This window comes from Lycium ferocissimum, chromosome 5, assembly GCF_029784015.1.
Source record: "Lycium ferocissimum isolate CSIRO_LF1 chromosome 5, AGI_CSIRO_Lferr_CH_V1, whole genome shotgun sequence".
NCBI lineage: Eukaryota > Viridiplantae > Streptophyta > Magnoliopsida > Solanales > Solanaceae > Lycium > Lycium ferocissimum.
The window spans coordinates 16,475,908-16,547,996 of NC_081346.1; the positions used below are offsets into that span (position 1 = coordinate 16,475,908).

The following is a 72,089-nucleotide window of genomic DNA, read 5'->3' on the forward strand; positions in this document are numbered from 1 at the left end:
AAATACTCATGGATATGGATTGAAACAAGGAAGCGGTGTTTGTATTTGGTAGTTTGTTTGAAGCAATTCGACGCGTACGCTCACTTCAAGTTGTCGTGTCACTCTTCGCATGCTTATTTTTAAACGTTCTTGTTTTTTTTTTTTTTAATTTCGTTTTATATTAAAAAAGAAGAGAAGACTGCAACAAATTTTTATTTTTTATTTTTTTTTCGCTTTTAATATAAAAAACGAAATTAAAAAAAATATAATTTTGTTTGTGCAACAAATTTATATATTTTTTTAAGTAAAAGTCTCCACGGGAGGATACCAATGAAATTATTTCGACCTTTAATCAATATATATATATATATTTTTAACAAAAGACGAGTGGATTGAATTAATGAGGTTGTTTCAAAGCCAAGATTATAAGTCCGCACCCATAAGGCATAAGTCAAACTAGCTTATAAATTTTTATTTGCGTGTGGGTTCGAACCCTGAACTATGAGTTTTAGCCGAAGGGCAAAATTTTATTTTTATTTTTTTTTATTTCGCATTTTTTTTTTTTTTAAATATAAAAAACGAAATTAAAAAAAAAATCTACGTGTTTGACAAAAAAAAAAGGCACCATTTTGTAAATTGACAATTGTTTAGGTTTTAGAAGAGAAGACTTCGAAACTAATTTTTGTTTGTAGGATACCAATGAAATTATTTCGACCTTTAATCAAACAAAAGACGAGTGGATTGAATTAGAGGTTGTTTCGCCAAGATTATAAGCTAGTCAAACTAGCTTATAAGCATTTTTTTAAAACTTATCTACGTGTTTGACAAATACACAATTGCTTAAAATTCAAGTGCTTATAAGTCAAAATAGGTCATTAGCGATAAGCCGGTTATCCCCAACTTATGATTATATAGCTTATAAGCACTTTAGATTTGACCAAACATTTTATAATTTTATCCCTAATATTTTTACGTAATCCCTAAAATACCTTATTTTATAAATAAAATCCCTAACGTTCTCCATGATTTCACTCCCTCACTTGTTCTTCTAAACCTAAAAATTCCTCCATCTCTTCAACTTCCACAACAATTCTGCGGTTCTCCATGGCATTATTTTCGGTAAATAATTGTCCATAATATTTTTTAGTAGTTCATCGTGGAATTCGAGTTCCACGACCAAGCATGGAACCTTTCTCCAACTTCACATCAATGGCTTTGATTTGTGGGTTTTGTAAAGCATGGAACCCTCCCATACTTCTCTACGTTAGAAGATAATTACTATGGAGTATTCATTTCAAGAGAGAATCAAACTGGAAGAAAAATAATTACTTTTTATTGATAAGCATAAAATATAAATTCAAAAACGAAGGAAAATAGACAACATGAAACCTTTTAACATTTGGATGGCAACTCGTGATCTGATTGTTGAGGATATTTATGATACTTGAATGTTTTAAATTAATTAGCATCAAATTTTTATTTTTTTTATTTTTTTGTTAATATTTCTTCTATACAATTTTGTGTACTATTTAGGTATGTTTTTTACTAAAAAAAAAGTAGTCAAATTATTAATTAGTATATTATAGCTTATGATTTTTAGCTTGTAATAAAATAATTTATATTTATCTAATCAATTTAGTATCAAAATAAATGAGACAAGAAATATTTTGTATTTGAATTTACCTCAAATTTAAGATCTTGTAAAATCACGTCGTTGTTAGTGTAAATAATTTTAAGCACATTTAAGTCATTTTAACAGCAACGGTGCTTATCAGCACTTTTTGGCCAAACACTTCAACTGCTTATCATTAGTTTCAGCACTTTTATCCAAATACGTGACTGTTTATTTATTAAATCAACCTCAGCACTTCAAAACACTTATCAGCACTTAATGCTTATCAGCTACATTAAATCAGCTAAGCCAAACAGGCTCGTACTCTGTTGTCATTTGACTGAATCCAGAAACTAACAAGTTTGTTCGGAACAAGCAGAGTTTTTTTTTAAAAAAAAAATTGTATATTAGACTAGTTAATTAATTAATGTCCAATAGAAGTTGAGTGAATTCCCTAAATGGTCATCCATGTTTTAGAAATTGCCTCCTAAAATCACTTTTGTTTTTTTTAGGACTAAAGTATCACCCAATTATCCTTGTTTTCCTCGTAATATACTAAACACCACAAAACCTTCCTTCTCTCCTAAGTGACATGCCGTGTCATATTAAATCCTATTTTTTTTAACAATAAACTTGTTTAACTCATACAAACCCATCTCAACCCATGTCACCAATTTAGACCCAGTTAAACAACATTCAAGAAGCGATTTTATACTGATAAAAAGACAAAATACTTTTCTGAAATATTGATACCTATCAATAACGATAAAGCATAAACAAAAAGCTTAAACTTTATCTACAAAATTGAGTAAAAGTACGTATACCCATTTTCTGGTCTAAAAGTGTGAGTTCTAGGACATAATGCCACGACCCATTTAGCATAATACTTCCTCCGTTTCATAACAAGTGGTGGTTTTAGTTTGGGCACACCCCTTAAAAAAACTACTCATTCCTAAAAAGTTAGAAGTGTTTTTTACTAACTTACCCTCTATCAAATGCCTTGAAAAAGAAGCACTAAATGGTTTCTTGATTATGTAAAACTTCACTTATTTAAATAAGGGTAAAATTAGATGGAAAACGTTAATGCCTTCTTGTTTTTGTAAAACATCACTTATTTGGAAACAAAATAAAAAGGCAAAACAACACTTACTATGAAACAGATGGAGTGTATTTTGGTGTACAATTAAACATAAGTATATTATAAAATTAGATATACAATTACACATAAGTATATTATAAAATTAGATATACTTTTCCAAAAAGATATATAAAGAAAAAGAGCTAAACTTTGAAATCAGCATCAAATGAAGGCAAATTAGAGTTCAAACTTTAGTAGATAAAATTATTATTTAGTTTGCACCTGTAATGACTAAACACAAAGTTCAATAGTACTGAACGATTACAACTGCTATTAGACCCGGTTAATAAAAAGTTATGCCTTGATATTTTGGAGTTGAAGTATGGTGGACAACTTTTTATTTTTATTTTTATTTTTATTCAATATTAAGATGTTTAACTCGTATGCTACGAGTTGCCCTAGCTAACAAATTTTTTCCAGAAGTTGGACAAATATTAACCACAGATTTGTTGATTTTGTTCTAGCTGGTTTGGTTGTTGAAGTTTGCAAGAATTTGCAGAGAAGTTGCGGAAACCTCTGGAGCTGTCCAAAATCCCCCTACTGCAAAATAACGTGTATAAAATCGAGTATTAAACCTTTGTGTCTTCCCATGGTTCAATCCGATATAAAATCAGGTATAACATTGCTTCTTTGGATATTTTGGCCTACATCGGATATAAGATATGGGTTGAGTTGGATTAAATGAGTTGCTTTGAGTTAAATAAATTTATTATTAAAAAAATAGAGTTTTAATGTGATATGGCATGCCACTTAGAAGAGAAGGAGGATTTTGTAGTGTTTAGTATATTCTAAGAAAAATAATGACAGTTGAGTGAAATTCTAGTCCTAAAATAAATAAAAGTGATTTTAGAAGGTAATTTCTAAAATATGAGTGACCATTTAGGAAATTAACTCAATAGAAATTAAGTTTAGCCACATTCATACTTGGGGAAAACGACAAAAGTATCTGAGGTAGATTTTGAAAAGTCTTTTAAATGTATTCCGAGCATTTTTGAATCTTTAAGTTTGTCAAAAATAAATATTTTCAATCTTCATTAAATAGTCAATGTTACTGTTTATGACTCTTCGAAACATATATATTAAGAGCCTGTTTGAATGTGCTTAAAAAAAAGCATAAGCCATAAAAAAAAATAAAAATTAACTTTTTTTTTTTTTTTTATAAATTTTCGGCAACTTATAAGCTAAGCGAAACGGGCTCTAAACTAAAACCTCATAAGTTGGATTGTAAGCTTATTTTTTTTTTTTTTGTTTGATCGACTTATAAGTCATTTGTTTTCAAAAAAATAATTGGACCCATTTAACTTAGTTTATCTAAGCCAAACGAAAAAAACTACGCCAAAAAAATAAGTGGATTTCCCCAACTTACTTTTTTTTCACACCTCCCTCATACATAATAAACGAACTTTGCTATTTTTCTATTCATGTTTAGGTTTTGGTTTAAAGAAACTATAATTCGAAGCAACATTTGCCGCTTCAACCACTTCATTATTTCATTTGACAGTCCTTAAATATGAAAAAAGAATTTTAACAAATAATTAAATATGTATAGCGTATCAAAAGTGTCCTTTGAATTTATGGTCTAGCATTTTATATATGACATATTTATAATTATAAAATTATAATATTAAATGTAAAATAAAAGACCAAAATAAAAAAGTAATTGAATATATAAAAATACACCCTTCGTTTGACACTTTTCGCTTACCCAAATTCAAACTGCCTGAAGTTCGACCATCGACCAACATTTTAAGATGTACTTTTTCACTAATTTGATATGAGAAAAGTTACAACTTACAGTATTTTTCATGTAGTTTTCAAATATATAAATTTTAATCTTAGAATATTGAGTTAATCTAATTCAATTTAGTTTCAAACTTTAGTCAAATCGAGTCTCGTAAAGCAAAAAGTGTCACATAAATTGGGACGGATTTAGTATCATTCTTTTTAAAATATCGGAGAAAAAGAAAGAAAAAAAAAAAACATGAGTACTACTCTACATTGAATGTTCACACATTAACATGTTTGGACAGATTTTACATTTGCATTATTTCTTTGCATTAGTTCCTGAAGGAAGAAATAATGCATATTAGCTACAGAAGTTGAACTCTAGAGGCATTACAATGGGAAAATATAACTACTCCCTGAATGCTGGCCTAAATCATGGATCCAGCTTCAAGCCTAATTTGCTTGTTGACCCTCGCAATAAAATCATCAGCTCTCTTGCTTAACTCATTAGGCTCTGTACCAAATTTGTACTCCTTAAATTTTTCTTCCTTCTCTAATTCTTCATTATCTCTGCATTTGCTGGTGCAGTAGTTTCCCCTAATTCCATCCATCACACTTTCAAGATTAACACCATTCTGGTCCTTCTCTTCTTCATCAACATATCCACAAAATTCCTCTTCTTGCTCCCCATGTTTCAAATTTACAATAAAGGGTAAAGAACAAGAATAACTTGATCTAGAAATCTTGGTCTCTCCAGCAAGAAAGATAAAGTTTTTCTGACCCTTCTCTTCATTTTCTTGCTCTGCTGCATAGTTCTGTTTCAGTACATTAGATGATAAAGAAGAAGAGGATCTTGATTTGAAGATCTTAGACTCTCCAACAAGAAATATGATTATGATATTCCCAACTATGAAGATGCACTTAGAACTGAAAAATAATGCGCAAATTTTGGGAAGAGAGTCAAAGAGAAGGGATTTAAGGAAAGCACAAAGAAGGGGATACCAAAGAGGACTTGAGGGTAATAAAATGGAAGTCAATGCAGTGAAAGAATAGAACATGAGCTTGTTGAGAAGCCGCTGTTTCCTGTACTTGTTGATGGCTTGAATTTTCTTCATTTGAAGAGAATCCATAGTTCAATAACAGAGCGAAATCCAGAAACAAAGAGGCTTTGCAAATTGCAAATAATAAGCTCTTATTACCAACTCTGGTAGGCAAGTTCCATATTGACATGCAGCATTGTTAAAAAGTAGTGCAAGGAGACTGTCAGCTTTATTTAAAGTTGATGGAGAAAGAAAGAAAGCTTATCTTTTACTTGTCGTCTGACTATTTTTATATTCCCCTACCTATCCTCTTGCCTATGCTTTTGAGCTGCCTTTTGTGTTTCACCCTTTTGCTTTTATGATTTACGTTCAAATAGTGGGAAGGAGAACTGTTAATGTCAATGCATTGGAAGTTTAAATTAAAAGAAATATTACACTGAGTACTGATTGCAACGTCAAGACTCAAAATGAATCTGATTTTTTGGGATATGTAGAAAGTGGATACTCATATATGATAAATCTATTTCAACCCTCATTAGAGAACTATGGGATATCAAGCAAGGGCTAAAATTAGCAAAAGAAATGGATGTAAAGAATTACTCCCTCCAAATAAAAAAAATAAAAATAAAAGTTCACTTAGCCTTTTTTTCTTGGATAAAAAAAAAAAGAGTCCACTTAGCAAAACAAGAAAGAATTAACCTTATTTTTCCATATTTGCCCCTATTAAGTGTTTTATGATTAAATCCAATGTCTATTTAATCAGGGGTAGTTTAGTCAAATTATCTATTTTTGTCTAGAAGTTAGTATTTTCTTAAGAGGTGTGCACAAATGGCTAAGTGAACTCTTTTTTTTATCCGGAAGAAGTATTAGTGGAAACAGATTGACTATTATATCAAGTTATCACAAAGGACATATTAATGCCACCCTCTTAGAACTATAATTGAAGATTGTAAGTAATATTTACTTGAAGCAAACAAGACTACTATCAAATGTATTTGGAAGGAGGTAAATCAATGAGCATACTTTCAAGAGAATGAATGTCACAAATACGAATAAGATTTGATAACCTAGGAGAATGGGCTAAAGTGTAATTTTTTCCCTAAAACATTTGAGTCCTATGCTTATGAAATATTTTAAGAAATGAATTTAGTTAATTTTTCAATATGCCCCCCAGAAAAGGCTAGAGAAAGAAAAGTCTGGACTAAATTAAGTCTATTGCGTAATTTTATCTTATAATTTTGCAAGTGATTGTTTCTGCGGCTTGGCTGGCGTCGTGAACTCCTGCTCCAAAGTGACCATTTTTACCGACAACACTAATATGCTTGTTTAATTCGATTATCAAACAATTCATTTATTTAATAAGGTCTAGTAGGCACATGGTAAATTGCCCGATCCATCCTGCTTGAAAGGTGCCTAATTCCTATCAAAAAGGAGTAGTATTCTAAATATGTCAACAGATAATGTGGATTTGTCACTCATTAGTCATAACATGTGAGAAAAGGCAGAGAAACTAATTCTAAAGGAGCAAAAAAAGGAGAAAAAAATACCAAAGAAATACTTGTTAATTAATAAGATCAGAGGAAGGCATATGGATGCTTCAGTACATGAGCTCGTGCTCACTAAATAAATTTATAGGATGATAAGTGGCCGTGCAAAGCATAGTACGTACTCCTAGCATCCGATGATAGCATTCTTCATTTCTAAGAAATCAAGACCATAGTGCTGCCTGAAACTGATAAATTTAAACCCTATAAAGTTTGTGGAGATCTAATAACAATTTGGTATGAATTTGAGCTATATCTACTAATAGTATAATAAAGTTTTTAATTATTAATTTAATTTAATCTATTAAAATAAGTTACATAATACTTTAAATTATCAATCAATATCATAGATAAAATTATATATAATTACTTCTAAAATAACCTAATTAATGTAGAAATACTTTTTATATCATCGCATAAACGCATTTGGTATTGACCCATGAAATGAAATTGAGATCCTAATTTCCTAACTCCTTTATTCGGAAGTCATGTTGGCTGGTTGAGCTCCCAGATTTGTGTATGAGATGCATTAAAGCACATGGTTAGTTTTCACATTACAAATTACTCCTTTTTTCTTTTTAAAGTATGAGAACAATCAACCTAGAGAAACTCTAAGAATCAAACAAAAAATAAAAGGAAATAAAAGGATATGGGAAATTGGGGGTGAGAAGATAGAAGGATAGATACTAGACCCAATTGGTAATGAAATCTATAGGCAAACTTAGGCAGGGGCGGACCTATGTACATTTTGGAGGTGCTCCAGCACCCATTAAACCCGTCGTAGATTAGGTATAGTTATATAAGAAATATATGAAATTTGGTTATAAATATTAAAAAGGCACCCTGGAAATCAATAACATAGTTGAGTGCTTTAGTTTCCAGGCCGGAAGCACCCACGACCCTTAAATCCTGGGTCCGCCACTGAACTTAGGTATATGAAACTTAAACCCTACTAATTGGATTTCAACCAAAGAACCTAAGTAATTTGAATTCAAGGAAGAAGACTCAATTTGAATCCACAAATGAGCAATCTAGATGAATTCAATGGATAAGCAATTCACTTCACAACTTGAAAATCACACTTGAACAATAACCAAACAAACTATATGAAAATTCTCTCAAATTTGAGTTTTCATCAATATGCAAGCTAAGGAGCAAATGAAGACTAAGTGTACTATTTATAGTCTCGACATTACAACAAAGGCCCTAAAGTAGCTCTTTGCGAAAATAACCCCAACACGGGTCTTTAATGCTCCAATTGTCCAATGCTTGCAATTATGACCTTAATTTACAATCTTAGCCTTGAATTGGATTCTTAGTTCCACTTCTAGCCGCTTTGCGCTCCTAGCTACTTTGAGTATTAGCCTCCTCATCCACGTGCCAAGCTATCTTCCACACGCCATATGCTCTCTTATGTGGGTCCACAAGTGTCTCTAACGTCCTCTTCCATGCCCTTGAGCCATTAGCGCCCATTATGCCCTTTAGGATCATATCAAAGTAATAGTTCAATCAAATCTAATGTCTCAAAATAAAAATGAAAAATGGAACTCCGTGAAACCCGCAAAGAGCTTATACCCTTTCGGGTGAGCACTGGATAACCTGCTCACTGTGCAATAGCTCACGAACCACACAGGATATGTAAATCGCACTAGGCAAGCCAGGTGCGACAAGCTCTAACTGAGAAGGCTGCTGGTGAGGGCAATCGATCCCAGCTCTCCCATGTGGGAAACCCAACCAACCAACTCCTTTGTTCCCTTGGCCAATCCTAAGCCAAATTCTCAAAGATTCCTCTCAAAACGTACTGTCCAGAAGACCATTGCTAGTTAACTGGATAAAAAGCACTGGAACTCCTTGTCCTCAACGAAGGACACAATGTATAACAAGAACCCAATTATACACAATTTCATCTAATTTGAACGGCCTGAACAAATTAAATACGTATTGAGAGTTAAAATTAAGGGAACATTTCTTTGTATTGACGCCATTATTGAGGCGCTGCATTTCATGCCTACATGCTGCAGGTTCAGGCATCCAGTTTGGCGAGCCTTCACAGTTGACAGGGTTGATATTCAGCGGAGGATCGGTAAGACTCCATTTCATTCGGAGTGCAGCCGACTATAGTTGTCAAGTTGACAGATCATGTTTACAAACTTCATGGGTAGGCCGGGACCCTGTCCCGACTAGGGGTGTACAAAGCAAACCGACAAACCGTACCAAACCGATAATCTGAACCAAACCGAGGAAAAAATCCAACTAGTAGTTTGGTTTGACTTGGTTTGGTTTTAAAAAGAAAAACCCGAATACTATTGATTTGATTTGGTTTTAACTAAAAAAAGTCAAACCGAATCAAACCAACCCGACATTACATTTATAAGATTCCAAACATATTTTATACATAAAAATATTTGTTCATAATGTAATTTATAAATGTTTCTTTAACTTTTTCATAGTTTTTTATCTTTTAACATATTATTTCAAGTTTGGAATTAGAATTTTGAATGGTCGAATAAGTTTTATAGCCCAATGATATTAGTATCTCAACAAAAATGAAATCAATACTAATGCTAACAAAAGAAATTCATATCTAACACTGGAATGACAACAATTTTGATATCTATTCTTTAGTTTTATATTAGTTTAGAAAGTGAAAATACAAAACTTAATTTTATTTTTTTATTTAATATCTTGTCATGTAATTAATACTAATTAGCCGTATTTATTTTAGTATTTTTAGTATGGCTTAATACTTTTAGATTATGATCATTTTTTACATGCCTTATAAATTAGCTGTATTTATTGTAGCATGACTTTGTACTTTTAGATTATGATCATTTTATTTTATGCAATTTCATTAATTTTTGTTGTTGAATATTTTAGTACAATGTCATCTCTCATCACGTTTTGTGTTATTTTCTTAATAAATATCTCAATTAGATAGTCGTATCTTAGTAGGACTAAAGAAATATTTGAAGTGCAAGTTATATGTTTTGTATGAAGACTTTATAGGAAAAAACCCGAAAAACCTGAGCAACCCGAAAAAATTGAGAAAACCCGAGGTTGAAAAACCCGACTTTTGTTGGTTTGGTTTGATTTGGTTTATAGATTTAAAAATCCGATGTAATTGGTTTGGTTTGGCCTTTAAAAAATCCGACCCAACCCGGTCCATGTACACCCCTAGCCCCGACCATATTTTGATGTCAGATACTCTTAGAGGCTTTTGTAAACGTATGTACACTCGTGGTCAGTTATGTCAGGTCAGTAGTATTTGTACATGTTGAGGCCTTGTAGGCCCATCCGTATATATATATATATATATATATATATATATATATATATATATATATATATATATATATATATATATACACTAGATGTCATTGCACGGGCCCAACATTTTGTGTTGTATATTACCTTCACTTAAAAAAGAATATGTCTTTAACTCTATCGTATTCATTCAAAAACAAGTCAATAACATTAATTTAAAGGTATTTGGTTAAGTTATTCTATAGCTTACTTAATAAATGCAAATTAGCTTGGAAAGACAATTTTTAGAAATCGTATATACTTTTGCATCGCTAATGAGTACTGTTTTTATCTGTGAAATCCTGTTTTGGGACCGAATGGCCCATACTGAGCAGTATTTTTTTTTTTTTAAAAAAAAAAAGATATTTTGTTTACTAAACAATTAAAAAAATATAGAATAAAGAGAATTTTATAGAATAATAATTGATTCTCATCTTCATCAGAAATATTACATTAGTTGTATCTAGTGAGTATTAGTTTTATTGTAGACACTCGAAGTTATGAATCCAAGTTCCAAGCTCCAAATTAAATAATTATCAAGAATACTAAGCATAATACCTTTCAAATACTATCACAATTTTCTTCATGAGCGGAGCATAGGGGGTTTAATTTGAATCCACTTTGGCTGGAAATTTCATTGTATATTCAAGGTTAAAATTATTTTTCATAAATATATGTAGTAGATGTCGAATCTCTTTGACATCTTTGTATATTGACTTTGAATCCGCTTAGTGAAATCTTGATTCCGCTGCTCATTTTTATCCCAACAAATTTGTATGGAAATCCACACAAAATAATACGACTTGAGGTAAAAAATGTAGTTACTTTGTTGATTTTAGTAGAATTTATTGGGCTATTTTTAGTTAAGCAAATGGTAAATTGAGAATAAAATTATACAAGATTCCTTTATTCCCTTTTACCTTTCATGATTAAAATAAAAAAAAAAAAATATCACTGTGTACAAGTAATCAAACAATTATGTAACGAGAATTTGTAATAGGAATAATATAATTGTTCCACAAATTTCTAAATTAATTTTGATTTTTTCAGACACAGATCTTTCGGAACAATAATTGAAATTTATCCTCATAATTATTAGTTTTTTTTTTTTTGGTTACATTCTCGTAAATGAGTTGCTAGTAATTTGGTTTGGTTGGATTGGATTTCCATCTCAATGTCACTTAAGTCTTCCCTATAAATTTAGGAACAATTTTTTTTTTTGATTGAAATTTAAAATATAGGAGTTCCTATTTGGTTATTTTTATTTGTTTTATTGCTATAATAGCTATCAAACATAAAATGCACTGTGAGTAAAATAGTCATGTGACTATTAGTAAATTGAAAAGGTGAAGGTGTCAACGGAATGGACCCACATGAAGAAAAATAGTAATTGGCATTTGGGTGTTTTGTCCAATTTGAGGAAAACGTACACCTATAAAGCATTTTAATACAACAGCTTTCAAGCACAATAATAATAGAAACTGCCAAAATGTTAGCTCTGAAATTACCTTTTTGCCCTTGATCGTCCCATCTTTCATCTTTCTATATAGTAGAAATGTGTGACACGTGTGTGTGTGTTTCAGATGTTACATATACAATAAGTTATCAATTTTTGGAGAATGGGTCACTCGCGTGAGAAGGCACTAGGTGTCTGTCCGCCTCACCTGATCAACATGACCAAAATATACACTATCTATATACTATTAGTGTATATATTGTGTATAGTGTATGTATATTTAAAATATAATATACGCTACTTATACATGGTGTATATATTTTGTAAATTAGATGGCCGAATGGTATTTGATTGTAATTTTGTCTAAAATTAACTTTTATAGTTTGGGGCTTCTCATTGGTCATCTGACTCGGATATTACCTTAGCTAAATGGCAGAAGTATTACTCCCTTCGTCTCAAAAAGATTTTGTTAATTTGACTTGACACGAATTTTAAAAAATAAAGAAAGACTTTTGAAATATTAAATCATCTCATAAAATTAAATTATTTCTAAATATAGAAACTTATCAAACTTTTTATGATAAACTAATAAGGAAAATAAAATAAGTTTTTTGGGACGGAGTACACGTTTTACGATTGACACACTGACACTTACAACCGGTAATATGTACGTACAACTTATACGTGTAAGTTAAAAATCTTTTTTATATTCGGTCTTCATGACACGTGTCTTTAGTTGCCAACGCATGCTACGTTATGGACTGTAGGCATGGTGTCAGATTTTCTGTATTATCAGAAAAGCATGACCTAGATTTACTCCATGAAGTGAGATCTTTATGAACTGATTGTGAAAGAATCAATGGTCAATGCATATTGGACAATTTTATGCCAACGCCTACATGTGTAATCCTTCTGGCTTCAGGTCGTGCTAATTAATCTGATTTCTATTGTTTACTATGGCTAAGTGAAGAATTGATTGATTTGAGAGCGTTATATAGTTTTATTGTTTGTCTTACTTTTTTCTAATCCCTTTAAAAAATATGCCCGTTTCCTTTTTTATTAACTCTTGAAATCCAACTTTTCACGTGACATATTTAAGACAACAAAATTAAAAGACATTTGATACATTTTACATATTTTTAATTCAATATCACATGATTCAAAAGTTTTTTTTATTTTCTTAAATTTTGTGTCAAGATAAAATGAGACAAACAAATTGAAATGGAGAGAGTATATATGTACTCAAGTTGTGCTAATCTTCATCGGATTAGTTTGAACTCACGAATTGTCTTCTTCCTTATTTTTCGGTAATCTTTTCGGCCTTGGTGTGACAAAGGGAAAACGACACTTGGGGTAATTTTGATTTGATTATCAGAACTCCAGCATGAACACCTTGTTTAAATTTGAATTCAAAGTTTTGGCGGTCTAATAGTCTCTCGTGATTTTCTCGATATTTGTTTTCTTCTTCACTAAGAATTGTCTCGTCAAACAGACATCTTTACCAAAATCAGAATCCAAGAACAGGAAGAAAAGAAAAATATAATAAAAGAGAAGAAAAAGTTTTGCCCTTGACCAGTTTAGTACCCAAAAAAAAAAAAGCCGAAAGCGAAAAAGGAAGAAGAATTAGAACCGCAGTCTATAGTTCTTCTTTTTGTTTATTGTTTATCCTTTAAGCTTGTCATATGAAGCGTTTAATTGATTTCAAATGGAAAACGAAAAGGACCATACAAACTGACCAGCTGGTCTTAATTCCTTCTGAATTGAAAAGATACAAACAATATTGAGAAATCTGAGGGTGTGCATATGTATCTAACATGTTAGAAAAGGCATAACATTCATATTAGCAGCAATGCCCACTTGATCTACAACAAGTCAACAACATAACTATATTACTCTTCAGTACTGCATTATAAAAGGAAATCATGAACGTTGCCGCATATATCCACATAAGACCATTCATTGCCTAATTTGATGCTCCATCCTCAGCGACTTTAGTTTAATGCTCTCCCTGTCCAAAGCAAAAATACAATGAAATAATTCAGATAATCTTTCGCTTTGGTAAAGTTTTGTAAGCTGCTTAAAAGTTACAACTAACAAACTTGTTATTCATTCCATTTTCCCTCTTTAGTACTTTTTCTTTTCTTCCGCTCACTGCTTTTTATTTTTTAAGGTTAATCTTGAAAAAGAAGTTCAAGTGAAAAAGAGAAAAAATTATTATCTTCATTTCATTTTATATCATGATCTTGTTTGATTGGTCACCAAAATTAAGAAATTTAAACTTTTAAAAATGTCGTGAGAACGTTTCAGCCGAACAACAAAAGCAAAAAGGGGAAAGAATTTCACCTTCTTGAGGGTTATGAAATCCACAAGTTTGTTTTTGGGTTTGCCATTAGGAGAGTGAGACTTGTCCTGGAAATATGAAGATCCGTATTTCTTAATCAGCTTCTCCCTAACAAATTTGTCATAGATAAAAGCAGCTCCTCTGAATTGGGGAAGAACCAACCATGCCACCATTGCCAATTTCACCTCGTACCAAATTGGTATCCTAGCATTATATTGCACAACATCAAAATTAACAGAAATATTACATAATTAAGCTCAACTATAGTAGTATTAACTTTCTCTCATTTATTCTGTTATCTGTCGTTTAATTACTTACCATTGAAGGATGGGTTGAAGTACCATTTCCATGAGAGTAAGAAAAGAGTAGAGAATCCAATAAGCAAGCCATTGCTCATCATCCACCTTCGATGTGCTCTCTATAGCTACTACTGATGCATATCTACACAATAACAGAAAATAAATTATACAGTACGAACAAATAAGGTAACACAATTTGTGAAGGGTAAAAAGTAAACAGAGCAAGCAGATTAATTTACTTACAGAGGATAGAGTAACATCACCACTGGCCTGCATGTTTATTAAAAGGAAAATCAGAATTAATCAGGTTATAAACGTAAAAAGATTAAGTCGTGCTAAGGAAATAAAAATGTTGTAATTAATTAGTACCCGGCAAGAGCATGGAGGTGAGTAAGCAAAGCCCAGAATTTACTCATTATTACTTCCTCAAAAACTATGGATATATAAGTAGTACGTCGGTTGTGACGTTGTGTGCTATGAAAAAACAGAAAGAGTACTGAGTAGTCTTCGAACTAGCCTATGGAAATAAGAGGACAAAAGATTGGATTTTGGATTGCAATAATTGAATTTTGTCTGAACATGAGATCGATGGTGACACCATATATATAGTGGCAAAACTGGTCAAAATTGGAATCTGATTCTGTCCTTTGACGTGGCGTTCTAGGTTTTCCACCGACCAACACGATCTGTAAACTTTGCGTACCGACGCGATCTAGGTTCTATTAAACCAAATCTAACAATGAGACACATACACACAATAAATTAAAGAACCTGAAGAAGATAAAGTCACAGCCATGATAGTAGTCCATTAATTATTTCAACGAAAAACTTGTGCGAAATTACAATTTTGAGTTTATAGGTTTTAAATTTTAAAAAGATTACTTATAACTAGATTTTGAATAAATTATTATACATATTAAGTTGATTTTTTAATATATATATCTATTATTTTAAAAGCATGAATATAAATGTTGGTTGGCCGACCAAAATAAATTCATTCAAAGAATTTAATTATATACCTTTTAGGCTAATTCTACCATATTTTTAATGGCTAATTTGGTAAACAAAAAAAGTATCACAGTCCAAAATAGAGTTTAAAACAAATACAACTTCTAAATTTTGATTCCTAATCAAATTGATTAAATAGTCTTTAGTTTAACACGTTCAAATAAGATCATATCAAACGAGTGGCCTTACTGGCCTGGGAGTATATTTGTGATTGAGGTTGCTTTTGTGTGTTAAGTTTTGATTCCAACATAAAAAATGATTAGTTAATTATCACACCATATTTTAATAATTGTAAGGTGTTATTAGATTACCTTATATGTTTGGGCTTAAACGATAAAATAAGAGTAAAGAGTCATTAAATTAAAGTAGAGTATTTAAATTAGACAACGAGTAAATTATATATATAATAATATTGGACAAAATTCTAATCTTGAAGTTTTTACCATTCCTACCATTGGTATATTATATATTTGTACGCCATAGCTATCACTTACTATATTTTGAAAATTTGAACGTGTTATTATAAAATTAATTGAGAATGTTAAATTCCTAATAACACCTTTTACCACACTATTAAAATTAGAGTCTAATAAAAATTTTGCACCTCATAAAACAACTATAATGTAAGTACAAGTAATATTACCTAACATTTTTTTGTGATAATTGATGGGGAATAACATACAGCGTACGTTAGTAGAGAGGTGGTGTGTATATATATATATATATAAGAGTCGGGCAAAAGTTACTTGGTTATGTCGTAAGAGGAACTATAGTCTATAGCTCCGCCAATTTTTAGTTAGGAGGTTCAAAATATGAAAAAAATATATATATATATATATATATATATATATAAGAGCCGGGCAAAAGTTACTTGGTTATGTCGTAAGAGGAACTATAGTCTATAGCTCCGCCAATTTTTAGTTAGGAGGTTCAAAATATGAAAAAATAATATATATATATATATATATATATATATATATATATAAGAGCCGGGCAAAAAGTTACTTGGTTATGTCGTAAGCGGAACTATAGTCTATAGCTCCGCCAATTTTTAGTTAGGAGGTTCAAAATATGAAAAAATAAACACACGAAGAAGTCAAAGGGGGTTCGACATCCACTATATATACATAAAAAAAAAAATTTAACCATGTATAGATAGTGTAATTCTCTGCCGGAGGAGGTTCGGATCACCCTAAGCGCTACTTGGCTCCGCCTCTAAATGTACAGCATATTTACCGCAAGGTACAGGTTCCTAAAGGCAAAATCCTATGGTGCGACGTACTGCATGAGTAAATATCTGTATAAGGAATTTAGTTAAGAAATGCATTTGTTGTGTAACAGGAAAAAAGAGGGCCATAAACCAATTAACCATATATAGCAGCTTCCTCAATGCTGCTGTCTTCAGAGTATAATTATTTATGTTGATGGCATTTCCGGGGAAGTGAGAAGCCACGTGATCATGTTATCGAGGAAGTGGTCGGTGACAGGTTCCTTTCATGTAGCAGCATCTCTCTCTAACCAAGTTTTTGTTCTGACCATGAAAAATTAATCTAGGTACATATATTAATTAAAGTCTGAATCAGCAGCATTATTAAGAAAGCCATTTTTTATTTTTTTTTGGTAAGTAAAGAGAGGGGGTGAGCCAAATTAAAGCCTTAAAACAGTTGCATATATGTAACAAAACCTTATGATGTTGATTCTGTATTCCGAAGTTAGAGGAATTACAATCCCATCAAAATACAAACTCTCAAGTTGAGAATACACCCTTTTTTTTTTCTTTTCTTTTTTTCTCTATCCATAATTGTGATTTGTGTAATCCAAATTGAATCTAAATTGTGAATGGTAAGATAAGATTCCAAGTTCTGTTAGAAAAAGATAGAAAAATGGAATTAAAGAAGAAAATCTTTGACATACGTAGAAAATTGGAATTAAAGAAGAAAGTCTTTCACATACGTGATATCACTGTTCTCATATTAAGTTACATGCAATTCTCTTAAGGATCCAACAAAGTTCTACTATACTGCAAATTTTTTTACGTTTACTTCAAGATCATATCAAACGAGTGGCCTTATATTTATTGAGAACCAACATAAAAATGATTAATTTATCATATTTTAATAATTGTATCCTCTATCACGAACAAATATATCTTAAATTAAAGTAGAGTATTTAAATTGTTTAATTTATGCCCTCTAAATTTTACAAACTAATTCAACAGTTCTATTATCAAAGGTCTCTATATCTCTCGTCTTTCCTTCTTTAAGCTTGTACTAAGAGCACATTGATGGGAATAACATGGATGGGCTTATATATATATACACTATATATATATATATAACAAAAGTTACTTATAAGGCGCTTTTTTGATAAGCTATAGTCAAACAAGCCCAATTATTTTTTTGAACTTATTTTAAGAAAATACTTTAAAGCCCCCTAAAGCTTGGCCAAACACTCAAAAAAAGGCTGAAAAGTAAATAATATAAGGAATTAGTGAGCAAAAAAAGAGGGCTTATAAGCCAATCCAAACGGGCTCTAAGCTGATTCAAATGGTTAAACAAGACCAGAATGTTGAACTGTGCAAATTGCAATCTAATCTAAAAGTTAAAAGTGTAAAATAGTTACTTTGTTCATTTCATTTTATGAGCTTTTTTTTTTTTTTTTTTTTCTCTATTGGGTATCCAAATTGAATCTAAATTGTAGTTTAATAAAGAAAAAGAATTATGAGATGTTGTTATTTTAAACGTGTCAAAATATTTGTGTCACTATAAAACCATTTTTTTTTTTGCTTTTTCCACTCTTCTTTGCCTTTCTTCACTTCTATTTCCATTCAATTATAGATTTTAATTAGTCATTTTCCAGAAGAATGAAATGGAGAAGGACATTTATGAAACTAGATCTAATATTTCCTATTTTACTGCATTGTTGCTAACGAATTTTCTTCACTTCTATTTCCATTCAATTATAGGTCATCGAATCCCCACGTTCTAATCTTCCTCTCCATTTGTCCTTCTCCTACCCCCTATGTAATTAAAAAAAAAAATTAAAAAAAATGGAGAAGGAGGATAGATGCATACTATCCATAGTTCTTTGCAATGCGTTTTCAGTGTGGATGAAGAAAAGAAAAAAAGAAGACGCGCAACAGCAAAAAGTTAAATGTATTATCAATCCTAGCTATATTTAAACAACAGCTCTAAAAGTGACATTTGAACCAAATATTAATGGGTTAGTAAATATGTCAAGAAAATTTAATATTGGGTAAAAAATAAACTGTGCGCCTAAATCAATCGCAAAAACCAGTAGTCATCAATACCATATAGAAAACACAATAGTCCATCTTTCTAAGTCAACATGAGATATAATCTGACACAGCAAAACAATGGTGTTAATTAAAATAGAACCTGTTTGACGCTCGTAGAAAGCAATCGACTCTTGAGACAATTTGTTCCCTTTTATGCATTTAGTTAATTAAAATGCTTAGTAGTTCATTAATTCATCAATTGGCTTCTTGTTTGTTGATTAATATTAGTAATATAGAAGCGTTCTTTTCATTACCTTTTTAAACGTAATTAACGAAGACGTCAAACAGGTTCTGCAATTTAAGCCGTCCATTTCATTTTCGACTTTAATTTTGGAACATAGGACCAGAAATATGATTCGACATCTTTAATAATTATAGCCTCCTGCATATATATTGTTTATGTTTTAGCTTTGTGTAATGAATAAATTCCTACTTGTGTGTGAATATTAGAGTAAATATCTCAAATGGTCTCACAACTATGAGAAATTATGTTGCAATTCAACTCTAAGTTGTTTTATATCAATAAAATATCTCAATTTAGGGTTTCCCTTATAAAATTACTCAACCAAATTTGATAAAAAATGTGACATGACAAAATAAATTAATGTTTTATGTCATGTAGTCATGAACCCCACAAATAAAACAAAATTAAAGAATATTTACTCTTGAAAGATCAATATCATCTTGAGCTATCAATTTTTCAAATATTCTTTAACATTGACTTTTCAAGATAAAACAAAAAAGGAGAAATTACTCTGTCAGTTTTTATTTATGTGTCTTATTTTCTTTTTTAGTCTATTAGAAAAAGAATCTAACTTTTTATATTTAGTAAGTCGTATGACATATGTGTTTAAGACTACAAATTTCAAGAGCATTTTGGTATAGTAAACACTTAGTAATTTTTATATCTCAAAAAGAAGTATTTCTTCTCATGCACAATTGTAACAGACAAGGGATGTAGCCTTTGATTAGCCTTAATGACCTTAATTACGAGAAATTGTTGACAGGTTTCTTACAATTAACTTCTGACAATTGAAATTGATTCTCTATTGTCATTAACCATTATCCTCATTAATAACCTATTAATTTCTCTTATTACCACAACAACAATTATTAGCCTATTAATTTGTTTTATTACCACAACAACAAATATCTTCTTAAACCGTTGCAGAGGCTATGAAACCCCATTCGGATGAGTACATTTGTTTTGGTATATATACCATAGTCTTTTTCTTTGGTGATATAAGAGATGAAGAGAAATTCCTCCTTCCTATATTCTATTATGCTGGGTTTTCTATCTTTGTTAGATTCTATTATGCTGGGTTTTCTATCTTCATTTTGGTATTAAGACACTATCACCAAAGAAAAAGACTATGGTATATATACCAAAATAAGTGTACTCATCCGAATGGGGTTTCATAGCCTCTGCAACGGTTTAAGAAGATATTTGTTGTTGTGGTAATAAAACAAATTAATAGGTTAATAATTGTTGTTGTGGTAATAAGAGAAATTAATAGGTTATTAATGAGGATAATGGTTAATGACAATAGAGAATCAATTTCAATTGTCTGAAGTTAATGGTTAGAAACCTGTCAACAATTTCTCGTAATTAAGGTCATTAAGGCTAATCAAAGGCTACATCACTTGTCTGTTACAATTGTGCATGAGAAGAAATACTTCTTTTTGAGATATAAAAATTACTTTTTCAACAATCCCCCATATATCACAAAAAGAATAATAGAATAAAGTAAGAAATTTTGCTGGGTTTCCACATATGAATACAATGCATCGAATCCGGTGTCGCGTAGATTATAAACCAGACCTAGATAAAATAAGATTAAACTTGCAGAATAATTGGTGAAGTTTAGAACTTCTATGAACCAAGAATTCTTTTGTAAGCCCATGGTCTTATTCTATCACATTACACTCACACAATCTTTGTCGTGATCACGGTTTTGCGCTAAGAAGCCATGCGCGTGTCCTGGTATTCATGAGTGCTCTAGAAATCTGTCACAATTTCATAGGAGCCGCACCACTCCACACTCATATAGGTCCAATCATCAAGTGTATTCTGCAGAGCAATACACCACTTATAAAGGATATGAATTGGATTAAGAGTTTATAGCTCAACCTCACTATGCCTATGCGAAATTCATTATTTTCTAAGGAAAAAAAAAAACTTTTGCACTATATTCACACACCATAGGAGGGGACATAATTTAATAGAGCACTTTTGATCAACTAATGACTTGTTATTACCCATATGAACCTAATTCATGGGATCTCCAATCACATAGTTTGGGTTACCATCACTGTTGATCTTCTCAATTTGACAAAGTCTCATTCCCCTCGATGTTTCCTTTAGTTTCGTGAATCGGTCAAATTCACCTCAGACATCACATAATTCATGGAAATAATTTCGTCTCACAACAGCGCTATTTTATCACTTTATGTCTCAACCAGATCTGTTTTATTGCCATTGAAAATTTTATTTTTTCACTACAGCTAATGCTCTTGGCTACCACAATAATATTGGTTTTATCTCAACCTCAATGCTCACTAAGAAATATCTTAGCCTCATTACTGGCCAACTCCAAATCATAAACTCATATTTCATTATGGTATACTTGGCTTATCTTCATATTATTACTGCCCCACAAAGGGTAAACACATACTCACTGATGAATTTTTAGATCCATTTAGCACCATTGTATCCTCTCCAGTACAACAAATATTAATTCATCATAACACTTTATCATCATCTGCTTCTCTCCAAAATAATACACCAAAAGAAGAAATAAAACCATAATATATTTTAGGATCATATCAACAAGATAAATATAAAAATCTTCACCAAAATATTTTTCTATCCTTGAACTTTTTCTTCCTCACAAATTCTCATTTTCAAAATCTTTTCTAATAAAAGACCACGTAAAATATTGTCACTTTTAAAAAATAAATATCTCAACATGCTTTAGTAAGACACATAACCCCCATATTTTAAGAAATTTAATGATAGGGGAATAATATTTTCATAACTCATGATAAGAAGTATTATAAATTTCTCATATATCCTCACCCGAATAATTATGCTCACACTATGTCATCATCAACAAATATTTCAATAGGAGAAGAATAAATATCAATACTATTATTTCGTCATTTATTTAAAATATAGTAAGCACAAATAAACTATGATTACAATATTACTCACAAAAATATTATTTTGGTTGACACAATTTATCAAATTCAAATGAAACTTTCACCCCCACTTTTCCTAATAATCTCACAAAAATCAAATTAGTTCAAATATTAGGAACATGTACCACCTCAGTTATGCTAATGTTTTTTCAGATGTGAGTTTAAGAAGAACTTCTCCATTCCAAGAACTCGAGTAGTTCTTGAATTACTAACATAAATAAATTCTTCTTCTCCAACTTGGGTGTAGGACACAAAATAAATTTAGTTAACACAAATATGCTTACTAGCACCAAAGTCTTAACACCCAATCTCTTCACATTAGCACAAGATTCGCTTGAGACATGACCACAATTATATCATCCGCTTGGCGGGATTATCATTTCTTCGAATCCTCTTCTACATTTAGGAGTATGATGGCTTAATTTGCCACACACAAAATAATGGCTATTTCATCAAGAGTTTGATTTTTATATCACCATATGATAATGCCAATATAACTTGTTCACAAATCAAACACCAGTTAAAAATAAAGATATCATCTTAACAATCACTACAACATTATGCTTATATAGCCACGAAATACAATGTAGCTAAACATGAAAACTTCTATGGCTAAACATTTTAGCCACAAATTTTTTTACGTAGCATTCATAGCAAAATGTGGCGTAGCTAAAGATCAACTACGGACTTTACATGGTCCGTGCCTAAGGATTGATACCTATTGCTACGAGATTCTTTTGTTATAGCTGTAATGGTAAAACCATCTTGCCACGAAATATATACTTATAGCAAAGAATTTAGTTTTTTGCCATGGCAAATAAAAGTTGTAGCTATCTTCGCAGTGTAGCCACAAGATATTATTTTTGTAGCAAAAGATTTAATTTGCTTGCCACGCAAACTTAAATTCTATGGCTATTTGCATAGCTTAATCGCGTAGCAAAAGTACTTGTATTTAGCTACGAATTAAAATTTTCATAGCTATGAATTGAAGTATTTTTCACAAATATTTCCATATTGTAGCTAAGATTCCATACCTTTTGCCATGAAATATACATAATTATAGCTAAAAAATTTCTTCATTTTGCTACGGAAAGTGCAAATGTATTGTCATGTTCTTGCTACGTGGAGATTATATATACATTTAGCTACGAATTCAAAACTATATTGTTATGTGGCAATTATTTATACCTTTAGTCAAATTCAAAAAAATTATTATTACAATTGAAGAGCAGAACTTCATAATGTAGCTAAGAATCCAAATTTTTAAGATTCCAAAACAGGTTTCAAGGTACACATAATTGTATATTTCAATTTCAAAACATTTACAATATACAATTCTTCTATGACACCATCTCGTTTGAGATCTAAAGCAGACACAATTCTTCTAGGACACCATCTCGTTTGAGATCCAAAGCCACATAGTCTTCTCCTTTCTCTCCTTCCATGGTCTCAAACTGTAGCTTAATTTGATCAGTATCGATTTTAGCTTGTCATTTCTTCTCCGATTCTAGCAAAATTATCTATAAATGGTAAAGTGTTTTAATATCAGGAAGCAGAGATAACTGATCATAGATATAATTTTAACATGTACAAATTTTTTTACTTCAAAGAGGCAGATATGATTAGTAAAAATATTACTGATAGAATTTCAAGAAGAGAACAAATTATGTCTTGATAATTCTTTTAGTAAAACTTTTAACATATGACAAAAGAAAAAATGCAAACCACAAAAGAAGTATGAGTTTTGATCCGTTAAGTTGGCTTACAATTGAAGTAAGATCCTAAATTTTAACAAAAAATTAACAACCATAAGGTTGAACCATACACGTGAACCAAAAGTTTCATAAGTGAAATGACTGAAGAACTAAAATTGAAGGTTCAACTTTAAGATTCTTACAATTAAAGTCATTGCACTCAAGAAATTTTGGTTCACAATTATATATGCTCTTTATCCAAAATACCATCCGCTATGATAGATATACATGTGAAATTTTTGTTAATGTCGCTTTATTCTTAAAGTTGACAAGTTATGGTTCCTCCCAATATTACAACTATAAAATATTCATATCCCCACTCACTATAAATAATAAATAAGGCACTATATCTATGAAATAACTATACCGCAAAAATTGAACCCAAAAATCTAAGTCGAATAGGTGTAAGGAGATTTAAAAACCCTTAAATATAACACGATGAACATACCATTAATATAAAAGTCGTGGGGTTCTCTCTTGCTCCTCTTTGTCTTTCTTGTTCTTCTTTTTTGAGACTTAATAAATTTTCGTGAATCTTTGGTAAGAGAATAAAGCGTTACCAATAATTGAAGAAAGGAAATGGAAAAGTGGGGAGGGTTGTCGCGGCTAGAGAGGGAGAGGAGTAAGAAAAATGAACTTTAGGTTTAGGGATTTCTTGTTTGGCCAATATGCCTCTTTTACGTGTCTTATGTATAAAATCTACACTATAAGTAGCGATTATGATAATGTAATTAATAAATATAATAATTAACATTAAGTAAATGGAAAAAACCAACTATTTGCATGAGTTAAAGGTTATTCTAAAATAAATATTTTCTTTATAACTCTTTTCATCCTACATGGTATGGTTAGTTTTGTTATATGCTCCCCTATTTTAATTATATTAAATTCTTAATATTTAGTGTTTAGATAAATTTATGATAAATTATTAAAATAACATTAGACCATAAAATGAACAATCTGTATATTAATGTTTAATACAAAGCTATAGTTTAATATGACTTATAAATAATGTTTAATATGAATTATGATATAGTATTAGTTAGTTTTATTATACACTTATATATCAACCATATTAAATAACATTTTCTTTATAGAACTTAATAACATCTAAAAGTATTATAAAATATCAAATAATGGTACAAGACAATTTTTGTATACAAATTATATTAAATTCTCAATTCGTAGATATAGTATATAATTTGATTTATGATAGTTAATAACCCATTAAGATAGTAAAGGACCATTACAATGTAAGTGGTAAAAGTTATAGTTGTTTAAATTTTACATAATAGTTTTTCACATATTAATTAGATATTTCCATTATTTTTTAAATTATATTTGGAAGTTAAAATTAATACTTTTTTAATAAGAATTATCATATAGTTAATTTTTATATGGACTTAGATATCAACCATATTAAATTCTTAATCCTTAGTGTAAATTAATAAAATAAAATTATGTAAGAATTTGTATAAATAAAAATATGAGTGATAGAGATTTCGTCAATATTTCGGCATGCATTAACGCAAAAATTAGCAATAAATTTCATTTTTAGTCGTAAATTCCTCATTATTTTAATATTTCTTAATTTTTTTTTTCTGTCTATTTATTGAGTGATGCAAATATAAATCCATCATTATTCAATGTCTATGTAGTTAGAAAATGTCAAGAAAAAATTATTCTAAATATATCAAAACTAAATGCACCAACGCGACTACAAAATATTTCAATATATGAGGACAGTCATATTTTAAATATATGAAATTACTTTTAAGTAATTGTTAGAAATAATTAAAGACCATATACACAATATCTCTACAACTATTAAATCTCCAATATGAATATATAAATTTTGAAAATAAGTGATTACACAAAAGAAATTACTCTATTTCAAAATAATAAAATACTAGATATACATAAATATCTCTATAATCACTAAAAAAAAATTGATCTTACATACGAAATTATATAATTAACATAAAAGTAACAAGTTGCAATAAATAATATGGGAGCATAATAAATTTTGAGGTTACAAGTAGGTATACAAATGATCTATTAATGAAGATTACTTTTTTATTTGAATGGTAATTAATTCTTTAATTTATTACAATGAAATAACTATATTCTATCTTTTAGGAAAAATCTAATTTTTATATTTAATTTCAGTTCATAACTTAACATTGTTCCTTTCTAGCCGAGGTTCTTTCAGAAACAGCCTCTCTGCCCCACAAAGATAGAAGTAAGGCCTGTGTACATCCTATCCTCCTGACACCCCTTAATTACACCTAGGGTATGTTGTTGTTGTTGTTGTAACTTAACAACTTAACCTTAAACCATCTCTTATCATGATTTTCGTAATCGATGCAACCATATTAATTTATTATAGTTAATTAAGTTATTGTGGTTAAAAAGTACTACGTTACAATGGTTACCTCGTGTATAACCAAAGTTATAATTAACTACGAAAGTATATTATAACTCTAAAATTGTAGTTATTCATTTTGTCATGACAAATAATTGTAATTATTACGAAAAGTATTTTCACTTTTTCTCAAATATAACTTGAAGAAAAAATATTCGTTTAGCTACAAGATTTTGTTTCAAATAATTTAATGTGGCTAATAGATAATTATTGCTACACTAAATTTCAACCTCGATAAAAAATAATGATTAGCTATGAAAGTTTATCACAACAATAAATCTGTGGCTACATTATTTCATCATGATAAATAATTGTAGATATTAATTAAAGTTGACTATTGCCACGATTTTCTAGTACTGAAAAAAAATATTTGTTTCGCTACAATATTTTATTTTTAAATAGCTTTTTGTGGCGAAAAGGTTACTATTGCTACAACAAGTTTCAACTTGTAACAAAAATTACTGATTAGATACGCAATTTTATTATAGCAAAAGATCCGTAGCTATATCATTTAACTATTGCTACAATTTTTTTTTAACTTGAAGCAAAAATATAAATTTAGCTACAACATTTTGTCTCAAATAATTTATTGTGGCTAAAAGGTTACTATTGCTACAATACGTTTTATCTTGTGGCAAAAATTAATGATTAGCTACAAAGTTTTATTGTAGCAAAAGATCTGTTGATATATCATTTAACTATTGCCACAACTTTTTATAGCTTGAAGCAAAAGTAGTATTTAGTTACAACATTTTGTTTCAAATAATTTTATTGTTGCTAAAAGGTTACTATTGCTACAAGAACTTCTATCGCGTGACAAAACTTATGATCAGCTACAAATTTTTATTGTAGCAATAAAGTTGTAGCTATTTAGGTAATTATTGCCACGATTATTAGCAATTATAGCAAAAGTGAGTAATTAGCTTTGTCAATTAAATTTTCATGGCTAAGAAATTTTACGAGTTTATAGATAGCCATGAAACTCAAACTTTTGTGGCTATTAATATATATTAGCCACGATTTTTAAAATCATAGCTAAGATTTCGTAGCTATAGATGCCTTATGTTGTAGTGAATAACTCCTGTAATTATTTAATTAACCTTGCTTCGAAAATGGATATAGATAAAATATTCCACCACGAAAGAGCTCATTGCAATCCTTAGCCAAAGCAAATTTTCAGTTTCAAAAGTCACACATCACACGTTGAGTCACTGCCTCCAAATTGCCGTTAATAAGACCAGTGAAAAAGAAAAAACATGTCATGTATAAGCCTAGAACAACAGATTTATCCAATGACTTTGTAATACTATTAAATGTTGACAAATATGTACTAACTAATATCTAACATTTTTATGGTCCGATGGTGCACTAAGTCCTCATTAACTAGATATCATTATCAATAAAATAAACACTCACTAGGTCATTAGCAATAAAATGATTGCCATAGACACTATCAAGGGATGAGCTTGATTAGTACAGAAGATTTGTTTGTCTTCATAAAAATCAGAATTTAGACAACGGTGACCAAACACTTGCTGGGAAAAAGTACATACCTGAAACTTATATCTGATTGTCTTAAGTTTATTCTCATCAATTTTCCGTAAGAATAGGCGAAAAAATATCCCAAGATTGTTGAAAATGTGAAGGAAAATCTTGATCACACTTGCGAGCATTTGTAAGAATTCGAAAAACCTTGTGTAGTGAATAAATCCCCTACTTGTATTGAAGATTATAAGTTATATAAGAATGCAAATGTCCAATATCGATACTATCATCTTGTGCTATCAATTTTCCAAATATTCCTGAACATTTGGTTAGAAAAAAAATATTATTTCGTTGCAGAAAGAGTCCAAACGGGTGAGTCTTTTTTTTTTTTTTTTTTTTTTTCTGGTGGCAGAGTGACAACTACCAGGAAATTAAAAAAAGAAGAAAATTTTGAAGCGCTATTGGAGTAAGATTTAAATATTGCGGATTTAAGACTTCTTAATTTTAATAATGGTGCTATTACTCAACCTAAATTAACACGAAGATGCAATCGCATTAATTCTGTGAGTCTGAGTTTAATAATTCTGGTTGAATATAAGGTCTACTTAAAATAATAAATTCTATCATATAGTCGGTAATGATATAAAACGACTATAACCCTCCACCTTTGACAAACAATTTTTTTGTAATTAGCCTTTTCGATGCACGTATTTACCTTAGCCCTTAAGTAAGAAACCAGACGATTTATTCAGACATTTGAACATCTTTCAGATGAATTGTCCATTTTTTTATTTTTTTTTAACCTCACTGCCAGACGGGTCAATTATCACCAAGCAACAACAATCAATTTCGTAACCTTTCTTGAACCCAATACAGCAATACCAGCCCATAACCTCTCCTTGACGTAAAAATAGTGTTCACTTGCAACTTTCTATTCAATAGCACATTTAGCCTCTTTAGTTATTGATAAATTTCAATTTTAGTCCTTGTAATATCTGACTAAGTATATTAATCATCAATTATTTAAAATTTGCATTTTTAATCCCTTTTGCTTTGGAATCCTCACAAATTTTCACAACACCATTTTATTACTACATCTTATGTTAAGCTTGTAATATGTTGCTCCATGTATAAGGGTATATACTTTTAAAAAATGTCCGAATTTAATATATTCCTGCATAAAGAGATCAAAACTATACATTTAATCTTTTTAAGGTTAAATCTACTAAGTCATATATCACGGGTACCAAGATAAAAAATTCACTGTTAACTGAAGGACCAAAAGTGTTATTCTCCCCACCTTTAAAGTTTTAAATTCACAACTGAAGTTTCATGAAAAAAGTCATGATGATGATTATTTTTCAATTACAAGAACAGATGAGTAGCTACTTGTGGATTTAACCCATCCCAAATGTCAACTACTCACACATTACATGCAAATCCAACGAAATAAAAATAAAACAATAAAAACCCAATTTCTTAATCAATCTGATAGAATAACTGGTGACCATTAGAATGGGTCTCATTATTCTCAGTGTGGTCCAAATTATTAGTCTCTCCCTCACGCATCTTATTATTCTCCGGTTTGTCCAAGTTACCAGTCTCTTTGCTTCGCTTCTCGTTTGCAATATCAAGAAAACAAGGAGTCAACATTGTTTCATATTCAGGCACCTTAGCATAACCAGGGAAATAATTGATATCAATAATAAGATACCGATTTCCATCTTTACTATCCCTTATCATGTCATAGTTAAACAGATGCAAATTCAAAGCATGCCTCAGCTGCTTTGACACTTCGTTTATGAAGCTTAATGGAGGCATCTTTGCTGCCTCCATCAGCTTCGCGAAACTCTCATCACTCTGTTCACTAGAAATCAGCGAAAACGGAATCAGGTTATCTGAATTGCCCAGTTTTTCTTCGGTTATATCAGGTAATGACTTCCTTTTCACACATTTAACATGATCCCCTGCTACATAAACCTTGAAAATAACTCCCCCATGGTTCACGAATTCCTGTATTATGATTGGGGCTTTAATTCCGTTTAACCCGTCTTTGTTTAAGACAAGAAACATCTGGTGAGCGTCAGCCGTAGCATTGGCGGTCACCGGCTTGGCAATCAGGGGGAATTTCATCACCTGATTGACGATTTTTTCCTGCAGGGATTCGTTCGAGTCAACGAATGCCTGCTGGGGAATTGCAAGGTTCTTGATTTTCAGTTGGTTGACTGCGTCAAGCATGGAGACTCGATTATGGAGCTTCTCGATTGCATCGAGTGGGTCAACGATTATGGAAGTTGGGTATTTGAGAGAGAATTCTTCGAGTTGTTTCTTCCATTTTTCCTCATAGAGCTTGTGGAAAATAGCGTCGAAAGGACCCTGCTCGACTAATGGCTTTTCAAGATCGATAGGGATGAGATCAACGCCTTGTTCTTTGGAGTGATTAAGGAGAGAATCTTGGATGAAACTGCTTACACTTCTTGGTGCAAGAGCGTAACCAATGCGAAACCTATCTTTAACTAATGATTCAGACATAGTTGCACCGTAAGAAGGAATTTGAGGATTTTAGGAACTGAAGGTTTAGTTAGTTGATGAATATTGAGTGAGGAGGCATTGATATTGGGAGTGTATATATGGAGATGGAAGGAGGTCAACATGGCAATAAGAAATTTCCTATCACACTTCCCTTTTTATTTTGGCCAAAAAAGAAAATGTAGTTACTACTTTTCTTCTACATCAGTACCTATACACGGTAGAGTATTTATTTTCTTTTTAGTTTAAGAATATTTTATAAAATATTTATTTTTTCTCTAAGTCTAAAATCTACATTAATTGTACATCAATTATTTTCCGTTTAAATAGGATATATACGGAAAATAACATTTTTTTTAATTTTAAATTATTCTATTTGGTTTTCTCTAAATAGAGATATAGTCTAATATATTTTGATCCAATGCATGAAATAATGCGACGGAATAAATAAATGAATTTATTATTGTTCACTTTCCTTTTCTCTGTAGTTTATCTTATTTCATACTCCTTCGTCGCATTAGCTGTCACGTTTCTCTTTTGCATGCAGGGGCGGACCTCCGCCCCTTCATCTAAGGGGCGACACCCCTTCGTCGGAATTTTTTATTAAATACATATATAAATAATTTTCAAAAACGTACATGTTGTATTAGATGACACTAATTGATAAAATAAAACACATGGGCTAATGGTTAGAAATGCTGATTTTGAGCTGGGGATCAAGGGTTCGAATCTCCTTGTGTGCATTTTATGCAACTATTTAAGCTTTTTAAAATGGATTGAGCCTGTGAGTATCGATCCTAAGGTTCAAAACCTAATATTTACTATAATTCTATTTATTTTTTACATAAATATATCTATGTTCGGTATCAAAAATAGCAGATACGGTTGAACCTGTGGCACTAAAATCCCATTATTGATTATGGTAGTCCGTTGGCCACTTCTTTAAATGTCGACACCGCTGGTCGAAAATCCTGCGTACGGCACTGTTTGCATGCACTTTAAGAAATCATAAATAAAAATTATATTTAGTATCTTGCCCTTGTACAACAACAACAACATACCCTGTCTAATCCCACCAAGTAGGGTCCGGGGAGGGTAAAGTGTACGCAGACCTTACCCCTACCTTGGAAGGTAGGGAGGCCGTTTTCGATAGACCCTCGGCTCAAGAGAATGTACCAAGACAATAGACAGTAATAGCAACATATAATAAGATAAAGGAAGTGAAAGAAATAATCAAGTTGTATTAGAGATATAAAAAAATAAGGGAATGAACAAAGATCATAATCCTCCTAGTACGTAAAATAAATCCTCGCGGCCACCTACTAGCCCTCTACCCTGATACTCTACTTGCACACCCTCCTATCAAGGGTCATGTCCTCAGTAAGCTGAAGCTACGCCATATCCTGCTGAATCACCTCTCCCCAAGACTTGGCTTCCCTTTTTTCGTGCCTACCACCGGCGCCCTCTCATCCTTCACCGCGCATATTCACGTCTCCTCTCCAGACGGGGTATCTAATCCCATTCTCCCCTTTCTCGTTGTCGCCCACTTTCGCCGTGGTTTCATTGCTTATTATTTTGTCCAATAATACCGCTTATCCTAGTGAATTTTACGGACCCTACCAAGCTTCTCAAGCTCAAGCATTTACTTTTCTAGTTGTGGCCTCTTAGGGCTAACGTGGGATCCGCTCAAGTGACCTCTCAGGTAAATATCTAATGCGTTCCCCGACGCATTTTAGAGGAGAAACTATGCGTTTTGATGCGTGCTCCATTGTTGGAAAGCCGTATGGGTTAGACTTAAGTAGGTTGAAAAAAAGTGGGAAGAGTTACGGGCGTAACAAAAAAATACGCCGATCGGCATACTCCCCCATTCACGATAAATAAAAAGATATAACTGAACTATCTCAACCTTCCTTCCCGCATCTTGTCCATCATGGGGGCCACACCTAATTTGTCCCGAATCACTTCATTCCGAATCATATCTTTCCTGGTAAGCTCGCACATCCATCTCAAAGATCAGCATATCTGCTACCTTCATCTTCTGGACATGAGCTTTCTAAACTAGCCAACACTCCGGCCGTCTCATACAATATAGTCGGACTAACCACCACTTTGTAAAACTTTCCCTTAAGTTTAGGAGGCACATTCTTATCGCACAACACACCTGATGCGAGCTTTAATTTCATCCATCCTGTTCCAATACGATATTACTCATCAATCTTAACATTGCCTTGGATGATCAACCCCAGGTACTTGAAACTTTCTTTCTTGGGGATGACCTGAGTATCAAGCCGCACGTCTCGTCCGCTACATGAATCATGTCACTGAACTTTCACTCCAAGTACTTTGTCTTAGTCTTACTCAAGATGAAACTTTCGAATCCAGGGTTTGTCTCCAATCCTCAGCCTTGCGTTTCGTGTCTCGTCAATCAGTACAATGTCATCTGCAAACAACATGCACCATGACACCTCTCCTTGAATGTGACCCCTCAGTGCGTCCATTATCAAAGCAAACAAAAACGGGCTAAGAGTGGATTCTGATGCGGGCCACGATCGTGGTGTGTTACCGAGTCACCTTCAACTGTTCTCACCTGGGTCTTGGCTCCATCAAACATGTACTTAATCACCCTAATATATTCTACAGGAACACTTCTATCTTCCGGACATCTTCGTTGCACCTCCCTCGAGATTTTGTCAAATGCCTTTTATAGGTCAACTAACACCATGTGCAAGTCTCTTTTCTTCTTCCTATATTGCTCTACCAACCTCCTTACAAGGTGAATAGCTTCTGTAGTCGAATGCCCCGGCATGAATCCGAACTAGTTCTCCGAAATGGTCACTATTTTCCTCATCCTTGCTTCCACCACTCTCTCCCAAATTTTCTTGTAAATGGGATCATGGTGTTCTATCTCCACTCTTCAGGCGTCTTCGACGTCCTAAAAATAACATTAAACAACCGCGTAAGACACTCTAGGCCTTCCCTGCCCGCAATATTCCAAATTATATCGGGATTTTCATCTAGCCCGATCGTTCTTTCCCTGCTCATCTTACGCATAACCCCCTCGACCTCCTCAACCTTGACCCACCTACAGTACCCAAAATCGCGGCTACTCTCGGAATGCTCCAATTCGCCCAGTACGATGTTCTAGTCCCCCTCTTCGTTCAAAATGTTTTGGAAGTAAGTCATCTATCTTCGTCTAAGTCATCTATCTTCGTCTAATATAGGCATCTTCCACCAAAACTTCATCTTCCTCGTCTTTAATATACTTCACTTGCTTCAGGTCACGAGCCTTCCTCTCTCTCGCCTTGGCTAGCCTGTACAATTTTTTGTCCTCACCTTTTTCCACAAGTTCTTCATACAAGTGTCCAAACGCAAAGAATACTACCTCGCCCTTGTCTCTTTCCTAAATTGCACACTAATTAACATTGTATTTGTTATTTTCAAGAACACTTAATATTAAGGGTAAAATGAAATAAAAATTGTTAATTTTATATTGATTTTGTAAATGATAAGTATTTCAGGACAAATATTATTAGTAACCTTAACAACTAATATGGTACGGCTGGAGGGAGTAGTAACAAACAGCATGACAATAAGAAATACAGGTTTCTTTTCAGTAGTAGGTAGCTTTGTTAAAAGTGTACGTAAGTGGGAACTAAAAGCAGAAGACGACATGCATGGAAATAGAAAATGAATAGTGGCTTCGTTTACAGTGTAACTGCGAATTAATAAGCAAGAAGGCAACATGCAGATAGCAATAGAAAATAGCTGCCTTTGTTTGAATTATAGTAATTGGGAATATATTAGGTAGCTAAATACGTTGTAAAGTGTGAGTGCCAAAAAACAATTAAAAGAACATGGCAATAGAATTGAAATATTATAATTTTAGCTTTTGCTTAAAGCGCAACTGCGAATAAGCATAATACAACACAGCAAATCAGCAATAGTAGAAAATAGATAGCTTATTAATTATTTTTAATTCATAATTGTTCCTTCCATTTTTACTTGTCGTGTATTGCCTTGACACGCTTATTAAAGAGCCAAAAATAAAATGACAATTTTACTATGTCACCCCTAATTATTGCTAAGTAATCTAACGAATGAAATCAATAAAACATATTTTAAAAGTTGTGCAGCCAGAAATCCTTGAACTTTCTAATCCAATAATTAGTTATAAGAGTAAAATAGGAATGAAATTGTCAATTATCTCTTGATTTTTCAAACGGGGCAAATAAAAATGCAAATAAAAATGTGAAACTATTTTTGAAAGAAGATGAACAAAGGCATATCTTCTCCGTTTCAATTTAAGGAACCCATTGAAAATATTTAAAAAAATAGGAGGGATTAAATAGGAATAAGAAGATGAACAAAGGCATATTTAATATATTTAATAGTAAAAGAAAGATTTGACAATCCCCCCTTTTATTTTCTGAGTTTTATATATGTACATTTGTCCGCTCTTTACTTTGACACTTCGCAACGAGGAAATTTACAGAAAATAGAAATCTCTTTTATAAAGTATATAATATATATAACTGTCAGAATATCTTAATCAGGGGTCTTGCTTCGAACCTCGGGCATAAACCCATTTTTTTCGGAGTGTTTAATTACTTCTAGAGTGAAATTTAGAGAGTGTTTAATTACTTCTAGTGTGAAATTCTTAGTGCCAATTCGAATTTAATTGAGCCGTTGTAAATACCAAACACAGGCGGGAACGGGAAACAAAGATAATATAACTGTAAAAATACGCAAATGTGTGAGAATATGTCCACGCGGCGGGATAGCAGCTGGATATTGGAGAACACCCTACCGTAGGTTTGATCAGGCTGCGTCAAAATTTAGTCATGTAAGACTATTAGTCGTTCAAGTTGTGATATGTCAATTTTTTTGTAACTTGTTCAACATGCATGTGATATGTCAATTGCAGCATATTTGACTTAATCCATATACGTTCGAGTCAATTTGAGCAATTTACATAGTTTAAAATGACCCAAACATATTGTAGGAAATTAGAAAGAAAAAAAAAGGAGGTATTCATTCACTTTTTATCTCTAAAAAAAAAAAAATAGAAATGTGAGATAAGGTGTAGCCTACTTTAAAGCCTAGGGTATAAAGAAAGGGTTAAAACTAGCACATGAAGAGTTAGAAGTAAAAATAAATTGTCTATGGGCTCACTACAAGAAAAATTATATTTGGCAACAAATTTTTTTTTTTGGTCATAGATTGATTATTATTGCAAAAAGCACTTTCGGCAACAAAAAAAATATTTTGTATTTAACTTTCCCAACTATTATCGTAACAACGCGCAACAACTTTTTTTTTTTTTTTTTGTCAAAAGTACTTTTTGCAACAATAATCAATACTATGGCAACAAAATTAAATTCTTTGCCAACAACAAAATCATTTGCCAACAATAAAACTAAATTGTTGCCAAATATAAAAATTTTATTGCGATTTCTATACTTTCTTGTAGTGGCTGTCAATTGTTTATCAATGAAGAGGACATACAACATCTAAGTGTCACCCGTTGAGTGTTATTATTGAAGATTATAAATATTTTTTTGAAGCCAACAAGCCACTATACATAAAAGAAATTTTTGCAAACGAATAGCACAAATATGAAGATAATTTGCTGATATGGGAAATTGCGCTCAAAGATCTCTTCGTCTAGTTAATTTAAGTCATATAACTTTAAAAAATTATTATTATGTAATACAAAAAGTTTTAAAAAAATTCTTTGTATCAAAAAGAAAAAATCAACTCATCTTGAACCAAACGAACTTAGAAAACTTTAACGGGAAATAAGGTTGGTCTAACCGAATCTAACATATAAAATTATAAAAGGACATGTTTACCACGAGGTAGGCACGTATACGCAAAGTTGTGTTTATCGGATTGACCGATTGAGTAAAGAAATAATCGTTGCCTAATTTTATTTTATTTTGGAAAAAAAAAAAAAGGCCATAGTAAATACTACTAAGTTTAATAAATGCTGCTGTTTATTATTCAGACTCCTCTGTCTGTGCCATTGTTACCGAGGAGGTAGGTGCCGTGCTCGACGACTACATGTATTGTTGCCCATTAATATCCTTCTAACCATGTTCTCACTATTTAATTAACTGAAGCAAATCTGACTAACTAAAAATTGTTTGCAACCAATATTGAACTTTAATATTGTGTGTTGTTCTTGAGAAAAGTAAAGAATCTTAGTACTGTTTGATTTATTTATTTTTTTGCATCTTCTGCAATGTAGTTGTTTTTTCAACCTTGAGCTCAATTATGTACTTTTATTTGATAGTCATGTTGACGAATAATAGGTACCTACACCTCAGGTAGAGTTAATGAACCGTAAGGGATCATTTCACAAAGTTCGGAGAGCGGAGTTTTGAATTTCTACTAATTCTCTTCTTGTTTCTTTCCATCCATTCAATACTAGGAGAGTCGTCAAGCAAAGGTCAACAAACGCAACCATTGATGCCAATCGGCATAAACGATACAAAGCAAAAATGATGATGTTCATTCTAAAAGTAGACGAATATTAATTTCATTGCCTTAAGGAAGTAACTTGACCGAATTTTGTGTTTCTCATATCTTGTCTCAGCAAATTTTCGTATACGTTACGTTATTTATACCTAGATACGATTCAGCTTTCATTTGTCCAAGCTTCTTTCTTTCTTTTCTTGGTTCTTTCAACCACAATATAAAAGGTCTAAGCAGTAATACTATCTTTTTTTGTTTCCCTTTCGGTGTCCATACCCGTGTGGAGGCTCAACTAATCCAGCATTCACCCCAAGTCTCCCTTTGAGAAAAAACGTTTCTATTAAAGGCTTAATTTCCGCTTCAAACAAACACGGTAAAACTCGATTAAGAATGGATGAAAGATTTCTACTACTCCACCATACTTTTGTGTGATTTATGCCATACTAATGGTAATGGGCACATATATGTTAGTACTAAGGTGATGTTGGCCCCCTAACCCATAAGTCGTATTACGCCTTAAGGTTTACCCGCCATGATATGAGCCTTACACTCTAATTACTACTTACCTATTTCCCATGAATTTGGTACGACTGTTCAGTAAACTAGCTTTTTAATGTAATGATAGTGTCAGGCCAGCTTGCACGTCCGGACTAAGCACGAATACACACTTTCCACCTTCCACAGGATAAGTATGCATTTTTTTATAAAATGTGACATTTAAAAAAATAAACAAAGAAATAAATGATATATAAAAATAATATATTAATAAAACTACTATTCGAAGTGTGTGAATAAAACATAATTCATGCAAACTATTAAAACTCTCCTCGACGAGTTTTCATCTTTTGAAATGTATTCATAATAGCCTCATTAGAGATAGTACTAAATACTTCTTTTTCTATATAAGGCACTAAACAACCGCTCAAAAGCTCATCATCCATTCAGTTCCTTAAATCTGTCTTAATCAACTTCATCGCCGAGAAAACTCTCTCAACAGTAGCAGTAGCAACTGGCAAAAGTAAAGCAAATTTCACAAGCCGAAACACAAGAGGATAAGTTCCATGCTTCTTCGTCTCTACGAGTATCTTGGAAAGATTACAAAGCCCCTTAAGATTGGAAAACCTTTTATCATGATCCCGAACATCAACAATGTAATTCTCAAGCTGAAAACGAAGGTCAACCATAGAGTATTTGTCAAAATCATCAGGATGAAACTCATTGTCAAAATGAGAAAAAGAGTCAATTGGGTTCAAGCAAGAAACTCCAAGAAGCAAATCGGTTGTCACCTCATCAAAGCGATTATTGAGTTCTTGTCGTTGCCAATCAATAATTTGATAAAATACATAAACTTGGTAGTGATGTAAAACAGTATACTCAGCAACTCTCCGACGTGATCTTCCAGAGATAACATAAAACTCATCAAATTTGGGTATCGAAATATCATATTTGATACAAAATTCAGATACCTCATCAATAAGTGAATTCCAACCTTTATCTCTTAGTCGCTGCAATCGATCCTTTGCCACTCCAACAAGTAACATGGCATTTGCAATGTCTTGCTCTTTCTTTTGATAAGCTGCATTTAGATCATTTGTGATTGCTAAAACATTGCGCATGAAATGCAACATGAAGACAACCTCAAATGCTAAACATGTTCTAAGATATCCCTTTGCCCTACACTTTTCTTCAAAACGGGCATTAACAGCAATAGCATCAAGAACATCAATGATAGGACCAAACATAAGAATAAAATTGTTAAAGGATTTGTAGTGAGATCCCCATCGAGTATCACCCGCTCTAGCAAGACCTAATTCTTGATTCAAACCCTTACCACTTTCAAGCTCACCTTTACGTAATGCCTCTTCAATTTCATCTGCTTGAGCTTCACGAAGTTCATCTCTACGCTTGAAAGAAGCTCCCACCATAATTAGTATATCAGAAACCAACAATATAAGTTCTTGCACTTCATCACATTTTACGAAACCGCAACAAGAGTTAATTGAAGTTGATGAGCAAAACAATGAATAGAATGAGCACTTTTACTTTCTTGTTGCATCAAGATTTTTAGCCCATTTATATCACCTTGCAGATTGCTTGCTCCATCATAACATTGCCACGTATATAAGATGTACTTAAAGAATGTTGAGAAAGTAAAACAACAATTCCCTTCTTTAGAGACAAAGCAGTAGTATCACAGACATGAACAATACCAATAAATCGCTCCATCACACTTCCCCTTCTATCCACGTACCGTAAAACAATAGTCATTTGTTCCTTACAAGACACATCGCGAGATTCATCAACTAAGATGCAAAAGTGATCATCATTTAAATCCTCAATTATACACTTTATTGTTTCAATCTTACATGCATTGATAATATCCTTTTGAATGTGTGGAGAAGTTAATTGATTATTCTTTGGAGCTTTTTTAAATGCATCGCTAATATTATCACATAGTTTTGCATAGCATGTAAGAAGTTCAATATAATTACCTCTATTAAAAGATGATACATCTTCACGATGGCCCCGAAATGACAATCCTTGCTTCAAAAGATATCTTATCACATTAATTGCAGCTTCTAAACGAGTACGATAGTCTAACTTTTGTTGATTAGTTTGTTTAGTAAATGCACTTTGAATGGATTGATTTTGTCTCAACAAATCTTCACAATTTTGTCTTGATTGATTATGGACACTGTTTGGTTTACCAACATGCTCATTAAGACTGCGCTTCTTGTTCCAACTTGTAAACCCAATGGTTGAAAATACATCTCCTCCCCCTTGATTAATGCATTCATCTTGAAACAAATAACAATAGAAGCAGAATGCCGCATCTTTTGTTATACTATACTCCAACCAATCAAACTCATCAAACCATCGAGGATTAAAACGACATAAATCACCATAAAAATTTGTTTGAGGAAACATGTGATTTCGAGGTCGGAAAGGACCGTTTTGAAGATACACTTTTCTTATTGCATCACGATCATTTGGATGATATTTTCGAATTGCTAATCTTTCTCCAGGATCAAATTCTAAGGAATTTAAATCAACTTTTTCACTTTATCGACTTCGTTGCAATTCATTGGAGCCTTCTTCTCTTAAGTTAGAAGGATTTTGAGATGTTGAACTTGATTTTGAAAGATTGGAAGAGGCTTTAGAAAAATATCTCTCCATTGAATTTAATCTGAGAAGGGAGGAGGAAAAAAAAAGTAAACTTGGAGTAGAAAAATTGAAAACGCAGCAGTCAGCAGCTGAAGATCGGATACACTTACTTTTTGACGTCAGGGTTTAGCTTTACTGCTTTAAACTTTATTATTTTGTCCAGTTCCTCATTGGAGAAGTATTTAATTTCTAATATTTTACCTAAGTTGAGTCCTAGTTGGCCTGGTTTTGTTTCTCCTAGCTATACAAGAAATTGCAGGTTCGAACCCAGCTAGGCGCTAGCAACCTTTATTTTTTAAGCACACTTAATATAAAAAAACCTGAAAAATAGGCCAGATTAATGCACTCGCTGAGGCTCGAACACAGGTAGATTGTTGAACAATCGAGGCACTAAATCAGCGGACCAACGCATTCCATTTGTGTAAGCAGTGTCATTTATTTTATTTGTATATGTATTAGGGTTTTTCAGATTTTATATATATATATATATTTACAAAAAAAATTCGACGAAGGGATGACACCCCTGAGCATAGGGTGGGTCCGCCCCTGCTTTCACCAAAGACACAGATACCAAATAACTTTATCAACCAAGACTTAGTAGGCGTTTGGACATGTGATTCGAAACATGAGATGAAATCAGCGTTTGGATATGCATTTCATCTCATGGTTTGAAATCTCAAATTATCCAAAAAGGCATGATTTGGGGCAGGAGCAGCTCAATAAGATCGGGGGCCTAAAGCCAACTTTAACGGGAGGTTTTATTTTTTCTGATCAATATTTTTTCAAAGAAAAATTAACCTATAAATCTATTGTAGGTGAAAAAATTAGGCCTCATCCTCCTTTAACTAGAGGTCTAGGGTTTGAGCTTCGGAACAAAAAAATATTACTAGGGAGTGCTTCCCTCTTTAACCGGCTTTGCGTGTCTTGAAATCGAATTAATCGAAAAATGCAATACGGGTATCGAACACCAGATGAAAAAAATGGGGGCCCCCCAAAATTTTGGGGCCTAAAGCCCCCGCTTTAGTGGCTTGGCCCTCTGGCCAGCCCTGATTTGGGGTTTCAAAAAAATTAAATATAAAACTTGACCCATAAGTTTATAATAAAAAAAAAAAAAAAGACCCATAAATTGGTAGATACTTTTAACAATTACTCCCATCAACCATTTACCAACTTTTATTTATGTCTACCATGTGGGAGGAGTATATTAAAAAATAGATACATTACTATTCATGTTAAATTTTCTTTTTTATTGAACTAAAGTTTGATCAATTGATGTTGTATTTTTTAGAAAAGTTCTCTCAATAGATTAATTTTGTTATTTAACTATGATTGCTTCATTTAGTAAAATTGTATAAGAATTGAGAATATTTTGATTATTTTCACAACTTATGGGGTTTTTATGTCATGTTAAAAATACAACTTAAAAATTTAAATTACGTATAAGGATATGATTTCAAATCATGGTTTCATCTCATGGTTTCAAACCATGTCCAAATGACTCCTTAGTAGGCGTTTGGAAATGCGATTTCATGTCATGAGATGAAATCAGCATTTGAACATGCGATTTCATCTCGTGATTTCATGTCATGAGATGAATCCCAAATCATCCAAAAAGGCATGATTTGGAATTTCAAATCATTATTTCAAAAATTGTAAATGTAAAACTTAACTCATAAGTTTATATTTTGTAAACAAAGACCCATAAGTTGTTAGATATTTTTAACAATAACTCCCACCAACCATTACCAACCTCATTAACTTCTACGAACCTTTATTTATGTGGAAGGATTATTTTAAATAATAGTTACATTATTGTTCATGTTAAATTTTTCTTTTTATTAAACTAAAGTTTGATCAATTCATGTTGTATTTTTAAAAAAAACCTTCTCGTAACGTATTAATTTTGTTATGAACTATGACTTGCTCATTTGGTAAGATTGTATAAGGGTTGGAAAAGTTTTGATAGTTTTCATAACTTATGGGATTTTTATGTCTATAAAAAAAATACAACTTAAGAAATCCAAATTGCAAGTCCAAACATGATTTCATCTCATAATTTCAAATCATGTCCAAACGGCTCCTTAAGTAAATAAAAAGAAGGGTTAATTGTGATTTGAACCCAGGGCTCGAGTCCAAAAGAACAGTCAAGAGTCCAGTGGGATGAAAAACACGAAATTTATTACATCAAGTTTACGAACTTTTCAAAGCTAGCTCTGCAGTTTCTATGGAGTACTTTAAGATGCACAAAGGGTTTTTCATTTCTTTGCTCTTTCCTTTATCTTTATCCCTATTTCTCCCTAGCTCTTCAATTTTTCATTGGCAAAACGATAACCCTGGAGGACATTACTGATCAAGTTAACCAAATTTTTCATAGGGCTGACAAATTAAGCTAGAAAGAAAAGGAAAAACAAGTGTCATCCTGTACTGGCCCAATGCCAAGATCAACAGAACCATTCTTTCACAAGCACCACAGAAAATCAAGAGGTTTGGCATGGAAAAATCATGTAGATAGTGAAGCAACAATCTGACAGCAACAATCAAGAACGATGACAGAGCACCATCTATATTCACTGTTTTTTAATAAACAAGAAATCCTCATAGGGTCATTGGTGCACGGTTTGAAACTCGGTGGATAATGAGCCCGCTGCCCACCCCTCTACCCTTTTCCACTTAAATACCAGGCTTTTGTGGCAGGATTCAAACCCGTGATGTGCGCCTAACCCACACATCACAAGTTGAACTCTTATCACTAGACCGAAGCCTTAGGGGACAAGCACCATCTACATTCGCCTTCAGTAGACAAGCTTCAGAGCAACACATGACCATGTTTCTAGATCCGCTAAAACTTATCCGGGAGAGAGAGAGAGAGAAGAGAGCAAAAGCACTTCAGTGCATTCCTCTTACGTGCCCATGGATGTAGTCACAGATAAAGCAAGCTCAATTATTATAATGCATACAATGAGTTCATTTTATGTATACATCTTTTAGGTTAGATAGCTATTTCTGATGAGCAACTGATATTACAATAGAGGGAAAGGATACGCTCTTAGGGGAGGATATTCGACATGATAATTTTAGCAGAAAAAATATCATGTCAGAGAATTCTTATTTTACGTCAATTTTTTTTATTTTTTTTTGTTGATGATAAGAGCTAGGTTTTTATAGGAATCCAAGGAAGAAGAGGAATACCTTCAAGTATTTTTGGTCGAAAGATTCAGATCATGCTGCGAGACAACAATGAGAATAGAAACGAGCCTCATTACTCAAATATCAATCATATGTTTACAGTGATGTCCTATTTGACGGTACTGGAAGAATACATTTGCATATATAAGATCATGCATTGGTCACTTGCTAGTTCAAAGCCTATGGGGTAATCAAGAGAGCGCAAGATTGGAACTTGGAAGTAGATCGATCTAGGCAGGAGAAATTTAAAAATGTTTGTCAGTCAATGATAGTGATTCTTAAAATGGGACAATACTTGAACTATGACTCAATGCCACTTCCAGGACTTGCCTCAGTCTATAGTTACTAACGTGCTACAGTTCATTGCTTCAATAGCCCTTCCCTGATAAAAATAACAACCAGTAATTGTTAATGTAGATTACACCAAGGGAAGTTCCGTTATCCTATACTGCAACCATGTCGAGGAGGTGATAAACATCCATGAACAGAACTACGAAGTTTAGTAATTCCGGAGTTAAAAGCACAGATAAGCACACAACAAAAGATGAGGACCAACTTTTTCCAGAGTGCAGCCCAACTTCAAAAGTTGAATATGAGACTGATTATGATATAGAAAAAGATCCTATTCCTTTCTAGAGTTATAAAGCTCGTCAAACAGATTTCAAATTCATCACATAATAAGAGAGATTTTCTTTTTGATAGGTAAAATAATACGAGCGATGACCCTTCAATATAGATAACCTTGTGGCACGTAGTTTAGAAGGTAGCTCAACGCACATAGCATGTAATGTAACGAGTAATGACACCAACTCTCTCATTCTTAGAATCTACCAAAGCAATTCAAATCTACATATATAACAGCTTGTATAGAATGTTTAAACAGTAAGAATAGCTCAATGGCCTAAAAGTTTAGTGTTTCAGTTTGTCATTTTTTGTTACACGGGAACTAACAGAACTCATGAGAGCTTTACTATAATCTAAATTTGCACCATAAGAACTTGGTATCAGCTATTTGGTCGAACCAGTTGGCTCATTATAAAAACCCAAACTTTGGAATGAACCACCAAAGTGGATTTTAAAGATTAACCTTTCTCATTGATGTAGATAACAGCAGTTTAAACAGTAAGAATTTCTCAATGGTCAAATAATTATGTTTCAGTTCCTCATTCTTGGTAACATTGGAACTAACACACCTTCTTGCAACATAAAAACTTGGCATCAATTCTTTTCTTGAACCAATTGGCAGATTAAATAAAAACCCAATCTTTGAATTGAACAACCATAATCATTTACACTAGAAACAAATTCAATGAATATCATCTAATGCACATTACACAAACATACAGTCAGTAACAAGCGAACATAAATCTCTTTTTTTTTTTTCTTTTTTTTTTTTTTGGGTTAAGGAAACAGAGGATCACACTCAAACAAGCCAGTAAATTACATTACACCACCCAATAAAGGAAAAGAGAAAAACTACACACAAATTAACAGTGAAAAAAAAAATGCTGAAAACCTAGATGTGATAGTTTCACTTACAATAATGAAATGGGTAATTTAAAGATTAACCTGGCTAAGGCAGTGAAGAAGAAGAAGAGGGTTTTTGTTGTCGAAGTTCCTTAATGACAGCAGCCAATGCTTCAGGGTTAAGACCCAAATCGCAAAGGGAAATGAGAACAGAAAGAGTATGACGATCGAGGCCAGTATCCAGAATGTTCGACATATGAAATACAAGTTCCAGAGAATCACGTGCCGTACGTGCTGCCTCCGGATCCATGAGATAGACTGAGAAATTACAGAATCAAATTAATATGTAAATGCAGTATCAGTAATTAAATTTGAGTCAAAAAATGGAATGGGAAGCTGAGAAGTTACTTGGGATTTTGCTTACTTACTTCTCTGTGAATCGAGGATAAGAGGGTTGCTGTTTCAAGATAGAGTGCACTGTGAATGGGCAAAGATTTGGGCGGATTTCTGTTTCACAATATGTATTTTCGACTTGAGAGCTGGTTTTCTTTTTGTTTCTCTTTTTTCTTTTTTTTTCTTTTTTTTTTAAATAAAAAAATGTTGTAAGAATTACGCTGGTGCTATTAGGATGGATGTAGCTAAAATTTTGTCTATAATGTATAGGAATATGTTTATTTTAATCCCTGAAATATAACTTGAGCATTTTTAGATGTTAAAGTGGAGTATTTTTTGTCCAATTAACACGAATGGACTTAACAATTGAGAGTGACTTCCAAAAAACACTACTAAAAATACGAAAAAGATTGACCGACTTTCAAACCAATCAAAAAATGGACTTGCCGCGGGGGGTCCAAAATTGCCAAAGGGATCCATATTTTGGCAACATTTATTACAACAAAAAATAACAATGGATGTCCCTTTTTAAGCTGGGAATCCATATTTTGTATTACAAGAAGAAATGACAAATGTATGTTCCTTTTTAAGCCAATTTTTCGATTTGTCTCCGTTATAAGAAACGTTTTAAATATAGACCAAGCAGCAGATAAATTTATCTATCTCCACACTTTTCCTTCTCCTTCTTCCTACTTCTTGTTCTTCTCATTTCTTCTCTTCATTTCTGTTAGCTTCTAAATACAGAGGATTTTCACAAATATTATCATAAAATTACTGGGAAAAAAAAATGAGATTGAAAATACTAGCTGTAGGAACTATTGTTGGGAGATCAAGAAATTTTATGGACCATCTCCTTTTCTTTCGGGTGCTGCTATTTGGCACAATCCAAAATGGCACAACTCTATTAAAAAGTCCTAATTACCCTTAATGAAGATTTTGGCTCCAATAAGTGGTATTTTCCTCCAAATTTCTTTCCTTCAAGGCAAAGCAATTATTACACATAACATGTTTGCCTTTTTCATTCTTCCAATACCTTAACCCATAAATTTATCTCCCTCTAATATTTTTATATAATTTATATGTACATAGCATGAACCTAGAAAGCTTTTTTGGTAGGCTTCTTAGCTGACATTTGTTTTTGTTTATCTATAAAAAGAATTACATTCGAAAAAAGAGAGAAAATTAATTATTTTGACTTTTTCTTCTAACTTTTCAGGAAGGGTATCAATAGAATAGAAAAAAGAGGAATTTACTGGTACACCCTCAAATGCTATGTGGAATTACATTAATACCCCTAAAAAGGTGAAATTGTGTCAAGTTGTGCCATTTGTGGTTGTGCCAAATATATTTACCCTTTTCTTATAGTCGTGAAAGACTGATAAAGGCCCATTAAATGTTAACTTTGTTTTGAGCGCAAGTACTCAATTTTCTTATTAGGATAATGATTGTATTTATGTTCCCCGTTTGGACTCTATCGCGTGTTAAATTTCTAAATCTTCATGCTTTTGCTAGATTTGAACAATTGAACAAAACGAACAAGATTTCCACATCCGAAAAACTTGTGAATAATATAACAAGATAGACAAAATAAAGATGACATAAAATTATGGCCGCCAGCTAGCCAAACTTGTGACTAATTAAATAATTTCCAGCAAAAGTTGTGAAATCTAACAAGATAGATAAAATGAAGTTATAACCAAATTATAGCCACTCGGCAATTCTGAATAACTTAAGAACACAATAAAGAATTTTTCATCCGGCAAACTTACTGTTTTTTTTTTTTTTTTTTTTTTTTTTCAATTGTGTAGTGCCAAGCTATTGTTCTAAACTTTCTTAAACAAGGACAAAATATTAATAGTGGACTCAAATCATTTTAATTGTGCAAATCTCCCTCGCTACAAAACCCTAGCCTAAGCGGGTTGGGCCGGCCAGCTGATCAATCAAAATTTAAATTTATTTTTCGCACAACACAATATATGGAAACTTACGTAATTGTATACGTCGGTCAACTAATTTGTCAACATGGCCGAAGTATACACTACCTATACACTTTGCATGTATAGGTATGTATAGTATTTGTATATTTAGTATAAAGTATACTTTTCGGTCGTATATGTTGTGTATAGGTATATATAGTATATGTATATTTAGTATAAAGTCTACACTGCATATACACTGTGTACATATTTTGTAGACTAGATGGTTGAATGGTATTTATCTGTAATTTTCTGCAGAATAAACCCGCTAAGTATGACCGGTATCTTTTAGAAGAATTTACATAAAATACAACGTTTAAAAAATAATTTTATAAAATTGTGATTTTCAATTGGTTGGAAGTTAAGACGATATAATAAATTTGTATCTCGTGACAACTTTAATAATATTGCATTGTTTATATTCTTATAAAAATATGCCTGATGTTTTGTTTTCTATGAGTTCCTTAATTTTTTTTTTAAACTTCTAATGTACTTTCTACCTGTGTTTGTGTTATTATGCTATTTAATTAAAGTATAAATTAAATAATGTAAATCAATTAGGCTTATGCCCCATGTCTCGAGACTTACGTCTTGCCCCATACTAAGTAAAACGTCCTATCTTTTACAATATTATGGTCAGCTATATGACTCGTGCTTTAGTTCGTCCATTTCAACAAAAACTGCTTATGTTTCCCTATTGCCGTATTGTTGCTTCACTTGAGTCAAGGATCTATCGGAAACAGTCTCTCTACCTATCAAGGTAGGAGCAAGGTCTGCGTACACTGTACCCTCCCCAGACCTTACTTGGGAGTTTACACTGGGTATGTTGTTGTTGCTGTTGTTGTATATAAGCAATTTGCCAGGTAAAACAAATTAAGAGTTACCTAAGCTAGAGATTATATAAATACGCACTTGTCCTTATTTTCTAGTACTCTTCATTAACTATGTCTACAAATAAATAATCATCTAGAAAAAAAACTTAAAATTGTATCAAGGTTTTCCTTTGATTTGTTAATGCACAATACGTTTCGGTCAAGATTTGGAAATCCATAGTTAAGTTGTTTGCATAAAATAAGCAAAAGCACAAAAGAAGACCAAGTAGTTTCTCTAATTTTGCGTGTGAGCTTGTGATGGAGGAAATTAATTAAATTCTCTCCATTTTTCTTGTCTACTCATTAACAGGTGGTTGAGCTGCATAATCCCTTCTTTTCATATGACAACTCTTAATTAAACAACACATTATTTCCTTTTAAAACTCTTCAATAAAGTAGTTATACCTATGTTACCTACCAAACATTAAATTCTCCTTAGGATACTTCATGTTGCATTAATCACCAGACTAATTAGTACAAGTTTATGTGTTTTTTATTTATTTTCTATTTGAAGAGGATCAAATCATATTGTAGTACTAACGTAAGAACCTAAAATGGCATTGAAAATCAGAGATGTATGCAGCTTACATTATCCCAATAATTTGTCGAAAATAGAGTCGCATGAGAAGGAATTTCAAATTTTGAAATTTGGTTCTATTAAAGGTTATGGGAAGAAGGATTTGAGGGTGATAAGCGCAAGTGCAAGCGGAAGCAATAATTCAAAGAGCATTGATACAATTAATGGGAAGAAAATAAATGGTGTTCATGTAGAGGAGTATCCACGTTTAGGGAAAATGGGCAATGTAGTCATTGATAAGAGCACAGAATTAGGAGCATCCTCATCTAATCATTCATATCTACTAGGGAATTTCGTGGATGATCGATTTGTGTATAGACAATCCTTTGTGATTAGGTCTTATGAAATTGGACCTGATAAAACTGCTACCATGGAAACCATAATGAATCTCCTTCAGGTTGGTCCATCTACTCTTCTTTAAATTTTATTTAACTTTTTGTACAAAATTCGGTTGATTCGAGCCAGCTGACGCGGCCTATTTTACAAGGTATCTATTACCTTCCATCAGTACAGAATTCAACAGAAACCACTTACGGGCCATTTGGTTATCGGGATTAGAATACTAGTTCCAAAAGATAATTCTCGGATTACATTTATCCCGTGTTTGGTTATTGGTAATACCAGTATAAATTTTATAGCAAAACTTGGTATTGCCTATCTCATACCAGGATAGCCATGTTCCGAACCAATAATGATCCTTTATTATATTTTGTCACTATTGAAATTTAAATTCGGGTCTTTGATGATTTTCGATCACATTATTCATCGTTAGATCACATCCTACTGTGCTTTTCCGAAACTTATTTAGACTAAATAATCATAAAAGAATTGATGATTATTTGAACCCAGGTCTCCTGGTTTTCACCCACTTCATTAATCGTCACCACAGCTTTGAATGTTTGTTTGAGATTTATGTGGCCTAAATACATATAGAAGAAATCATGTTAAATATGTGATGGTATATTGCAGGAGACAGCTCTAAATCATGTGGCAAACTCAGGGGTTGGTAGTAATGGATTTGGGGCTACACGAGAGATGAGCCTTAGGAAACTCATATGGGTAGTCACTCGCATACATATCCAAGTTGAACAATATAGCTCCTGGTAATTCCTCTTTCCTTTCTTAAATATTGTTTTCTATTAGTCTTTCTAATCTTAGATATTTTCATTTCTGGATAAAAGGTAGTATAGCATTTTTTTTCACCTTCTGCTTCAAGTTTAATTCTGAGTATCTAATGAATAATTAACAGACATGAAAACCATGAGACTGATATATACTTGATGGCATACTTTCATGGCAAAAATAAAGAATTTACAGTTTTACACTATCTGCATAAGAGATATTTATACAGGTAACATATCTTATTTTCAAGATTAAGTTCCTACATTTTTAGGAAGCTTACTTGTAAACATATTTTGGCTGACATAACAGTGTAAAAAATTCTTTACACTGCTGGTTTATAAAACTTAAAAACTCAAAAAGGTAAAAGATATCTATTATGAATCAAATCTAACTGGAATCAATGAACTAATGCTTTTCAAAATTATAGGGGAGATGTGGTGGAGATAGATACATGGGTAGATGCAGCAGGTAAAAACGGAATGCGAAGGGATTGGATCATTCGGGACTCCACTACCAAGAACATCATCACAAAAGCAACAAGGTATATACATATATATACTTGTCAAAACTATAGGTCAAATGTTATGTTCTTTCTTGCGAGAATCATGAGTACTAAAAACAGATACACTACACTATGTATGTGATATTTTGCAGTACATGGGTGATAATGAACAGAGAAACAAGAAGGTTATCCAAAATCCCAGAGCAGGTCAAAGCAGAAGTTCAACCTTTCTACATCAACAGATTCGCGATTCCATCTGCACAAATTGATTCTGAAAAGATTGAGAAACTCAACGATGAAACTGCACAAATTATCAGTTCTGGTTTAGCTGTAAGACAAATCATGCATACATATTTCCCAAACAAAAGAAAAACGTGTTTCATATAGCTGGCAAGCGTACATAAATTTAACTAGTCATGTCTGGTTTTTTATTTAGCCGCGATGGAGTGACATGGATGCTAATCAACATGTCAACAATGTCAAATACATTGGGTGGATTTTGGAGGTAATTAAATGCCTTTTGAGTCATTTCTTGCTGTTTTAACACATGCAGTATTAACTTATACAGTGACAGTGCGATGAATTTCTACATTATGAGTGTATTCTAGCCTGAGTAGATTACCTGCTCCATTTCTATGTTACTAATCTCACTTATTATGAACTACAATCAAACCCCGGATATTTTTCGACTGCTATAGCGAAATGCTGTTATAGAGTACATAGAGTATAACATACCACGACATATCGCATACCAAAGAAAACTTGGCCGTTATGGTGAAATGTTATTATAGAGGATGACTATTAGAGAGATGAATGACTGTAGTTATCTTTTAAGTTACCTGGCTGTCAATATATAGAATCCTATAACGTTGAGGATACCACTCGTTCATAATTGAAGGAAGTGAAAACATTTTTGTGTGTGTGTTTGTGTGTTTGCAGAGTGTGCCTATAAATGTTTTAGAAGACTGCAACCTAATGAGCTTGACATTAGAGTATCGGCGCGAATGTCGATTGTCAAACGTGCTGCAATCCATGACAACTCTGAGAGAAATAGAAACAGCAACAAGTGATGAAAATGGTGGAATTAGTGGAACGGAATGCACGCATCTGATCCGCATGGAGGCTGATCGAGCAGAGGTTGTTCGAGCCAGGTCCATATGGCAGCATAAACAATGAACTAATTGTATCTTCTATCTTCTCTACAATCATTCTTTGAAGTGTGTATTTTTTTTGTCAACATAATGTAAGTAGATAATTAATTAGAGAGTACTGTACAAGTTGTTCTCTTTTTTATCAGGAGTTGATCCACTTTTACGGCAATGGGTTCGGGTGTCTCATTGCCTTTGACTCGAACACTATATTTATTAATGATTTTTCAAAAAACTTGTATTAAGAAAGACAAATGTATATGTTACTGTACATTTGATTCTCTTCTTTTCTGATTGTTTAAGTCAGTAATTCTTTTGATACTCGAGTAGAGGGTACAGAAGCAACAACAGCCATTGATATTGTCACTTTTATTCTAACATCATACTATGCACACTAACTAGCCCACCCGGGCGGAGGGAGGGGCGCAAGTGGTTCGTTCGAATTCCTTTGTCCGAAAATTATATTAAAATATATACAAGACTGTAATTATTTTTTTATGAATATATAGTTAATCTCGAATTCCCTTGACTTCTTCCTATATTTTCTTTTATATATTTTGAATCTACTTAGTGAATATTCTAGCTCGGTCATTACTGGCCTACGTGTATAAAATGTAAAAATCATGCACGGTGGATTTAATAGAATTTGTGGCCTAAGGTCAAATACTAATGTAAATTTTTAAAAGAAGAATTCATCCTTACTTTTGCTATCTATAAGAAAAATTTATTAGCAATGATGCGTGGCAACAATGCAATGCCTATCCATAGTGGCCTTATGCCCTAACCTAATTGTTAGTTTTTGGTAATTAGTTTTGGATCTTGTGCTCTTGATGTAAGTTTTGCTTCTTAGATATTTGGCTGGAGTTCTTGTGGGAATTGATGTCCAACAATTACTCCTTTTCTCTGGTTGTAATGTTTCACTTTGATAATGAAATTAAAGTTAGTTACCAAAATAAAAAAAATTACTCAAATGACTACCTTATTGTAGCTTCCTACCATTTGTAACTACCCTTTTAAATATTACCATTTGTAGCTACATTTTGGCAAAATAGTGTATGTTTTCTCATGTATTTGTTGCCAACAAATACATGAGAATATGGTTAAAAAAAAAACAGGATCCTTGATTTTAGCCTTTAACGGTGGAGCTATTAAATTAGATGTTAATATTTTTTTTGATGTATTTTAGTGATTTTTTTTGCTATAATGTATTTCTGTGTCTTTTTTTTTTTTTCATGCATTTCAGTGATTTATTTTTGGATGTATTTTAGTGATTTTTTTTTTTTATGTATTTCAGTGGCTTTTTTTGATGTATTTCTTTGATGTATTTCAAATACATTGTGTACATTTCAACTACATATTAAGCCAAATACATTCAGATACAAGAAAAAAAAATTCAAATACATGACAAATATATTCAAAAATAGTGTGTTTGGCTATTAACAAAATGCACTCAAGAATACTCTCAAAAAATACAAAGACAAGTACATTCAAAAATAGTGTATTTGTGAGATGTAGATTTTTTGAATGTATTTGTATTTGATTACATTTCGTAAAATTGGCGACCATAGAGTTAAGAGCAAAGGCATGTAATTTTGGGTCATTTGCACTTTTGTCCCTCTTTTGTCCTGGTCTTTAATTTTTGCCCCTCAAAGCAAATAACATTTCGCGGGGTATAAATTTATATTTTCGCATCATAATATTTCACAAGTTATTCTCGCACCCTTAAAGAACTTATGCTCCCGCTAGACATAAGTTCGATTTGAGGAGTAAAAATTAAAGACCAACCCATTAGAAAAACACACCGTGCAATTTCTTCTGTAATTTTCATATTTGGGTTGTGTGCAATATTTGGGGCAATTTGCAGGATTACCCTTCGCTGGGGGTGGTCTTTAATTTTTACCCCTCAAAATGGTGGTCTTTAAATTTTACCCTTCAGGCAGAATTTGCATGGGCGGGGGGGTGAATGCGCGACAAATTCGGCCTTAAATTTTTGTCGGGCGGCAAAATTCTGCCTAGCGATTTTTTTTTTTTTTTTTTTTTTTTTTTACCTGAGCTGGAGTTCGAACCCACAACCTTGAGGTAGCGAGGGGTAAAAATTAAAGATTACCAATTTGAATGGTAAAAATTAAAGACCACCCCAAATGAAGGGCAATCCGCGCAAAAAATAAAGCAATATTTGGGCTTTTAAGATCAATTTATTGATGGGCAATTTGCTTTTTTTTTTTGCGTGGATTTCCTTCATTTGAGGTGGTCTTTAATTTTTGTCCTTCAAATTGGCGATCTTTAATTTTTGGCCTTCGCTTAATATCCCGAGGTTCCGAGTTTGAACCCCACCTCAGTAAACAAAAGAAGGAATTTTCGCAAGGTAGAGTTTTTAAGGCAGAATTTTACCTTGCGCCATTTGAAAGCAAAACTCTGCCTTGCGAATCCAAACTCTACCTTGCGAATTTTTTAAAAAATTTTGACTGAGCGGGGTTTTCAACCCGAAACCAAGGGATTTTTAGCGAAGGGCAAAAATTAAAGACCACCACCAGCGAAGGGACAATCCTGCAAATTGCCCAATTCGCAGTAATGCTCCTTATTCGGGGTGGTCTTTAATTTTTGTCCTTCGCCTACCCTGAGGTTCTGGGTTCGAAACTCAGCTCAGGCATAAAAATAAAATAAAAATTCGCAAGGTAAGGCTTTTGGAAAAGTCTGTCTTATGGGCCATAGGTTGCCTTAAGGCAAAACTAAAGTTATGCTAGATCCGGTAGAGGTTGCCTTATAAGGCAGACTTTTAGTTATGCCAAGGCAATCTCTGCCGGAGACGACATAGGTTGCCTTAAGACATAACTAAAGTTTTGCCAGATCCGGTACAACTTTTATGCCTTAAGGTAACATGTGCCGCATAAGGCAGACTTTTCCCAAAGCCTTACCTTGCGATTTTTTTTTTAATTAAACTGAGGTTCAAACCCAGAACCTCGGAGTATTTTCAGCCACTTTTTTAAACGAAGTGTAAAAATTAAAGACCAGAAATTTGAGGGACAAAAATTAAAGACCACCCCAAAAGGAGGACAATCCGTGCAAAAAAGTGTTTATTGATCAACAATTGCCTGTGACTTATATCACGGCCTTGTAGAAATAAACTGATGCCTGATGTGGCCGAAACAGTTCAATTGGCAAGACGAGTTATCTAATTAGAGCCTGTTTGGATTGGCTTAAAAAAAGCAGCTTATAAGCTATTAAGCCAAAAAAAAAAAAAAATTGGGGTAGCCCAACTTATTTTTTTTGGCTTATAAGCTGTTTTCAGCTTACAAGCTGCTTTAGATAAGCTAAGCCAAACGGGCCGAATAATTTTTTTGGCTTATTTTACGTACAAAATGGCTTTTAAACCTGGCACAAATTAAACACTCAAAAAAGTGAAAAGCAAACATAAGCAACTTATAAGCCAATCCAAACGGGCTCTTAGTCTTCAGATTTCTGTCAAACAAAAGAAAAAGATTAGTGTCCCTGTGTGATGAATGATCATTGTTTAGCTTCTTTTATCTTATAGCAAAGCTCTTTTAATCACTCTTGATTCCTCTTTTAATCACTCTTGATTCTCCCGGATCATATGGAACTTTCTTGAGTCACAAAGTACAAGATTAATTGACTAATTCGTCATGCTCAAGATTACTGCATTAGTTGACTAATTGTTGGCATTAAATTAGAATCACATTACTAGTAGGGGTGCTTATTGGGCGGATCGGGCGGATAATTATACTTAACGGTTCGGTTTATCGGTTATCGGCTTTTTAATGTACTAATCCGCTAGCCAACCGATAAGATATCGGTTGGTTCGGTATCGGGTTAGCAATTATCGGGCGGTTATTGGACGGTGTATTGGCTAAATCTAAGAGACAATGAATTTAAAATCACAACATGTAATCCAGCTTCCACCGACAAAATTAAGATCACTACTTCCAATTCTTTTGCATAAGTGCTTTTGCAAAGATAAAATGATGGATTGTGCAAGCAGATGTTTTTATTTTGTTGAAATCACAATATGTAATCCAGTTTAATGATGGATTCAGGGGAAAGAGTAGTTAGTTTGCTTATGCACTGTGCAAAGGATAGTTTAATTTGTACCAAATTGCTTAATTAAAAGATAACAACTAACAGAAAATACCAAAAGGATGATCAATTGCAGATAACTAATGGAGTAGTACTGATTTCATTTTCACTACAAATTCCAACTTTGCCTACATTTCGAGAAGTGAAACTTTCTGAAGACAACTACTGTCTCACTCCATAAACAATAAATATGGAGGGAAAAATGAGTATCCACACAAATATTCCAAATTTACAATACAGACCACCAACATCACTCTCAATAAATACTTTATATACCTAGAGGTTAAAATATAAATATGATAATTCTTAACGGGGTTAACGGTTTACCCTATTAGGAAATTGAGTAATCCGCCCCCGCACCGATAAGCCGTTAACTATAATATTTTAATCCGTTCACCAACCGTTAATCCAATAACCTAATACCAATAACCCAATAAACCAATTTTGCGGTTGGGTTATCGGTTACGGTTCGGTTTTGAACAGCCCTAATTACTAGCACGTGCTAACCACTTTTCGTTCCTCCAATCTAAAATTAATCATTATTTTGAAGTTTTAAGTTCAAGTGAAATTCCATGATAGTATACTAAAATTTCGCTCGTAAAAGTTGAAATGGCAGGATAATGACTATTTTTACTCACATAGACTAAAAAGTGGCTATATGAATTATTATTTTTCCCATTACATGAAAGTACAAGAAAACATATGTTCCTGTAAAATGATAGAACAATAGAAAAACACTATCAACAAATACATCTAACTCTTGAGATACTTCTTTATTTGTTCAGGTGCCCTATTTGGTTTGAATATGACTATTAAGAAAGGATTTCAAGATTTAATAAAATCAGAAAATTGATCTCAACTGTGAAACAAAGTTGACTTCTTGATATTTAATATTTTGTTGTTACGGTTTTTACATTAAAATAATGAAAAAGAATCGTGAAGTGTAGAGAACAAATTTGGAGAAGTGGAGAAAATTTAAGTCAATTCATAAAAGTAAGAAGAGTAAATTCAGAGTAGCAGAAATAATAATGATAATAATAATAATAATAATAATAATAATAATAATAATAATAATAATAATAATAATAATAATAATAATAATAATACTCCTTCCGTTCACTTTTACTTGTCCAGTATTCTAAAAATATATTTTTACTTTTACTTGTAACTTTTAACATATTAAGAGAAGACAATTTCTTTTTTTCTGTTTTACCCATAGTATTAATTACTCATTTCAAATCATCTTTCAAATTCATTAAAAATATGCACCAATTAATATGGGTCTTATGATAAATTACGCACTTCATTTCTTATTTCTTAAAGGATGTGCAAAGTACATAGTGAACAAGTAAAAGTGAACGGTGGGAGTAATATACTAACCAATTCAAATAATTGTGAGGGAACATACATCTGTTGTTTGTTTTTCAGGACCACACTTATTGGTCTTGCTATTTACGCCATACTTCTTCTGATTCTGAGCAGGAAATAAGTGAGATAGAACACAAAAGTTCTGTCTCTAAAGATAACAAATAGAGAGAGAGATTACCATAGTCAGGTGAAAAAACACGAGGAATGGACAAAATCTTAAAAGCGTCAAATGATTAAAAATGCAATTATAACACTCACGTGGGCTAGTTCAGTAAAATTTCTTGGCCCATAACTTGGGGTCCATAGCGTGCGCCGCTTGCCCCATGCTACTACAACGTATCACGTTCACTTGAAGAGTTGAAGGGACTTTTACATGATTACTAGGTGGACTAAGAAAAAATTTCATCTGTTTTTGTTTAAAATATTACAGAGCACAATTTTGTACAATATATGTTATTGAGAAATATAATTCACATAATTATATAATCGAAATATATACCAGCAAGAATAAATGAATTATAAAAACAATTCACTAACAAACAATTTCCTTTAAATAATAGGAGCTATGTTATACAATTCTTAACTTTTATAAAGCTAAATTTATTTCGAGAGATGGTATGATGGGCCTTTATACACCATCTATTTAAATTTATTCAAATGTTTCATTTATTTTGGGTAGAATTTCAAATTAAATAACGAGGTGAAATTCTAGTGTATCTAACAGCAAACCACTTCAAACTAGCGAACCAAATTATCTGAAGTTTTAATAGTTTCTTACTAGTATCAAAATGATGTAATAAATTCAATTATAAATTTTGTTTTCAACTGACACTGTACATATTGCTCTGAATTCTGATGCAGTGGTATTGGTAACGCAATCTCATTGAGATGAGCGATTGAGTTTGTCCCACATTGATGTAGAATGGGATCTAGCGTAATGCTTTCCTTTCGTTATAAGGTATATATGCTTTTTCACCACTTAATGATGATTAAATTATGATTGTGGGATATATTGCCCACTTTTAAGTTTATATATAAAAAGAAGAATGAAAATCAATTTCCAAAAGCAGTTTGAGATATCGTACTTCGAAACGCCAGCTAGTGGGTCGACATCCTTTAATAAAAATATACTACTCTTTTTCTTAACAATTTTTATGGGGAGAATTTCTACTTATATGATCTTGGAGGGTTAATTTTACATAAGGTTATAGTATTATTGTAAAAAGAAATGATCAAACTATATATTCTTATCATAAAATTACTCACCTTTCACTAGTTTTTATAAAAAGTCATTTTGATAATTTTTCTTTCAAATTGGCCTGGAAATTATATGTATTTAATTAAAAGAATATTTTAAAGCTTTAAAATGCTCCCACCCAAAAGGCCAAAATTACCGACGGAAAGTTCCTATTGTAATCCTTTTTCCTTTAATAAAGATTTGAAAATAGTGATTGAACTCCTAAACAATATAATAGCTCATTTTTCAATATAAGCACAAAATTTGGACTCCATTACCGACCAAAACTGTAATATTTGATGCTCGAAAATTCATTATCATCAAGCAATGAAATGGAAATTAATAAAGAAATTGAAAAGGAAATAATAAAAATAAGGATAATTTAAACAAAACAAAAAAGTGAAAGAAGTACTAGGTATATAGTTATGAAGGAGCTCCTAGAAGAATTTCATAGCAAGAGGTCGGATCCCAGTTGGATATTCCATCTTCCATTAATTTATGTTAGCATAAGCTAAAAAAGAGTCAATATTATGTTTATCGTTTAACAGATTGTGTTTTTCCTTTAGACATAAAAGAAGGGAAAAAGATGAAAGATGAAAATACAATGTTCATGGGAATAGTACGCATTTATTGCATGCAAATACATTGTCGTTTTCAGCCCCAACACTTGTATTTATGGATTGTATTGCCATTTGCCACTAGTAATTTTTGTTTTTCATTTTTCTTGTTCCCTCACTATATGTTAATTTGTTGTACAATCAATACAATAACTAAAATTCACAGTAGTTTAATTTTGTTAGGGTGCGAACAAAATTTCATATTAATATAGTTGAAAAAAAATAAAAAAAATAGGTGCAATAACAACTTCAACCGCTATCTCGCCATAATAGCATGTAAAGAGCGTAGGTACAATAATCAATACCTTTTGGCCAAGTCGACATTCGGATTCAAGAAAATTCAAGATACAATAATAACAAATTTCATTGCTTAGTAGATGACATATATATGTTACAGAAAGCATCAAACAGCAACCAGTATACTAATAATCATTCACATGTTAGGTAGGTAGGTGGAGTATTTCAAAATATTAGTGAAATTCTGGAAAATTGGTTTGAAGAGTATTTTTTTTCAATTGAAATTTTGTTTTCATTCGACAGTATTTACTTTTTTTTTTTTTCCGAGTGAAATTCGAATCTAGATACAACTAAATTTCAAAATACTCTACGTCGAATTCACATGCCCTTTCTTTCGATTTCAACCAAATATGGTTCAAACGCATATGCTGTCCTTTCTAACTCAAAAATAAAAATAAAAATAAAATAGAGAAAGTATATATTAAAGTACAAACTATCTTTTAAAACAAAAACACAAAAAGACCAAATAGACTAAACAAGAACATCGGATGCCTAGTAGAGGGTGAGGGAGGTCGTGCCATTGGGATAGTCAAATTGTTCACCCATAGTTTACAACTTTATTAATGTCACCTAGATTAAGTGGACACAAGGTTACGGAACTATGATTTTGAAATTCAAGTTGTTGTGGCTTAAATTAATTATAGGTTTTGTACCCATCAAGTACAATAAAATTTCGTGGAGTCTTGAAGCTCGTCAATAATTTATTCTTAAGTACCTTAATAACTGTGTAGGAAAAGACTAGGATTAGACGAAAATTGACCTACTTGACATCCAAGATTGGTTTATTGTTAGCACTTGGCAAGAAACTGTTGCGTCAATATTATTTACTCTTCAAAAACTGATTGTCCTTGAGTGCGTTGTTCTGTTTTCGTATTATAGTCATTTATTTATAAGCTCGTGATGCTCCTATATAGATTGGACCTATTTTATTTAAAATTTGAATATGACTGTTTAAGTAGCTACTATTTCTTAACAGTTTAAATTTGTCCCTTATGGTGTAAGAAAATTGTGCTTAATCAGCTTATTTAAAACTCAATCGCAAGTAGTTGTTTTTACTTAGTAGTATGAGTTAGTGAATAAAAAAAAAAATTGTTCCCTCTGCCCATATTAGGGTGTTTACTGGGCCTGGAGTTTCAGAGGAAAAAAAAAAAGATTTTAAATTGTGGTTTAAAAATAAACCCTAGATAGTTCTATGATCATTAATTATTTCAGTAAGAGTAAAATACGATGTTTAAAATTTTAAATTATTTTTAAATATACAAAATATTATTAATTTTTACATAAATTAAAAGTGTCACATAAATTGTTACGGAGACTTAAGAAATTTATGGAGGTATATAAAAGTTGTTTATCGGTCCACGTATATAATTCAACTTTCTTGTGTTAAAAATGTACAGGCACAAATTATAGGAACTTTACACTAACAAAAAGCCAAAGAGGGAGCAATTAGCTGATGCAAGCAATGGTTTGTACATGTTCGATCAAATTAAAAGAGGAAGATGATAACGTAGAAGGGGAAGTGATGCAAGCACAGTTCGATCTTTATTGACAAAAAAAGGTGACGGGTAGAAACCAACCTTTTCTTCAATGTGACTCCATAATACAATCTTTTTCTTTTTCTCTTTCTGATTATTCACAAAGTACTTACTTCATCATTTCGAATGCAACTTGGTGTAAACATAAGAGACGGGGACTTTTGTGCATTTTACTCGTAGAGTCAAACAGTTTTTTTTTTTTTTTCAATAATGATTTTCTCCAACTTTTCTTAAGCATTTAAAATCATTAACTATGCTGACTGTTGTCTTATAGTATTAGAAATTTTTATATAGTCTCAACTATGTAAATTTCATTTTTCAGAATTTTCAGAATTTATGTTTGAAATCATCGAAATTAAATGCTTCAACCAGTGTAAAGTTTGTTTTCACAAAACAGTTGTTTTAACATGTGATAACATGATTATCATGCTTATCATACTTGTAGACCATATAATCAACTTGGTTATATAGTAAGAATTTTTTTTTTTGTGCTGTGAGTGTGTAGAACTCAAATGTATAAAGATAATTAAATACAAATGTGTAAATTATTTTTTATTTAAATTTGTGATGTTACACTCTATTTATGTAATTTCTCCGATCAATTGAATCAAGTAGGATGGGAGTACTTTGAATCCGCGACTTAAGTAGTACAAAAAATAAAAAGTTGAACCAAACTAGTGCAAAAAAAAAAAAATACATTAGTAGTATTCACGCACGAAATTCGTGCGTGAATGAAAGCCATCTCGGTCCCCCCATCTTCCCCACCACATATCCGTTGCCTCCCCCACCGCCATTAAACCGATTTTGTGGTCCCCAACCCCACTTAAAACGCTAATTTCGTGTTATTTTTCATTCTAAACTCAATATTCTTGGTATATTGAAGTGTAGGAACAAGTTTCTAAGGTTGGATTTGAATAGAGCGGCGTATAATACATTTCAAAAACTCAAAAAAAGCTTCAATCTAGGTATTTCACTACGAATTTTCTATTACATTGTTAAATATATTATTACCCTAAGCATAGTCATTGTATAACTGTGGTGGATTACTCGTAATTTTTTATTTTTTTTCGTTTTTGGGCAGTCCGTGCACTGTTGGGACTGCCCATTTTTTCCTTCTTTTTTTTTTTTTAAATTTGTTTATCTATTGTTAATTAGTTAATTATTTACTGCTTGTTTATTTAGTATTTGTTAATTGTTGGATTAGCGACTTAAGTATTTATTAATTGTTAGACTAGCTATTTCAATTGTTAGACTGGCTAATTATTTATTTTGTTTTTGTTAAGCCAATTGTTTATTTGTTAATAATTTCTTAATTGTTTCATTAGTTAATTAATTGTTTATTTGTTAAATATACGATAATAATTTATTAATTAGTTACTTAATTGTTTATTTATTAAATATATGATAATAACTTGTTAATTATTTGATTAGTTAGTTATTTGTTTATTTATTAATTATTTATACTAATTGTATGCTAACTAATTGTTAATTATTTGACTTATCTTTATATTTTAGGAATGAAAACCCTTAGTTTAGGATTCATAACCCGTAGCTTAGGATTGAAAACCCTTAATATAATTTTCTATAAAAGATTACATAACTAATATTACTTGTTAATGATTTATTTAAAATACGTAAAAAAACATTGGTCACCACAATCTTTAATAAATTTTTCGATAAAAGATTACATAACTAATACTAATACTACTTGTTAATGATTTATTTAAAATGCGTAAAATAGATGGATCACCACCCGGATCCGGGGCCTTTCGACCAAGAGATTCTCGTATCTTCGGCCAGCATAGGTCGCAACATATATGGACATCCGACTGCTGGCCGAGTCTCGATTCCGTGCCGGTTGGGGGACTCGGCATGGGAGATCTTAGTTGCTCGCCCCAGCATCCTCGTGTCCCGGATATACTACGTCGGGGCGGTATCTACGGTGCGTCGAAGTTGGTCGGGTACGGCACGATAGGTCGCTAGTGACGGCATTGATTGAGAGGTGGCGGCCGGAGACACCCACATTTCATCTCCGCACCGGTGAGGCTACCATTACCCTTCGGGATGTGGAGGTCATTTATGGGCTACGGGTTGATGGACGCCCGTTGTATATTGAGGAGCCTCTGTCTTTCTTGCCCCGTTCTTGGGATGAGTTGATTAGGCTCACCGGTTTCGCGGCTGCGATGGTCACTGTATTCCGACCAAAGTCGGCTTTTGTTGTCGGCCCTTTACGCTCACTTGCGCCTCGCGGACATGAAGATCCGATTGGAGAGGACACGCCTCGGTTGATGTTGATCGACGTGCGCGTCTATACCTACTCATCATTTCGGGGCCATCCTATGCCGAACACTTCGGGTTCGCATATGAGCTTGAGGTATCTTCGGTATATCGACGATCTCGCCGAGATAGGATGTTATAGTTGAGGCGGCTTGTCTTCCGGAGCTACATGTATCGAGGATTCTATTTGATGTTCTATGGGCACGAGGGTAGAGGTCCTTGCATTTTGCTCGCTCCTTGCCCGGTTATATTTAAGTGTGTGTAATTATACACAAAATATATTTTTAAAACGACGATAAAATTTTTTTTTTTAACTATATCGGATATGGGTGTGGACTAGGTTGAGACCTTTTCGGCCAGTACCGGTGACCCATCCGGCCCGACTATCTTCTATTCCCATGCCATACGCGCGGAGATGGTCGCGAGGCGTACGCCGACGTGTGGAGACGCGCCCATTCTCCCGTTTAGGGATCGGCTAGACCGCAGCGGCGCGAGACACGGTATGTTCATATTTTGGATTCACACGCTAGACCACATAACTACTATTTTAGTCTTATGTTGTTAACTAGTTCAATTCTTTTTACAGGCTTTTATATGGACACCGTATGATCATATTTTGGATGAGCTGCCGGCGTTTTGTAGGGCTGGTCAGCACATGTGGATGTCGCGGTGTCAGATCGCAAGAAGAAGCACGTTCTAGTTAAGGGAGCACGGGCCAGGCGAAGAGATGATGATCATGACTTGGAGCGCCCGGTTATTAAGAGGAAAAAGGGCGATGGAGACGATGACGAGGGCGGTGGGGATGGTATGAGCCTTAGGCCTACGGATAGTCTCCGGCATACTACATGTGGGACCCATCCTCGATAGTGTATATACATTAGTGTTGTAAAATTTATCGTAAATAATATATATTTTTTGCATATTTAGTCTTTATTATTATTTCACATCGTAAATTGATAATAAGAAAATGGCCCCCTTTCACGCACAGAATTTGTGCGTGAAAGGGTTTCACGAACAAATTCTGTCCGTGAAAGGGTTAAATATGTTTGTTCCACTTTCACGCACAGATTTTAGGGTTTAGGTGTAAGTTTTTCAACTTTCACGCACAGAATTTGTGCGTGAAAGTGGAAAAATCGTATTTTACCCTCACGCACAAAATACGTGCGTGGAAGTGTAAAATATGTTTTTTCCACTTTCACGCACAGATTTTAGGGTTCAGGTGGAAGTTGTTCACTTTCACGCACAGATTTTGTGCGTGAAAGTGTAAAATATGATTTTTGCACTTTCACGCACAAAATCTGTGCGTGAAAGTGCAACAACTTACAACTAAACCCTAAAAGTGCAAGCTGCGTTATTTGCGCGTTTTGTATTGCGCACCAATTTAATGCGCACTATAAGTATTGATTTGACAACACACCACGCATGACAATTTCAGAATCTATGATACATAAAGGCTTGATTTGACAATACGTTGCTTTGCATTATTTGCGCGTTTTGTATTGCGCACCAATTTAATGCGCACTATAAGTATTGATTTGACAACACACACGCATGACAATTTCGGAATCTATGACACATAAAGGCTTGATTTGACAATACGTTGCTGCATTATTTGACCGTTTTGTATTGCGCACCAATTTAATGCGCACTATAAGTATTGATTTGACAACACACCACGCATGACAATTTCAGGAATCTATGAGATGGTCTTTGGAAATTGGCATACTTCTTTTCGATCGCTGCCAAGGTATATGGCAGCTCTACAACATTTTAATCATGGTACTGTTGTAGAGTGGCTACTTATAGAGGGTAAAATCTTCAACTTCGTATTTTGGACATTCAAACCATGCATTGATGGTTTTGCTCACGCCGACCGGTGATATCCATAGATGGTACGCATGTATATGGTGCCTACGACATCAAGCTCCTAATTGCAATAGGAATGGATGCCAATGGGTCAATATTTCCTCTTGCTTTCGCAATTGCCGCTAACGAGAGCAACGACACATGGGGGATCTTTTTGACCCATTTGAAAACTCATGTTATTAAGGATCGTACCGGCATATGCGTCTTTGTCGATCGTCATAAAGGCATATTGCACAATATGGATAATTTACCGGGTGGCGACCTTTCCTTGTTTACCATCGCTATTGTTTAAGGCACTTGAAGGCAAATTTGCAATCAATGTTTCGAAATGGCACTCTAAACAAATTGATGTGGGGGGGTCGCGATGGAGCATCAACAACGAAAATGGGCGCAAAAATGGATCTCATCGGTCGGTGAGTGAATCCGCATACGTTTGGTTGATGAAGCTCGATGTTGAAAAATGGACGCTTTATCTTTGATGGAGGAAAAAGATGGGGCATGCTCACAACCAACGGCTCGAGTCTTTCAATGGCTTGTTGAAATCGCTCGAGGACTACATCACCGCAATGGTGAGAATGACTTTCAAACGGGTGGTGGAGCGATTTGTTGTTAGGACAAGGCGCGAGCGATATTAGCCGACGAGCGGGACATGGATGCCAAAGCCCTTCAAAACTATGGAGCATTATAGACAAAAATGTGAGCGTCACCAAATGACCGAGTATGACCCAATTCAACATGTGTATGAAGTTAGGACGGGTTATTACAACGGTAAGGGTGGAAACGTGCATACGCGTTTATGAGGCAACAAGAACATGCACATGTGGTAAGTGGCAAACGCACCACGCCGTGTTCTCATGCTGTCCAAGTGCTTCGAGAGAATGAGAAAAACGGTAACAAATTATGTGGCGGGGGAATACAAGGTCCACAGTTACCTTAGAGCATATTCCGGCCAATTCCACCCACTTGGTAATGAAGCTTATTGGCCAAACGAGCCGTTTTCGATGGTTGCTAACAAGAATTACATTAGAAAATTGGGCATTAACTCACGGAGTCGTAGACCCAATCAAATGGATGTTAGTGAAAGAACTTACTCTCGCAAGTGCTCTATATATAAGCAATATGGCCATGACAAGCGTTCGTGTGGGCAACAAGGCCGTGGTAGTACAAGCACGTCTCGAAGAAATAGAGCCTCTAGAACTTGAAGATTGTATTGTTATTGTAATTTATTATTGTATTGCTTTGAATTAGTATTGTAATTAAATGGAATGAATTATTTTTTAATTAATATAAACCTCTCGTATTGGATGAATTATTATTAAATCAAATATTTAAATTTGTACATTCAAATATAATAAAACACTTAAGTCAAAACCCTATAAATATTACAAGTTTCAAAACTTGCTTGAGAACTTTAGAACCCCTAAAACGACGATCCAAACGTTTAGGTGGACTTCATGTAATGAGCCGACATTATTGTACGCAAAAAAAGATATTAAGTTTATATAAAATATTGATATTTTGGGATTTTGAAACATGACTAATCTTTGCCCAAAGTATGGAAAAAAACGTGATTGGAAAGGTAACGCCAAAAAAAAAAAAAACAGTTGACACATTTACGCACGGAATTCGTGCGTGAATACTACTAATGTATTTTTTTTTTTTTTTTTTTTGGTTCAACTTTTATTTTTGTCTTTACATTCGCGGATTCGGAGAACTTTACAACTTCGAATAGGCCATATATAGTGTACTTCTGAGACTCTGACGACAAGTATAAAGCTGTGAGCTATGTACTCTATCACCACCAAAAGTTAGTGAATCATGATATCATTGAAAGCAATGAATCTCTTTCTGCATATTGCAGCGACTGCCTTGGTTAATTTCTCAAATTAATCACTTCAAAAAACAGTTCAATGTCCGGATTTTTTAAATTTTTTTTTTTTTTTACTATCGGTTCATTTGAGTTTGATTTTGATAAATAGTTTAATAGTAGAAAACTAAATTAATTGTTAAAAACCCACTACAGCAAAAACATCAAATGTATTTCCGACTTGCTAAATAATTTTAAACTGCTTACATATATAGAACAATGGCCTAAAGAAAAAGAGGACCGTCCTTAGCTTTAGGTATCGAATTCGAACCTTAGGATTAAACAAATTCTGATACAAAACTCTTTTTCTTAAATAAACCTTAACCAATAAGTATAAGATACCATATGATTATTATGGAACTACAAACTAAGTGTAACACAATTCAACAAGTGTAATAGTGTAAAGTTGTACATACAAAGCAAAATACATGTATCATTTTGAAATCGTGATCACAATGGATTAGTTGCAACTTGCATAGTGTAAGGTTCTATCTAACAAAGGATTCCACAGGCTTAATTCTTCTATTCTCCGCGTCTTTCCAAGTTAAAGAAAACAAAGTGATGTTCACCATGACGAAGCAATTAGTGTGTTTGAAATGAAAGGAACAAAAACAAATCACGTTTTTATCATTTAGTGAAATGCTTAACTCGTGAATGCACATCAAATCTTTACCAACCTCATTCTTTCTCACTATTAGTTTTTCGTTAGGAATTACTGGGTTAAATAATTGGCGCGTCCTGTTATACCCACTAGGCCACTACCATATACAACCACCAATCGATCGATGTGACACTTTAACAGGAACTAATCTAAAAAACATTTCTCGAACTTTAAACATATGACAAAAAGTAAAATCATGATTCTTGCTTTTCCCTTCACTTCTAACTTCCCAATACAAAATTTACTTCACCAAACTCACACTCCCCACTAACCTTTTACTTCACCAAACTCATCCCTCCCCACTTACCTTTGTCACCCCTTCAGATCGTTTGGTTCAAAATTAAAAAATCTCCAAATTATAATCTCAATTCTCACCTTCCATATGGAATAAGTAATTTCAATAATTTAAAGATTTTGACATAAGTTTTATTCCGGTTTTAGCTAATACGGAACAATCGAACACTGGACAAACTTAATTTCAAATTTTATTTAGGAATAATCCCTAATCCATGTCCAAACGTCGAGGCATGTAAGGAAGCCACTACGAAAAAGTTTCGGGAGTTACGAAGGAAGCTTCGAGCTTATATTGGTCATGGGTTGGGAACGGGAATTGAACTCTATGAGATCGAATCTCCTGTTGTTCATGGTTAATATATTCAAGATAATTACGTATTTACAAAATACCATCTTTCTTATTTCAAAGATAAGAATATGAAGTCAAAATTAGATATTTTTTTTTAGAAATGAAATAATGGCAGACTAACTGATATTTATGTCAGTTAATGAAAGAGCCCAATGCAAAAAAAAAAAAAATGCATGTTGGGCCTTTGAAACAGTTCAGATCATTTTAATAATAATAAGTTTGATCTGTTTTACCGAGAAGGTCTACGATTCGAGTCCGTATAGCCCTATGAAAAAGCAGGGACACTTTACGTTCTTGAACCGATAACCACCTTTCGGCTAACCTAGCCTCCTCCATCCCTCGAGACCAACAAGGGGCAGCACATGAATATTCACCTGTTGTCCATATATAACAATGAACCTTGTCCAACACCATTAAACAGGATAGAGCAACGCTTAACTTGCAGTTCATGACACAATGGAGCATCTTAGACAAGATGAAATTGAGGATTTATCATTGTCCCCTCCACGTTTCGTTCAAGGGATTAGGTGCACCATCCCGGTATAAATTTTTGTGACTAAATTTATCTCGTATTCGATAGAAACTATTAGCTAAAACCAGTATATTTTTATACCAAGATGTTAACCTCTCCCACATAGATAGCAGAATCGATTATCCAGGATTAAAATCTCAAGATTATATCCTGATTTACCAAATGACCCCCTTAGTTTAGACCATCTCAAACAATCTGTATTTTTTGGGATTTGGACACAGTGAGGGGGAGAAGATCTATAGTTAATCAGACAAAACAAATTGCAAGAATCATGTACGACATTCAAAATTCTGCGAAATATACTATACTAATATGTAGTAATATACTATATATAACAACATGATTATAATAAAAGAAAACCAGAAAAAGGTACAAAGTGCTCACAAAATTCTATAGTCTTTTTGCCTGCAGACTTATACTAAGGAACCCCCCAGACAGGGCCACATGTAGAGCACCACCATAAACAACAAGTTGCAGAAATGGCCGTGGACATTTCCCATGTGACCACAACTCCCTATTTTCCACATATACCCTTCATGTTAAACCTAATTTACATCACAGAACATGCATTGGGGTTCTCATCACTAAACATTTGTGGAGGTGGAGGATATGCAGCATACATTTCATGTGCATATCTTTGAGGGTAAACCTGATAGTTCTGCTGTGGGTAATAGTGGTAAAGCTCATGCCTTCTCATTTCGAATTTTGGATCTTCTTGAACAACTTCCTCTTTACCACCAGCAGTTTCTTCAGCACCACCACCGGCTGCAGCGGCACCGCCACCCTCCGCCTTTTTGTCTCCTTCCTCGCCTTTTTTGGCGGCTTTTTCACCTTCCTCGGCTTTCTTCTCTTCATTTCCTTCTTTGGGTTTTTCCTCTTCTTTCTTCTCTGGTTCTACTTTAACTATAACTGCCCTTTTGCCTGTTCTTTTGCTTACATAATCCACCAGTTGTGTTGCCTCAAAAACCCCTTTTACTGTCACTTGTGAGTTCTTCAAGTCTGGTTCTGCACTCTCCACACCTTCAAAAAATTAAAGATTTTAAAACTTCGATGGTGTCACTTTCCAAAGCCTATTTTTCAAATTTGAATGCCAAGTTGACAGATTCTAAAGATCCTCAATTGGTTTATCAAATGGATGTGATTAGTTGTTGACAGAATGTGTTTGAATTGACTTCAAATTAAAGAGAATATAAAGAAATGATTACATTATTCTAAAATTAAAGACTGCAGGGATTGTGAAAGGTCCAGAGAATATAAGAATCCTTAAAATACTGAATGCTTATTATAGAGATCCGAAAAAGGTTAAAGAGGAACAAAAAAGAGAATAAAAAATTATAATCAGAAAAATAATTAGTTGCAGCAAATGAATCAAAAAGTTCATAGTACTAATCAATAATACAACCCAAAATGGGAAGAAAAAAATCATACCTTTCATTTTTTGTATACGCCTTTTGATTTCTTGAGCACAAGCCTCACAATGCATGTGAACTTTCAGAACTACTATAATCACTTGAGGGGGCTGCAGTAACAAATCAGAAATATCATATTCATGAACTTACCTTAAAAACAAACAAACCCCAGAAAGGGAAAAGACTAAAGAGGAAAACTAAAAAAGCAATCATAAAAAGAAACAAAAACTCGCGTGACAATCCAAAACAAAAACAAAAAAATGAAGATTAAATTAATTAATTAAACAAACCTCCTCTTTTTTCTCTTCGGGTTTAACAACTTCTTTCACGTCTTCCGGCTTCTTTGGTTCTTCAGCTGGTGGTTTTGGGATCGGAGAAAGAAGCTCAACTTGACGGTGGCTCTTTTTTTGCACTCTTTCTAGAACCTTCATTGGATCTGCTTTTTCACCTTTCACCACTACCTTATGTGTCTTGCAGTCAGTCAAAACATCCTCAACTCCTGCACAAAAACATTCAAATAGCTCCAAATTTACTTATTTTTCAAGAAAAACATCCTCAACTCACAAAACATTCGAATAGCTCCAAATACTTCTTTTTCAAGAAGAACAAGATAATCAACTCCCATAAGGTGGGGTCTGGAGAAGATTGATTGTACACATACATTACCCTACCTCCCCTACCTTGAAGATATAGAGGTTGTTTCTGATAGACCCTAGGCTATATTTTTACTTCTTTTTCAATAACCCAAACACCCCACAAAAAAAACTGTCTTTTCAAGAAAATTAATGAATCTGCATACCTTGAAAGCCTTTAAGGGATTTACGGACTTTACGAGCACAACCTTCACAATGCATGTAAACTCTCAAGATAATTTCTTGAGGCGGTGGTGGAGGAGCATCTTTGCATTCTTCAGTTTTCTTTTCATCTGCCTTTTGATCACCGCTTGGTTTTTCACCTTTTGGAGGAGCCTCCTCTTTCTTCTCTTCCTCAGTTTTTTTCACTTCTTCTGTAGGTTTCTTCTCTTCCTAAACAAAAACCAGAAATCTCAAACAACAACACAAAAGAAGAAAAGAAATGAAAAAGAAGAGAGGGTAGAAAGCAAAGCAAACCTCGCCCATTGAAGTTCTTGGATAAGCTTTGCAAGAGAGACTCAACTCACAACTCAGAATGGTGCTTTGTTTTGTTTTCTCTCTCTTTTGTTTTTGTTTTTGTTTTTCTGAGTGTACTAGTAGTGTTGTGGTGTTATTCTCAAGAAAGGGTTCATTAGCATGGGCTAGTGATGACCATACAGATCTACGAGGCACTCACTCACTCGGTTTGGCTTACTCTATATCGTCATCTAAGCACAACTGACCTGGCTTTTATATAGGTGGCACGTGCGACGCACATGTGGCTAATGTTGCTACTTAAGTATACTATATAGTTTTGGCACTGTTCCAGAACATTACAGCGTTTCTATTTTGGTGCTGTGTGTAGTTACGTGTTCTTTCTTCTCACAACAATCACCCATCATTTACCCTTCATCAATCTTTTGTGTACGTCATACAGTAGCCCATAATAGCAGTGGATTTTGATTTTTTACCCTTTCATTTTCTAGCTGTATACTTGTATCTCTGATGGAATTGGAATTTTCATATTTTTTGGAGAAAAAGATTAAATTTGTACTTCCTTATTAATTATTAGTCGCCACGGAGGTAGGGGTAAGCTGTACATCATATTATCCTCAAACCCACTTATGAATTATACTGGGTATGTTGTTCTTGTTGTTATTGTTATTAATTATTAGTATTTGAAATTGAGTAACTTTTAATGATCTTTTTACCACGTCATCAGGTGGTTCATCTGAATTTTGAGTCTTTCGTTGTTGTCAACTTGACCTACTGTAAAGCCAAAACATAAATCATTAAGCTGCTCCAACAAACACCTTTTTAGACGCTCAATTTAATGAGCAGGGAGAACATTCACAGGTGTGCAGACGTTTGAGAGAGCGCAAAACTCTAACTTGAGTAAATGCCAGTTTGAAAAAGACAGCCTCGGTTCCGCCTTAGTTCTGAGTGCAGCTCAAACTCGATAATAATTTTGAACTCCAGTGAAACTTGCAAGATAAAATTGAACATTTTCTCGAAGAATTTGGATAAAAGAAGTCCACTTATGTTATATTGGACTTCGTTAATGACAAGAACAAATACAAAATAAGTTGCTAATATCAAGGATAATATTTTACAAACAGGAGTTGCTAAATGGCCACACTAATTTGACTCAAATTTGGCCACATTTATGTAAAAATCATCATAACCTCTATTGTACAATTTTAAATTGAGATAAACTTTGAGAAAAAAAAATAGAAATGACATTAAGGAAGCACAAATTATTAAATTTGTCCAAAATAATTATATAAATTTACCTCATTTGGATTATTGTGGCCAAAATAGTGTGGCCAAAAGACCTTATTGTTTACAAAATTGAATAATTCAAATAGTTGGAGGACCAATTTAAACCCTTTTCCTAACTTTAAAATAAGAATATGTGATTCATCACATAGTAATTGGCACAGACATTTATACAGCATTTGGTAATTAAGATGTGAGAAAACGGGGCCACGTTCAATGGTCAAAATTATTGGACTCTGGATAATTTTGGGTTTTGGAAGGGGTTTGGGTGGTAGG

At 33.0% G+C, this 72,089-nt stretch overlaps 7 protein-coding genes across 10 annotated transcripts; 1 reads left to right on the plus strand and 6 right to left on the minus strand.

Annotated features, from left to right (window-relative positions):
* Nucleotides 1–13,517: 13,517 nt before the first annotated feature.
* Nucleotides 13,518–14,877, minus strand: LOC132058256 (HVA22-like protein e). The gene is made up of 5 exons (XM_059450808.1): nucleotides 14,807–14,877; nucleotides 14,681–14,707; nucleotides 14,457–14,579; nucleotides 14,141–14,342; nucleotides 13,518–13,805 (listed from the first exon to the last, which is right to left on the minus strand). The coding sequence occupies exons 1-5, from the start codon at nucleotides 14,851–14,853 to the stop codon at nucleotides 13,794–13,796; spliced, it is 411 nt and encodes a 136-aa protein (XP_059306791.1). The 5' UTR covers nucleotides 14,854–14,877; the 3' UTR covers nucleotides 13,518–13,793.
* A 13,990-nt stretch (nucleotides 14,878–28,867) lies between these two features.
* Nucleotides 28,868–30,298, minus strand: LOC132056232 (inositol-tetrakisphosphate 1-kinase 1-like). The gene has a single exon (XM_059448326.1). The coding sequence runs from the start codon at nucleotides 30,138–30,140 to the stop codon at nucleotides 29,088–29,090; it is 1,053 nt and encodes a 350-aa protein (XP_059304309.1). The 5' UTR covers nucleotides 30,141–30,298; the 3' UTR covers nucleotides 28,868–29,087.
* A 7,257-nt stretch (nucleotides 30,299–37,555) lies between these two features.
* LOC132057608 (uncharacterized) lies at nucleotides 37,556–38,539 on the minus strand. The gene has a single exon (XM_059450233.1). The coding sequence runs from the start codon at nucleotides 38,537–38,539 to the stop codon at nucleotides 37,556–37,558; it is 984 nt and encodes a 327-aa protein (XP_059306216.1).
* A 148-nt stretch (nucleotides 38,540–38,687) lies between these two features.
* Nucleotides 38,688–39,542, minus strand: LOC132057610 (uncharacterized). The gene has a single exon (XM_059450234.1). It carries the CDS (start codon nucleotides 39,540–39,542, stop codon nucleotides 38,688–38,690), a length of 855 nt encoding a protein of 284 aa, XP_059306217.1.
* Nucleotides 39,543–43,069: 3,527 nt separating this feature from the next.
* LOC132058257 (mitotic-spindle organizing protein 1B-like) lies at nucleotides 43,070–45,020 on the minus strand. 4 transcript variants are annotated; one of them, XM_059450810.1, is made up of 3 exons: nucleotides 44,861–45,017; nucleotides 44,535–44,750; nucleotides 43,070–43,347 (listed from the first exon to the last, which is right to left on the minus strand). In XM_059450810.1, exon 2 carries the CDS (start codon nucleotides 44,740–44,742, stop codon nucleotides 44,539–44,541), a length of 204 nt encoding a protein of 67 aa, XP_059306793.1. In that variant the 5' UTR covers nucleotides 44,743–44,750; nucleotides 44,861–45,017; the 3' UTR covers nucleotides 43,070–43,347; nucleotides 44,535–44,538. The 4 variants fall into 4 exon arrangements, with proteins under 4 accessions (XP_059306793.1, XP_059306794.1, XP_059306795.1 ...); XM_059450811.1 differs by lacking the exon at nucleotides 43,070–43,347 and adding an exon at nucleotides 43,526–43,542; XM_059450812.1 differs by lacking the exon at nucleotides 43,070–43,347 and having other exon boundaries at nucleotides 44,518–44,750; nucleotides 44,841–45,020.
* A 3,012-nt stretch (nucleotides 45,021–48,032) lies between these two features.
* LOC132058259 (palmitoyl-acyl carrier protein thioesterase, chloroplastic-like) lies at nucleotides 48,033–51,310 on the plus strand. Its single transcript, XM_059450813.1, has 6 exons — nucleotides 48,033–48,647; nucleotides 49,220–49,353; nucleotides 49,800–49,913; nucleotides 50,027–50,204; nucleotides 50,311–50,379; nucleotides 50,814–51,310. The coding sequence occupies exons 1-6, from the start codon at nucleotides 48,228–48,230 to the stop codon at nucleotides 51,048–51,050; spliced, it is 1,152 nt and encodes a 383-aa protein (XP_059306796.1). The 5' UTR covers nucleotides 48,033–48,227; the 3' UTR covers nucleotides 51,051–51,310.
* A 17,017-nt stretch (nucleotides 51,311–68,327) lies between these two features.
* On the minus strand, nucleotides 68,328–70,736 carry LOC132056233 (heavy metal-associated isoprenylated plant protein 7-like). The gene is made up of 5 exons (XM_059448328.1): nucleotides 70,533–70,736; nucleotides 70,223–70,448; nucleotides 69,714–69,922; nucleotides 69,443–69,533; nucleotides 68,328–69,034 (listed from the first exon to the last, which is right to left on the minus strand). The coding sequence occupies exons 1-5, from the start codon at nucleotides 70,539–70,541 to the stop codon at nucleotides 68,565–68,567; spliced, it is 1,005 nt and encodes a 334-aa protein (XP_059304311.1). The 5' UTR covers nucleotides 70,542–70,736; the 3' UTR covers nucleotides 68,328–68,564.
* Between the last annotated feature and the right edge of the window lie 1,353 nt (nucleotides 70,737–72,089).

Bases quoted from the DNA above. Each gene is read 5' to 3' on its own strand.
- LOC132057610 (XM_059450234.1), bottom strand. From the start codon at position 39,542: ATGTTTCCTCAAACAAATTTTTATGGTGATTTATGTCGTTTTAATCCT.
- LOC132058259 (XM_059450813.1), top strand. From the start codon at position 48,228: ATGGCATTGAAAATCAGAGATGTATGCAGCTTACATTATCCCAATAAT. The intron at 50,205-50,310 runs GTAAGACAAATC...TTTTTTATTTAG, and splicing joins TTATCAGTTCTGGTTTAGCT to CCGCGATGGAGTGACATGGA. The intron at 50,380-50,813 runs GTAATTAAATGC...GTGTGTTTGCAG, and splicing joins ACATTGGGTGGATTTTGGAG to AGTGTGCCTATAAATGTTTT.
- LOC132057608 (XM_059450233.1), bottom strand. From the start codon at position 38,539: ATGGTGGGAGCTTCTTTCAAGCGTAGAGATGAACTTCGTGAAGCTCAA.
- LOC132056233 (XM_059448328.1), bottom strand. The intron at 69,923-70,222 runs GTATGCAGATTC...GTTTTTGTGCAG, and splicing joins ATCCCTTAAAGGCTTTCAAG to GAGTTGAGGATGTTTTGACT. The intron at 69,534-69,713 runs GTTTGTTTAATT...TTGTTACTGCAG, and splicing joins CCGAAGAGAAAAAAGAGGAG to CCCCCTCAAGTGATTATAGT.
- LOC132058257 (XM_059450810.1), bottom strand. From the start codon at position 44,742: ATGGATCCGGAGGCAGCACGTACGGCACGTGATTCTCTGGAACTTGTA.
- LOC132058256 (XM_059450808.1), bottom strand. From the start codon at position 14,853: ATGAGTAAATTCTGGGCTTTGCTTACTCACCTCCATGCTCTTGCCGG. The intron at 14,708-14,806 runs GTACTAATTAAT...ATAAACATGCAG, and splicing joins CACCTCCATGCTCTTGCCGG to GCCAGTGGTGATGTTACTCT. The intron at 14,343-14,456 runs GTAAGTAATTAA...ATATAATGCTAG, and splicing joins CTTCAACCCATCCTTCAATG to GATACCAATTTGGTACGAGG.
- LOC132056232 (XM_059448326.1), bottom strand. From the start codon at position 30,140: ATGTCTGAATCATTAGTTAAAGATAGGTTTCGCATTGGTTACGCTCTT.